The 71,515-nt window shown below is 34.3% G+C and overlaps 7 protein-coding genes and 2 long non-coding RNA genes across 10 annotated transcripts; 2 read left to right on the top strand and 7 right to left on the bottom strand.

Annotated features, from left to right (window-relative positions):
- Nucleotides 1–4,375: 4,375 nt before the first annotated feature.
- Nucleotides 4,376–7,001, bottom strand: LOC143532975 (ethylene-responsive transcription factor RAP2-2-like). Its single transcript, XM_077027873.1, has 3 exons — nt 6,621–7,001; nt 4,654–5,396; nt 4,376–4,556 (listed from the first exon to the last, which is right to left on the bottom strand). Exons 1-2 carry the CDS (start codon nt 6,874–6,876, stop codon nt 4,654–4,656), a joined length of 999 nt encoding a protein of 332 aa, XP_076883988.1. The 5' UTR covers nt 6,877–7,001; the 3' UTR covers nt 4,376–4,556.
- A 15,496-nt stretch (nt 7,002–22,497) lies between these two features.
- Nucleotides 22,498–32,957, top strand: LOC143532974 (1-phosphatidylinositol-3-phosphate 5-kinase FAB1B-like). 2 transcript variants are annotated; one of them, XM_077027872.1, is made up of 13 exons: nt 22,498–22,681; nt 23,077–23,172; nt 23,770–24,514; nt 24,604–25,332; nt 25,799–25,952; nt 26,056–26,400; nt 26,476–27,168; nt 27,892–28,223; nt 28,802–28,925; nt 28,995–29,141; nt 29,695–31,014; nt 31,778–32,044; nt 32,130–32,957. In XM_077027872.1, the coding sequence occupies exons 3-13, from the start codon at nt 23,931–23,933 to the stop codon at nt 32,451–32,453; spliced, it is 5,019 nt and encodes a 1,672-aa protein (XP_076883987.1). In that variant the 5' UTR covers nt 22,498–22,681; nt 23,077–23,172; nt 23,770–23,930; the 3' UTR covers nt 32,454–32,957. The 2 variants fall into 2 exon arrangements, with proteins under 2 accessions (XP_076883987.1, XP_076883986.1); XM_077027871.1 differs by lacking the exon at nt 23,077–23,172.
- A 242-nt stretch (nt 32,958–33,199) lies between these two features.
- On the bottom strand, nt 33,200–33,797 carry LOC143532924 (uncharacterized). Its single transcript, XR_013135268.1, has 3 exons — nt 33,783–33,797; nt 33,565–33,689; nt 33,200–33,499 (listed from the first exon to the last, which is right to left on the bottom strand). It is a non-coding gene; the product is annotated as an uncharacterized LOC143532924 (long non-coding RNA).
- A 6,984-nt stretch (nt 33,798–40,781) lies between these two features.
- On the top strand, nt 40,782–43,571 carry LOC143532947 (uncharacterized). The gene is made up of 4 exons (XM_077027844.1): nt 40,782–41,043; nt 41,822–42,260; nt 42,947–43,028; nt 43,251–43,571. The coding sequence occupies exons 1-4, from the start codon at nt 40,782–40,784 to the stop codon at nt 43,458–43,460; spliced, it is 993 nt and encodes a 330-aa protein (XP_076883959.1). The 3' UTR covers nt 43,461–43,571.
- Nucleotides 43,572–45,998: 2,427 nt separating this feature from the next.
- On the bottom strand, nt 45,999–48,692 carry LOC143532946 (alanine aminotransferase 2, mitochondrial-like; the record flags this gene model as incomplete). Its single annotated transcript, XM_077027843.1, has 14 exons — nt 45,999–46,246; nt 46,352–46,555; nt 46,635–46,709; nt 46,790–46,944; nt 47,003–47,123; nt 47,209–47,283; nt 47,372–47,509; nt 47,589–47,699; nt 47,789–47,893; nt 48,014–48,092; nt 48,187–48,248; nt 48,340–48,405; nt 48,481–48,531; nt 48,630–48,692. Coding segments are annotated over 14 exons (1,422 nt in total), but the record flags the coding sequence as incomplete, so codon positions are not given.
- A 279-nt stretch (nt 48,693–48,971) lies between these two features.
- On the bottom strand, nt 48,972–49,461 carry LOC143532973 (uncharacterized). The gene is made up of 3 exons (XR_013135274.1): nt 49,348–49,461; nt 49,175–49,282; nt 48,972–49,091 (listed from the first exon to the last, which is right to left on the bottom strand). It is a non-coding gene; the product is annotated as an uncharacterized LOC143532973 (long non-coding RNA).
- A 2,026-nt stretch (nt 49,462–51,487) lies between these two features.
- Nucleotides 51,488–52,890, bottom strand: LOC143532945 (F-box/FBD/LRR-repeat protein At1g13570-like). The gene is made up of 2 exons (XM_077027842.1): nt 52,794–52,890; nt 51,488–52,082 (listed from the first exon to the last, which is right to left on the bottom strand). Exon 2 carries the CDS (start codon nt 52,031–52,033, stop codon nt 51,488–51,490), a length of 546 nt encoding a protein of 181 aa, XP_076883957.1. The 5' UTR covers nt 52,034–52,082; nt 52,794–52,890.
- Nucleotides 52,891–63,554: 10,664 nt separating this feature from the next.
- LOC143532972 (F-box/FBD/LRR-repeat protein At1g13570-like) lies at nt 63,555–66,582 on the bottom strand. Its single transcript, XM_077027870.1, has 4 exons — nt 64,939–66,582; nt 64,764–64,868; nt 64,524–64,685; nt 63,555–63,953 (listed from the first exon to the last, which is right to left on the bottom strand). Exons 1-4 carry the CDS (start codon nt 65,584–65,586, stop codon nt 63,807–63,809), a joined length of 1,062 nt encoding a protein of 353 aa, XP_076883985.1. The 5' UTR covers nt 65,587–66,582; the 3' UTR covers nt 63,555–63,806.
- A 2,461-nt stretch (nt 66,583–69,043) lies between these two features.
- LOC143532923 (F-box/FBD/LRR-repeat protein At1g13570-like) lies at nt 69,044–71,176 on the bottom strand. Its single transcript, XM_077027827.1, has 4 exons — nt 70,467–71,176; nt 70,287–70,391; nt 70,009–70,184; nt 69,044–69,917 (listed from the first exon to the last, which is right to left on the bottom strand). Exons 1-4 carry the CDS (start codon nt 71,112–71,114, stop codon nt 69,629–69,631), a joined length of 1,218 nt encoding a protein of 405 aa, XP_076883942.1. The 5' UTR covers nt 71,115–71,176; the 3' UTR covers nt 69,044–69,628.
- Between the last annotated feature and the right edge of the window lie 339 nt (nt 71,177–71,515).

Below are 71,515 nucleotides of genomic sequence, written 5' to 3'. Positions count from 1 at the left end.
ATTTTAGCTCGTAGGTCGCTTCTCGCGCCAGCTTCATTATTATTATAGCTCGTAAGTCGCTTCTCGCGCCAGCTCCATTATTATTATAGCTCGTAAGTCGCCTCACGCGCGAGCTTCATTATTATTATAGCTCGTAAGTCGCCTCGCGCGCAGGCTTTTATTACAACATGTCACCATCATGAAGAAAACCTCTCAAAACTCAGACAATAAAGACAAGGCCAAAGAAAAGGGAAAAAACCGCCTCACACCTTATAAAGTCCAGCGCTCCACCTAGACGCTTGCGCGCCCAGGAGCAACACTGGACTTGGGGGGGGGCTTGTAGGGGTATGGTACTAAAACCCGGTTCTACGACCCTAAATCTATTATGTTTGGCTTATTTCATTACATGGACTAATACAATGTTATTGGGCTGAGGGGGTTTTGTGGAGGTAACCCTAACTGGGCTAGGCCCGTTAGGGTACCATGATGGTGGCCATGAGACTCTATATAAGGAGGTCTCCACCTCCTTATCAAGGGGTCATGCTCAATAAGAGCCACCACCACTTTTTGTGTCTGTGAACAAGAAATCCTCAGGATTTCTTAGCAGTCGCCTCCACACCCCCGAAACCATTGCAGGTCTCGACATTGCAGGTCGCCGGCACAGCCGCAGAAGAAGAAGAAGATCAAGACGTGGTTCGTTCATCTCGAAAATCCGTGGAAACATCGTCATGGATCTGGTAAGATTCATTTCGTGCTTCGACAATTTATACCACGCGTTAGGTCATGATGATATTTTCATTTTAATATAATCCACGTATATGCCAATGATTGGTACAACATGTCTCTCTTTTACAAGGCCTACCTTTAAATGATTGAGCCTTTTACCAATTACCACGTTTAGGCCTATGTCTTATGTGGCGTTACCTAGGGCCTGGTAGGCCACGTGGTCACAAGTGGGGCGCGGAACACAGTCACACTTCACATCTCATAGCTTGTCGTCGGCTCCACCGCCATTACATTGGTGCGAAGATGGCTGAGGCGACGACAAGTGGTTATGGTGTCGACTATTAGAAAATCAGCCCCGAACAAACACAAAGAACAATTTTATTACTCATCACAAAAAACCCTATTTATAAGATCTTAACAATAGTTAACCTTTTATGACAACTATTTAAACAAATATTAAACACAAATCAGGCAGACATATAGTTAGGAGTGTTTAAAGTCAGATATTTGAACTTTGGATATCCAGATCTTTCGGGTAGTGGAATTCACTATTTGAATCCGAATTCGAAATTACATATATCCGATCAGACAGTGAATCGGATATCTAAAAATCCGGGAGGGGGGGGGGATAATAATTGCAAAAAAAAAAATAATTAAAGATTACTCTTAAAAATATTTTGGATATTCGAAATATCCAGAATTTATCGGAAATATCCAAAACTTTATCCGAAGTATGCGAAAGTTATCCGGAAATTATCTAAAATATCCAAAAATTATCCGAAATTTATAAAAAATATTTATTATTTAATAATTAAAATAAAAAAAATATTTCGCATAGTTCGGAAATCCAAACTATTAGAAAATTTTCAAAATCAGTATTCGAATCCGAAAAATTCGGATACGAATTTTTTTGTACGCCCGTACATAAAGTATAATACTAATACTTATATGGACCTGACAACTCCATAATAATACCAAAACAATTCAAACAAACGCTTTATTGGTAAGGAGTTGCCAATATAGGTGGGGTTGGTGACAAAATGTTGGGGACTGGTGACTATGTTGTGATTGATGGTGATGCGGGGTGGCATGTAGGTGGTGACTATGTTATGATCGGTGACGATGGTGATGCGGGGTTTCATTCTGCGGTGGCAACCAACAGGTCGTGAATCTAATTAGTGTTTTAAAATATTAATTAGTTTATTGATATCAATTATAAATCAACAAATCCAACATAATAAATCAACAAATCACCACTATTGTCATATTCCAACTTATTCATTTTTATAAATCCAACATAATCTATTTGGTACCAAATGCGTTTTAGATTCTAGTTCTTTTTTGACAGATTATGCTTTACAAACAAAAATTCTTTTAGACAGATTAATGTATTTATCCTATTTTCCTATAAAATATCTAAAATGGACATTCTTTTACATTTTATCATTGGGAATGTTATTCACAATACAGTTAAAATGATGTCAAAATTATAGCTATAGTTTTATGATCCAAAAAGTACTTTTTTAAACCATCTTATACATATATAAGTTCCAAAACTCAAATTTTGCAATTCTCTATATTTTACCTAACATTTGACTTCCAAAACCGACTATTTTATATAATTTACTATAAAACGATTACAATAAAGTGGCAGACAAACGGGCAACAAGCTGCGCCGCAACCTCCTTTTGAATAGCAAAGCCAATCCTGCTAAAAACGAAGCTTTGAGACCTAGAAGCTGAAGAGGTTCCGTGTATGACGCGCTGAACCCTACTCAAAAATTTCACAGCCTCTGGAGCCAGAAAACCAAATGTATCAAAGGCAAATGGTAGAAAGACATGTTGATTATCTAAACAAGCTTTCTCATGTTTAACAACTTTGCCCGATTCAGCCTTCAACGCAGCCTGACCCACAACAAACCCACGGTCCCTGAGCCCAACAAGAGGAGACACTCCTGTAAGATCCACACAGGCGTGTTTCCCCCCTGCCCACCCGAACACAAGAATATCAGTTGGTCGTAAAGTAGACCTCCCTTCAAGAAGATCCGTGAGAAAGTTAACAGGGGCCTCCTTTTTAGCAGAAATCCCTGCCCGTTTAAGAACATCACACAGAACATCCCTAACCAGATCATGTCTGTATTTAAAGCCAGACAATTCTTTGCAATGCACCGCATGGTCACCAAAAGAATCCAAACAGACCTTGTGACAAATTGGGCAAGGTTCATCCGTAGGGAACATAGGGATCATTAACTGGTACTTAAGGATAGCCCGATACTCCAAACCCGACATACGTTGGCCTAATCCTTCAATGGGGATGGCCGTTAGAAAATCCTGAGCCCGAAGGCATTCAAACACCGCCTTTTGGCGAGGGAATAGATCAAACTTCACTTCTAAACTCTTGACGATTCCACTAAATAAGGCACTCGCCCCAACATGTTGGGCTTTAGGGGGGCGGTGTCCTTATTAGAGAACCCGCTAAGATCAAAATCTGGAAGTGAAGTACGTAAACGATCCATCGCACACCCATAATCAGAGTCCAACCCATAAATATCACAACCCCGAAGAATATGGTCTTGCAAACACCACGACTGTGCTCTCGAAGCCACAAAAGCATATGTAGATACATCCTCGGCCGAACAGAGACCCAATCCCCCATAACGGGTCGGAAGTGATGCCAACCTCCATTGGAGATCCCCAAAGAACGGACCTCCACAAACCACGATGTCCTCAATCGCCCTTCGAAGACCATTGTCAAATATAGAAACAGCTTCCCCCACATACATAGGTTGCCAGGTTGGCACGTTCTCAAACCGAACAAAAGCTTGGCGACTCCCATACATGAGCGAAGCAAAAAAAGCTTGCATTGAGGATCCCGAAGTCTTGGGAGACAGCTCATCAGTTCCACAGCGCTAGATGCCCTTTTCATAGCCAAACTGCTGATAAACCCCGCATCCTGGCTTACAGCACCACCAAGGAGTTTCACGCCAAGCACCGGCCTTCCAATCCCGCAAGGGAACAACCCCTCCTGTGCCTTCACCCCATTGCATGTTGGCCAAAATAACTCTGTTTTCTTAACGTTTAATTCAAGACCCAAACGAGGCCCCTCAGACCTGATAATATCTAATGCTTTGGCTACCTCTCTAGTATCCCCGATAATCGTACCATCATTCAAGTACAAAGCATGAAAGAGAAGCTTGCACCGATCTCTGATTTGGTGAACAAGTGGGTGCAAAGCTAAGGCAAAAAGGAGAGGCCCAAGAGGGTCCCCATTTGAACCCCAGTGGTGGATTTAATGAAAGTATCACCCACGTATAACCTAGCCGACTGCCCATATAAAAAATCCACCCAAAGATAAATGGAAGGACATCGACTCCGGACCTCATGTAGAAGGGTCGTCCTATCTACTAAGTTGAAGGCATTGGAGAAATCAACAGTAAGCATAGCCAATGACCCATCCGAATGAAACTGATTTAGAAACCTGTTCACGCTATGAAGCACTGCCTCTGCCCCCACTTAGTCCTATCTACTAAGTTGAAGGCATTTGACTTTAGTCTAAACAAAGTTTTAACAAGCCAAAGTTGAATTCAACTAGTTTTAACAGTTTGTTCAAACATGTATAATTTAAAGTCCATAAAGAGAGAAGATCACAAACAGAACCAGCCAGCCATTAGTTTTCAAAACAACATCATCCATACAGACATTAAATAACATAACTAACACATAATATAACATAAAAGTCTTACAATCTCAACACATTGATTGTTAAGCTATATACTCTGCATATAACCGAACGAAATCCACACGCCACACTTATTTGTCTGCCCGGTGCCCACCATCAGCAAACCAGCAAACCTGTAACCAAAAACATAGATTAATATATATAACACATGATAACTAATCTAAAAATGACATTTAAAAATAAAGATCAAAAAGGAAAAACTACAATTACTTAGAAAGATCCTTCCATGATTGCAGGAAGGTCACTAAAGCTCCAAAGATCAACAGCGTTTCCACCATCTTGAGTTGAATCCGCGTTCAGAAACGCATCAACTGAAGAAGCATCCCAGCTACCCTCAAAGTATGGCATCTGATAGAGTGATTCGGATTCAGAAACCACGTTTGCAGACTCGGGTTTCAGTTTCTTTGCAGGGTTGATATCATCCATGAAGCTGATATCATCACTCTCAGAGAAAACAGATGTGATTTCAGGAGTTGTGGAGCAATGATCTCCCCAACCGAAGTCAGAACAGCCAAACGAGTTGCTTCCCTGATCAGAGTTAAAATGAAGAGCACCAGAACCTTCCAATGGGCTAAACGGTTTGACCATCATATTGTCAGCAGTTGCAGGGATGTTAACTTGCGGCTTGGGTTCATAGAACCCGAGTGAAGCGTTACAGTCACTAGCAGTCCTTTTGTTCCCTTTTGGGTTAACCTTAGGGCGAGTTTGGTTCACAGGCACCTCATCAGGGAAATTAACCTTAGCCTTATCGCCTCGGATCCTTCTAGCTTCAACATCATAAGCTCTAGCAGCTTCTTCAGCAGTGTTGAAAGTCCCGAGCCACACACGAACACCTTTTCGCGGGTCACGGATCTCAGCAGCCCATTTGCCCCACGGGCGTTGACGGATTCCTCTGTACTGGTTTTTCCTTTTTCTTGAAGTGGATTTGTCATCAAACTTCACAGATTTGGAGCCTGAATCAAGTTTTAAAAAAAGGGGTTAATCATTTCATTCATACAAAATAATTCAATAAAGAAAACTCAAAATCTTCAGTCAACCAGATAGTTTAAAGATTATAACCGACACCAGAGGCAAATTTAACCTAACTTTTCCTTCTAACAGGCGATGCAAGAATCAAATAAGCTTCAATTCAGAGGGTTTCAGTTTCTAAAATAAGTAATTATAAGAAAATTAAAAGATGAAAAATAAACATAGATGTTCATAATCTTGTATGTTTAAAAAGCCTTTTAAGAGACAAAAGGCAGGCTAGCAATCAAAAAGATAATCTTTTTCCGTGTTCAAATAGTTTTGTCATCAGACTTCACCGATTTGGAACCTGAATCGGATCAAAAAATGATTAACCTTTTGGTTTCATAAAAAATAAAAATCTTCACATAAAAATAATTTAACGATTATAATTGATCCTGGAATCCGATAAATTACAAAACCAATAACTAAACCTAATTTTTCCTTTCAACAGGGATGCATGAATCAAATAACCTTCAAATTAAAGGGTTTCAGTTTCCAAAATAATTAATTAATAATTAAAAGATAAAAGTAGATGTTTATGTATGCTTATAAAAGCTTAAACTTAAATCTTCACTCAATCATATACTTTAAAATTTATAACCGACACCGGAGGCATGTTTAACAGATGATCCAAGAATCAAATAAGCTTCAAATTAAAAGGTTTCAGTTTCAAAAATAATTAATTATTTAATAATAAAAAAAGATAAAAAAAATTAAAAAAATAGATGTTCATGAATGCTTTAAAAAAAACTTTAGACAAAAAGCAGGTTAGCAATCAAAATGTTACAGGTGATGCAAGAATCAAATAAGCTTCAAATTAAAAGGTTTCAATTTCTGAAGTAATTGAATAATTAATAATCAAAAGAGAAAAAAAATAAAAAATAGATGTTCATGTATGCTTTTAAAAAAAATCTTAAAAGAGACAAAAAGCAGGTTAGCAATCAAAAAGATAATCTTTTTTCCGTGTTGAAATACGGTATCTTCCTCATGATCATCACCTAACACTTATTAATAATTTTTTTAATAACAATTAATCATAACAAACAATAATAATAATAATAATAAAATTCAAAGAACTGAAAAGCCTAATTCAAACCCCCAATTCAACAAATCAAACATTAAATTCAATCAAACAAATAATAACCAAAAACCCTAATTAAAACAATTACCACGAGCCGGTACAGAAGCAGAGACAACACGTTGTTGTTGTTGTTCTTGAGCATCAACCTCATCTTTAAAGCCAAGAAAATCAGCCTCAAACTCATCATCAAGATCCAAAAGCTCAGATCGGATAGGCTTGGAGTAGCATTTGGTAGGGTTGTTCAAAAAATCAGGTTTTCCGAGAAGGTCAGCGGCGGTCAAGCGGCGAGTCTTGCTTGCCGCCATAGGTCCTATGAGATCGGAGATGATCGCACCACCACACATAGCTTAAATTTGGTTAATTGATTTCAGTAATTGATTGATGGATTGGTGTTCTTAGGGTTTTGTAAAGTAATTTGGGGGGAATTTGTGAAATGAGAAAATTATTATAGATTTGGTTTTGGAGTGTGTACCGGAAAGAGTGTGTGTTTTATATACCCGAGGAAGTACTGTGTAAGATGATGTTATTATTATTATTACTTTACTACCCCTTGTTGGTAGTGTGTAATTACGTAATAGTAGTAGTTTTGTCTTTATATATCCTGTAAACAAACCAAACCAAATGTTTGTGAACCGTTTAATTGAAAGTTTGTTTATACTGGTTTGTTTAATAAATAAATGAACATTATCAAAACTTTTTTTTGTTTAATTAGATTCACGAATAGGGGTGCGAATGAGTCGAGTCGAGTCGTTTGAAATCTACTTGAGTTTGGATCGATGAAAAGCTTGAAACGACTTGAGCTTTTTCATGCTCGAGCCTGAGTCATTAAGAAAGCTCGTTTAGTTATTGTGTCAAGCTTGTAAGAGAAACTTGTGTAGGTTCATCAAGCCTTTATGAGACTTGTGTCTTTTTAAGTTTTTTTCCCTTTTGGATTTCCTTGTATTAGTTTCATACTACATAGCTGAGTTTGAGCTTGTTTAACGTTGTTTCAAAATACAAAATAATTAGAAATATAAATAAATTAATTAATACTAATAAATAATAAACAAGCTGAGCTTGAGCCGAGCCGGGGCTTGAACACACAACTCATTAGTTAAGCTTGTTCATTGTCGAGTGTGGGCTTGGATCTACAAACGAATGTCGTTCATTAATGTTCATGAGCATCCACTTATGTTTTTTTTCATTTGTGTTTTACGTTTATTCGTTTAAATTTTAATAAATATATAAAAGTGGTTTGTTTAAATAACATTTATATGTGTGTGCATGTATACAGTCAGTTGTGTTCATTCACATTCGTTTATATTTGTTTAAGTTTGTTTGTTTTCTCTCGTTTGTGTAATTGTGTCCACTTACGTTCGTAAATTTTCCGTTTAGGTTTCAAACGAATGAACATGAATACATGCGCTTTCTTAATGAACGAACATGAACACAATATTTTGGCCATGTTCAATTAAAGCTAAATGAACAAATACGAATATTGACTCATTTGTGTTCGTTTACACGACTACATCATTCATCATCTTGTATAACTTGTTTCCGAAGGGCAAATGTGGTATACCCACAATCTACTTCGTTTATTAGTTTATCTATGATCTATGATTATGGGACTTTATTAAATTAGTATCATATAATTTGTTCCGTACCCTTAAAATAAGGGTGTAAAGCATGTCATATTTTAGTTGTGGCCTTGCATCTTGTCTTATCTTCTTTTTCTCTTTTTTTGGAAAATAGTTACGACACGCAATATCTATCGTAACGGGTGCATGTATTAGCAGAAAAAGAATGTATGATACACAAAAAACACATGAGAGATGTTGTACTTGTATGAGTGATGCGTGATGGTGTGAGCATACATGTTATTTTCTTGTAACGGAAAAAGGTAATCTAAAAATAAAAATTAATGTAACAACTAACAAGATTTGTAGTTTTTATTAAATGAAAGAAGACAACTAGTTGTTCGAGTAATCGAGTATATATTAACTAAAGCTAACATTATAATGTTATTTTGTTGTTATTTACATTTTGAATGTTTTGTTATGTAATAATTTGATATGTAATAATTTGATAGTGAAAGATAAAAAGAGTTTTATGATAGATTGGTAATAGTAATTTAACCTTTTTTTTTTCTTGTAATTGTTAATTTATCTTTCAAAATGATTACAATGAAGTGACGGGTAAACGCACAACAAGCCACATCGTAATCTCTTTTGGATGTTTATATATACACGTATCAAATAAAGAAATTAGGAATAAAACACTATTTTATTATTTTAAAGATATTCAAGTTCTTTTAATCCATATCGTATACTTCATTGTATATTTGCAAGAGAAACCACAAATATAACAAATTTAAAGAAGATGATATGTTTTCTTAGTCATGAAGGATGTAGGCAATTTTTTTAAAAAAATCCATAGTTATGTAAGCTTAAAAAAATACAGTATTTTTCATGACACGACATAGTTCTTTTTTACAAGGAGATACGTCATAAATATCTTTTACAAGGAGTCACGTACTGTACTTTCATGATCTCAATCGTGTCCAAATTTGTGATTTTCTCTTTGCAATTGCTAGGCTTACAACTTTCCGTATTTATAAACAGCGTTTTGTTTACTGATGGTATAATTTCTTAGGTGTGACGTTATAATGATAAGTTTGTTGGATGGCATGACGTGTGGAACTCGAAGTAAACTCTTGCTACTTAAAAATTAAAATCATAAAAAGAATATAAGAAAATTAACATTTCACGTAAATTTTGTTCCCAATTAAGAGCGTTATAAAACAATAAACCTTAATACTCTTTTAAGAAAACATTGTATATTGTATATTGTTTTTTAACCTTCATATTCTTTTAAGAAAACATTGTATCTTGTAAATTATCGTTAAATTGTATTTTGATTCTGACCAAGTTATGACTAAATCCTGAGTATCTTGTTGTTTAAAATAAAATAAACTTATATATCATTTGTGAAGCTTTGTTTACGTCTTGAATTCATCCATACATATAGGATTTATAAATATGATGTTGTAACACTAAGAAAATCATAAGCCCTAGCTAGTATCTATGTCTTAACTCTTTTTTTTAAACCACCAACGAATGAAGTCCGGCTAGCCGAAATAACCCAAAGCAAAAGGCGATCTCATACGTCTGTGATCGCAGACAACGCTGGGTAGCTCAAGTCCACCATCTTCTGTTTTAGGAAAACTTATCTTCTAAAGAACCACTTTGATCAGGGGCCGATATAGTATGTAAGTTGTGGGTTCACGGGAACCCACTGAATTTTGGTTTTTTAGTAAAGTGCATATATAAAATATTGGAGTGAACCCACGTATAAAATGGTAAATGAAAAAGTTAACAAAGTGAATTGTGGTCTAATGGGAAAGACTTTTACTCCTTACAAATTGACAACCTGGGTTCGAAACCCCTCAGGCACGTGGTTATTTTTTTTCCTTGTTTCCTTGTTTCCTTGTTTTCTTTTTTGTTTATCCATTAAGTCACAGGTAATTATATCCAAAACTCACATGCATTCTTTACCTTCTTATCTTTCACTATAATTCCTTCAAGTCACTAAGAAAAGGCTCGAACCATTCTTCTTTATCACTTTCATTTTCATCATCAATTTTCTGTGTTTCATTTCATATATATTATTTGTACTCTGTTAATGAACTTTTTTTTCCAAATATTATGATTTTCATAGAAATTTGTTTACTAAAAATCGACAAAATTAACTTTAATTAGGACGATTCAGCTATAATATTATTTTGGTTTTGATTTGAATCATTAGCGGTCAAACCATATGTAGTTTTTTTAGTTCAAAAGAATCGAATTTATGTTATGTGTTTTTTTATTTATAATGACGATGTTTGTTTTTTTGTTATTGTATATTTATATTACGTGATGAACCTTACCCGACCCGAACCGTTGAACCAACGTGAAAATTTTTATGTTCGGTCATATAAAATTAAAGCAACCAAAACAATGAACCCACTGAAAAAAATTCTGAATCCGTCACTGATTTTAATAAAAAATAGTTGAAATAGACTTCGAACTTTAAATCATGCAGTCTTCAACCTAAATTTTTTACTTCCCCTCCTATGTAAAGTTGAGTTTTATCTTGATTAACTTATTTGCCTTTCATTTATGACAAGATCTCACAATTCCACCACTTATTTGCCTTTCAACTGTTTGTTAGTATACAATATTTAGTATATGTTTTACAATAATTGTATTATATCATATTCAATATTGTATATATATTAATATATATACAATATTGAATATGATATAATACAATTATTGTAAAACATATACTAAATATTGTATACTAACAAACAGTTGAAATTGATTTTACATGTATGTATTGGATGGAGGTTGAAAGAGGCACAAAGGTTAAGGCAGAAGGCGGTTTGCAGGACTGCAAGAGGAATTGTCAAGTTGGAGGCACTTTAGTGGTCCTTAGAAATACTTTCACTCGTTATGTTATACATTTATTCTCATTTACTCATCCTATACATGCACTATATAATACTAGGTTAGTTACCCGTATAGCACACGGGTTAGAATAAGTAATTTTTTTAAAATAATAGCATAATATGAAATACAAAAAAAAAGTATCACATATATAAAGATATATTATACGGTAAAAAATTACACATTACGCAATTTGAAAATAAAAAGTTGTTAGAAAATTCATAAATCATAAATTATTTCTTTATTATTTTCTATATCAAAACTTAGTTGTAAATGACTACTTTTTTAAACAAACTCGTGGATTAAAACTCATTCTAATCTTAAATTGTCTTGACATGAACAATGTTTGATACTTTAATCGGTTAAAGAAACTCACCCGTTTCGTATTGGTTACTTATAAAAATCTAATATTAATAACTAATGCAATATATTTTATATTAAACAAATTAACATATGTATGATGATATTAATTCTTTTAAATTATGATTGAATTATTAAAAATTAAAAGGAGAAATGTATTTAATATGAGAGGGGGGGGGGGGGGAATTTTGTAAGGACCAACATAATGATGACATGTGTCATTTAGAAAGCTTTATTTATTAAATTGTATAGATAGATTTGGTATATTAAAGTGTTATTTTAAATTCATTTTGTTTATAAAAGATAAGTGTCCGTGTGTTCTTTTGGCATATGTCACACATCTTATAAATTAAACCAACATTTTGATCTAAATCTATAATGTTTTCATAAGTTTTTAGTGGTGTTAAAAGTAATTTTATGTTGCAAAATATATTCTTGAGATGTTATATTTGATGTCATGTCCACTTTATCTCGGATCGTTAAGTGTACCGATGAGATGTGAAAATTTTTTAGTGAGTTACAACTTATCCATGGTATAATCGTGGTAATAGTAGTGGATGATATTTTCAATGTATTCAAAATTCTTGGACTGTATGTTTTCTTGTATGTTGATGAGTGGTCCCACAATAACATCGCCCATAGCCTTGATGTTTTTGTCTTTTGGGATGATGTTGGTTGTTTATCCTTAGTCACTGGCTCGACTATTGAGCTTTTATGGATCTTGATCTTTTGCTTTGTGATGTTGTGTTGGTGACCTAACCTATATGGTTGTACCTTTAGCATCATCAAAATAGATTATTTTTATTAGAAATGTATTCACCAAGATGACTCATCACACACATATAAGGTTATTGACGGTGGTTGGATCTTACCGTCTTTCGGTTCCCCTCTGTTAATGGTCTGTAATAAGTTTAGTTTTATTCTGTTTTCCCAGGTGTTTTTTTTATTTAGACTTGTTTTAACAATATAGGTTTTCATTAATATTATTAAAAATATTTACGTGTAAGATAACTATATAATTCTAGGTGAATTCATCTTCATTTGATATGTTTGAACCATAACCTTAGGGCTTGTAGCCTAGTAGTATCAACGTGTGTAAAATATGCATCAGTGTGTCATTGCGTTACGCATAAACTAAAATGCCCATGATTGGATTTCTCACACACCGTGGGTTGGTCATCGTCAAAAAGGGTTCCCGACAATGAAGTGTCACTACACCTATGACAAAAGAGTAATAAACTATCAAAGTACAATGAAACAAGAAAAGTTGTAGTTATTGCATATCGTATGGCATGTGACATAAGAGAACTATTATAACACATGTGTGTTAATTATTTTGTGCTATGTGTCTGTACGTGTTCCTTCATATATAATCTCATTTCCTCGTGACTAATGAGTCAACTCAACACTACTAGTATACTCGGAGTGCATCTAAGTACGTTGTCGAAGTTATTGAGACTAACAATTCTTGAATTAAACCATATTTGACCAGAGTTACACATGTAATCTGTTTATTAAATTAACGTGGTATACATATTTTGTTTTGCCTTTTTACATCAATGATCTTAATTCCTAATCTAGGACAAGTCTAACACAAAATTTTTGAAGTAAGGTTAAGTTATCATACATTCATACCCCAACATGTGACGACTATATATCAAATTTAAACTCGAAACCCATTGGACCATCAGGAATTATAAATAGGGTTGACACTTCTAACCAAACACGATATGTACAACTAGAATCCGAATCGAAAAAGCGAAACCCTTAACAAAGTAATCTGAGTTGGTTATCATGTCTGATTTATGGGTTTCAGGCCAACCTAAATAATTTTAGCGCTAAAACCAAATATATTCATAGGTTTATTAGCTTAAGCGACAATTGTTAAGATTTCAGAATCTGCCCGGATATATAATACCCACTCCACTTAGTGTGGAGGTTATTGTATATTAATGTTTTCGATTAATCACTAACCAGTAATCACAACTTTTATCAAACCACCCTAATCATGGCAGCGACCTAGTACTAATGGATTCAGTCTAGTTATGATATATGTGACTTTTATTGTTGTGTTAAATGATTTATGATTATCGACAAATAGGTGTAATTGTGGTTGGATTACGATTCATTGTAGCTTTTATTTATTTATTTATTTAAATACTCGCAACTAACTAATTCAACTCAAAAAATCGTGAGAGATTTGGGCATGGTTTTATGTTTAGAATTAAAACTTTGAAACCCAAATCACTCGACATCCAAAGAACATCCCTGGTTATAATATCATATTACGACGAACAAGTTAAAATAACTTAAAAGCAATGAATATATATTATCACTATGTAACAATTACAGGGTTTAGTGCTACAAAGGCACCGGTTGGCCACGTGGCGGCCAACCTTTGGGCCACAATATATTTTTTTGTTTTTGATTTTAATATTTTAGTTTCGGTACAATATCAAATGTAACAAAAACCGACTAACTTTATGTCAACTCAACGCCTCAACACCCGGAACCGACAATGCTCAGGTTTTACCCACTGACCTCCGCAACGTTCGGGACCGACAACGTTCGACTTTCTCCAACACCCGGGTTTACCGATCGAATAAGCTCGTTTTAGGTATTATAATTTGTATATGTTAATCTTTTTATGTGTTAATTTGACAAATCTACTTTTAAAAGTTTTAACACTTAGGTTTTACCAATATTGTTTATACGCTACCACAATGAACATAACCGAAACCGAAGGAATTCGTGTCGACTAAGTGCTTCAAAGCTCGAGACCGACAATGCTCAGGTTTTACAGACTCACCGCCCGACACTGACAACACTTGAGTTTATCAACGGCTGGGTTTTATTGATCGTATAAACGTTGTTTTCTATATTTTATTTGTTAACCTTTTCAAATATTAATTTGACGAATTTATTTTTTAAGTTTTAAAGATTAGGTTTTACCAACGTTGCTTATACCGTAACGGACATAACCAAATTTGCATCGGCTCACCTTCATAACCCTTAGATTAGCCCACCAGAGTTTTACCAGCTCCCAAGTTTTAACGCTAGGGTTTACTGAACAAATAAACATCGTTTTAAGTATTTTAATTTTTATTGCTACTTTTTTATGTTATTTCGACAAGTTTATTTTCTAATTTAAATATGATACCGCTACGAACGTAACCAGTAACGATTGAATAAGGGTCGAGTAGCCACTGCATCACTCGGGTTTATCAACGCTCTAGTTTTGTTGACCTAGTAAACATTGTTTTGAAAATGTTAATTTTTAATAATACATTATACAAGTGCTGCTACTTTTTTGGGCTTTTTTTTATTTTAAATATGTTAATTTGACGAATTTTTTTTAGGTTTAGTTACAGTTACTAACAAGTAGCCAAGACTGACTGAATTCGCGTTGACTCGCCGCTACAATGCCTCGATTTTACCTGTCGAATTTTTCCATGCAAACGTGTACGAGAAAATAAGTGTCATTACTATTAAGACCTTGTTAATAATTATTATTACGATTTATACAAGTTTAGCTATTGTTTCATGTATTGACATTTTTTTTTTAACTTAGTGTCAACATTTTAACTCAAACCAACCGAATCCACATTCATACACAATCACAAAGTGATAAGTACAAAAACAAATTCAACCTGTCTGGTATAACATGTCGGGTAAAACACTAGTTAATCTATAAAATCTAAATCAAGACTAATTATTACAAATTGTAAATTATTAAAGAAACTACAAAATTTAAGGAAAAAGACGAATTATGAATGACGTGACACCAAACCAGTTTTTCCCAAAATCAGTTTTGGTGACAAAAGTAAAACGACAAAAGAGGGGCCCACCACTGCGAAGATAAGAAGAGTTTTTTGAAAAACTATTAGTAAATAGTTTTTGGGAAACACCATATCAGTAAATAGTTTTTCCACCGACGCTAGTTTGGGAAAAAAACTCAAGAAAAGACAGGTGTTTAAAGACAAAATGGCAAAACACGTCCTTTATGTTTGCACGGTTTTTCAATGGACGTCATTTGCTAAACATAATGGCAGATAACATCCTTTATATTTGAAAACTTTAAATATTTTCTTTGACCCTAACACAGTTAAATATTTTCGTTAAATTTAGTCATTTGCAATGCACATGAGGGTATAATTATAAATTTATAAATAGATTTATTAACTAAAAATAAAACATATATGTAAAAGACTCTCCCTCTCTCTTTCTCTCTCTCCCTCCCTCCTCCCCCCCCCCCCCTCTCTCTCTGTTTAAACCACACCATCATAACCAGTTTTCCGACTAGGGGATCGATGACTGAACGATTGATTAGCGTCTAATTTCTCAGATCTATTATTGTGAATCGTCTATTTTCTCATATCTAATCTTGATTCTTCTAATTTCCGGAGGTGCGGTGGTGGCGGCCGGTATTCTGAGATGCAGTTGTTGGTCTTGTGTGGAGGTGCGGTTGTGGCGGCTAGTAGTAGATGTGGGTGATGGTGGTTGAGGTCAAGATGGTGATAGTGGTTGGTTGGTGACAGTGGTTTTGGATGAGAGAGAAAGAAATAGAAAGGGAGAAAGGAAGAGAGTGGAATATTGGATGGATTTTGTCATTTTGTCTTGGAATAGTCGTCGGAAAATGCCGATGGTGGTTTTGGAATAGTCGCCGGGAAATGCCGACGGCAGGTCGGAGCCTGGTGTGTGAAATGATGATGATGGTGGTTGATAGTGATGGTGGGTGTTGGGTGTTTATGAATGCTTGGGTAAAGATGAGGGTTAAAAAGAGAAAACTATTTATTTACTCAAAGACCAAAATTTTAAGTCAATTACACAAATAACCCTCAATGGGGTAAAAAGACTAAATTGTCCTCACATGAGGTGCACATGACTGGTTTTAACGAGAAAAACTAACCATCGTTAGTGAAAAGGACGAACCGTGCAATAATTTTTGAACACAAAGGATGTTATCTGTCATTACGTTTGGCAAATGATGTCCATTGAAAAACCGTGCAAACATAAAGGACGTCTTTTACCATTTTGTCAGTTTAAATTATATCAATGACTTGTGGTTCATGGAATCAAATTCGGATACTATCCAGATTCTAGCCCGGCCTGCTCCAGTTCGGATCAACTTGCTCTTTTCAGGCCCAATTTATTTACGTTTTTTTGTTCTTTTTTTTTAAACATTTTGACATTGTTTCATTGTTTGTACTTTCTATTAGAGAAATAGAAGTGCACCAAATACCTGAATTCGGAACCAGACCTGAAAAAAAACTTAGAATTGGTTTATTTATACCAGGGTTTTTAATACCTGAACCGTACTGTAGGGTACCTGAACCGGACCTGATTTATATCCGGTAATGCCCGAAAACTTGAACCGGTTCCATACCCGGAACCGGGTTTTTATAATACCGGAAACCGGGTTTTTCAAATATCCGGTCTATACCCGAATTACCCAAAATATACCCCTGAAAAGTTCAACCCGTTAAAAAATCCAATCTATACCTGAAAAACCCAAAAATAAGGTTTTTTCAATACCCGAAGTATGGTATTAAAATATCCGGGTTTAGAATACCCGGTTTCATACTCGACTCGAACCCGATACATAGGGTATGGTTTTTAGATGTGATACCCAGACCCAACCCGAACCCGACCCGGGTATTGCCAAATACCCGATTTTTAATACTCGATCATACCCGAACCCGGTTCCATACCCGAAACCGGATATTTGAAAAACCCAATATATGTACCTCTACTTTCTATATCTATATTTTGTAACTTTTAACTATCCTTTTTTATTTTCTAAGTGATAAATTTATACAAAGAAATACTATCATGAAAAGTCATTCAACATATTTAAAGGCGTTTTTATTAAACGACTATATTAGTATATTACAGGGATTTAACGTTTGACCTCCTATTCTACATTTTAACCTCATTTTCACCTCACGAAAGTGAGAATGGCCATATAGAAGTTTGCTACACATGTAAACTAAAATACGAAAAGCCCTTGACCTATTTTTCTATATTTTAGTCACAATACCTTTTTATAATACTGTACTTGTAGTTGTGAAGAAAAAGTATTTGAAACATGGACGTGAGGTCAAGTTTGATGAAGAGCATTAATATTTTTTGCAAAATAATTTTATGATTATCTTACGACGAATTTAGGAGTTAAGTCGTTATTTTAAAAAACATATTATTCACAATAAAATGTATTGTAAAATGTAAATAAGTCATAAGTGTGTGAACTTTAATACAACGGTGGTTGGTGGATTCTTTCGTGATTTTTTACATGATAACTTTTATATAAATTTTTTTCTTACAGAAAATCACGTTATTTCTCTCATATACTTCTTTTTATATTTATAATGAATACACTCTTCAACATGAAATATATACTAGTATACTTTAAATATAACACCAATTAAATTTACAGTTGATTTTGCGTATAAATCAAATACTAGTGATGTTTAATTATCTTTTGTATATTTTCAAATTATTTACTATCTTTTATGTTGGTCATAAGACAAATGGATAGGAGGTGATATATTCTTTGAAACATGTATATTGCTCTCTAGTCATGTGTTGTCGTTGGGCAGTGTTGGTATTCTCTAATCGTCTTTGATTACGGTAAACTACTTTTAATTAACACTTTAAATACAATTTCTTTAATGAATTAGAAGATGAATTCCGAAACACAACTAGCTCAATCCCATGGTAAACTGTGCTTTCTCTGGTAGTTTTGGAACTAGGATGAAAAGGTTCGACCCGAAGCCAACTATATCGGTGATGTTGCTCGAGTCTTTCGACTGCAAATCCTCATTGTTAGTCTAGAAAAATATAATTATTTTAACAAACAATGAAAACTATTCTATGATATTCGTCACTTTTTACTATTGATGAACTAACAAGATTTTGAAAGCTAAAGTTTAAATTAATAAACCATGATTTGTGTTAAGTCTTTTTAAAAAACCATATGTCTAGATTGCTGTTAAATCAACAAAAGTTGGCCGTGTGCATATATAATATCATTTATAGGGGTTGGAATGTTGGATATTTTGTTAGAGATAGTGATATACGACAATAAAAAAAAAGGTATGCATGCTAATGACTAGTTCGTTACGTAACTAACTTGTTATCATATCAATAATAATTTGAATTTCAAAGAGACCATCTTATTGATACTTTACATGGCTCATAAATTAATGTTATAACTAAAATTGCATTAAAACTTTATATCTCACAATAATGGTCATGTGACAATACTTATATAGATATAGAAAATTTCAAATAAAAACTCGAAGACTAAACAACTCAAATCTTTCTATTTTTGTATTGGATCCACAATGAATCCTATGGATCCTTAGGATTAGGATATTCTTTTAGATCCTGTAGTTTCCCTGGATCGAGACAGGTATCACAACTCTTTCTACTCATCCTTATCATTTTTGTTATAATGGAAATTGAGAAGGATTTTTTATTCAAAAAAATAAATCAAGAAAAGGATAAATCAAGTATGTATCAATTTGTATTTTCTTATGTCGTTTGACAAACCAAATTTTAGATTCAAATCCAAGAATCATTGACGAATTCTCAGTCAACGAATATCCCATTTGTCATAAATTTTGGTTTTTTTGAGTGAAAATATACATTTTATTTTTCAATAGAAAAGTGAGGGGAAGCTTTTTGACATTGTGTGTTTTGAGATACTATACAATCAATCAAAGGGATAATCAAAAGGACGGGGGGATATTTCCTTATTTCGAAATGGTTGATTATGAGATATTTCGATTTTTTATTCATTTTTTATTTAATTGAGTTGTGTATATTTCGATACATATAAAAGATACCCCAAATCGTTTTTTTTTACTTGTTCCATATAGTCTGCTTTCACTCGAATGAATGTTCTGAAGAAACATCAATTAAGTTATGTTATAGAAAAAGAGGATTCTTGCATTTTTGCCCTCCTGCTGAGAAAGCATTCATTTATCATTTATCGGTAAAATAACTTCTAATTAAAATACTTCAATTGACACACGCAAGAAATAGGCCAATTCCGTAGCTTTTTGTTCCATTTCCCGTGGAGTAAAATTCTCATCAGTACGAGTCAATGGAATGGCTCCCTGGCCTCTTATATCCATATAAAGGACACGCCGAGCATAAATACCCTCTTTAACTTCTATTCTGACGGATTGAATATCTTTTATAAGAAATCGGAGGAAGACTCGACGATTTTTTCTAGGAAATCCCCAACAAAAGATACACATAAAAGATATTCTTTGTTTTCCATCGCTTTGGCATGTATAAAAAAAATATTGTGAGGCTTCTTTCTTACAGAGCCTTTCAATTTTTTATTTATCTTTCTTATGTATCGTAATGGACGAGTCCATCGGTTATAATCGAAAAAAAAAGTAAGAATAGGTTTTTTTTTTTAAAAAGTATTTTTCTTTATTTTTTTTCTTTTTTTCAAGTTTCAATTTTTCTTGATTCCCATACATATAATCAACTTCAACCCGTCCTCAGTTCGGATTGCAGGCTGCAACTCGCCTGCATGAAGCCGGAATCGCTAGTAATCGCCGGTCAGCCATACGGCGGTGAATCCGTTCCCGTGCCTTGTACACACCGCCCGTCACACTATGGGAGCTGGCCATGCCCGAAGTCGTTACCTTAACCGCAAGGAGGGGGATGCCGAAGGCAGGGCTAGTGACTGGAGTGAAGTCGTAACAAGGTAGCCATACTGGAATGTGCGGCTGGATCACCTCCTTTTCAGGGAGAGCTAATGCTTGTTGGGTATTTTGGTTTGACACTGCCTCACACCCAAAAAGAAGGGAGCTACGTCTGAGTTAAATTTGGAGATGGAAGTCTTCTTTCGTTTATCAACAGTGAAGTAAGACCAAGCTCATGAGCTTATTATCTCAGGTCGGAACAAGTTGAAGAAGGGAGGGGATTCTCGAACGCGGAAAAGTATCCAATAACTTCGAAAGAATTGAACGAGGAGCCGTATGAGGTGAAAATCTCATGTACGGTTCTGTATAGTGACAGTATGGGTGACTTATCTGTCAACTTTTCCACTATCATCCCAAAAAAACCAAACTCTGCCTTACGTAAAGTTGCCAGAGTACGATTAACCCCTGGATTTGAAATCACTGCTTATATACCCGGTATTAATACAGATTTGAGACTGAAGATAACTGTCAATGCAACTATTCATGTGATTATTCCAAGTATACTGAGTATCATTCATGGAAGGATCAGTGTCGGGATTCTTAATCTTAAATCCATTATTCAGATAAATAGAATTTCGATAAAAAGAACTTGCTAGTTCACTACAAAAAGAAGGATCATTGTCAATCTCAAAAATTTGATTTTCAATATCAAAATATATAGAATAAATGTCCCCATTATTCTCTTGAACTAAAAAAGTATCATCAAAGATGAAATTTCGAATGTCCTTGACGCCAAAAGAAAGATCAACATTACTGTAATTGTCATGACCACTCCAACTCTGAATGTTTTTATCCGTATCATTTATATTCGGATATTGACTTTCGCAGGCATTTTTAATTTCAATTTCAATAGGACCAAGACTGCCCGTTGATTTACTTAGCCTACATCTGTGTTCGAACTCCTTCTTAAATAAGATCGAATTGAACCAACATCTTTTCATATAGTTTTATTGCTCCATATTTGCATGAAAATACAATAGATGAATAGTCATTCAACGAAAAACCATTTATTTTTATTTTGAATATTGTATTTCCTATCAGGAATAAGCATATAAATACAATCACTAGAATTATTAACTAATAAGAAGTGTGAGCATTGAAAAAAGGATTTGTTCTCTCCACAAACCTACGAACAATTTTTTCGTAAAATCTCGTCTAATAACTAATAATAAGTTAAGTTTCTATTACAATACAAATACGGAATAAAAAGGATAATATGCAGGATGGGTAGAAAGAGTTGTGATACCTGTCACTTTTTAAAACTTACAAGTATACTTTAAAGTGATTATTTTGTTTATAAAATAGACGAACACCTGTTTATCAGCAAACTTATTAAAACTTCAATTTATCTAGATGTTTACTAAAAATGAAAAATAATAATAACAATAATAAAATAACAAACAACCCACCGTTCCACTGTTGTGTTTCTTCAGTCAGTCCAATTTCAATGATTCTGACGTGGCACATTTGCTAAACGAATATCGATTGATTTGTTAAAGTACCAAGGGATTTACCAGTTGAAACGTCATTAAAAATATTTAAAATACAAAAGGATTTGACTTTGAACGGAATCGGTTTGACATAAGCGATTCTACCAAGTTCATTAAGTTGATGACGTCATTCAACATGCCGTGCAATGAATCAGTTAGTTGGATGACGTTTCACAACACATGCACCTGGGATGTTTCTTAAAATCATAACACACTTGGCTTGACATGCAATGAATCAGTTAGCTGAGTGACGTTTCACAACACATTCAACTTAGAGAATTTTCTAAAGATCCTAACACGTTGCATCTGTCAGCTGGATTCACAAAGTTTTTGGAAACTTTGAATTTGTTATTCCGGGTAACGTGTATGACGTAAAACACTTGATGACTTCATACCAATCTGGATATTAGATTCTGTTCCATTTATTGAATTATCTTTTGGTATAAACACATTGTCATGAATTCTAAGCATTTGGTGTTTTAATTTCGGATTGACACGTCTAATAATACCATGTTGTTTTTATTGATTAATAACAAAATTGTAATTTGATAGTCAATAGAATTATTAAACGTCCATTTTAAGAATGAAAAGCGTGATCGATAAGTAAATAATTTGTATTATACATGCCTAAAAAGTTAGAACAAAAAGGAAACAAGGCATCAATGTATTTTGCTTGATTATATTGTATTTTAGTGATTAGTGATGCTAATTATTTTAAAGATTTTGGCTGTTTGCATAAAATTAAAAAACACATTCTAACATCTCATTACGTGTACACCTACAAGATTGTGGTATTTTCCACCGTCCATATATAATACTCCACTAAATAATTTACAACTTGTATTTTGATTTAATTCCAAGTTTATAAATTAAAAAAATCGTACCATAATTTAAAAAAAATACTATAAATAATAATTATTATCCATCGTCACCATGACGTCCGTTGCCGGAAATGGAACTTGATAATCATAATATCACCGGTATAACACGGTTTCCGTTACGGCGGAGATAACAATAACAATAATAATAATAATGTCACCATCTACGCATTATTTACGGTTGAAGATTGCCGGAAGTTAATTCAATTGCTGCAAATCGTTAACGGTACACGCTGTCACCACGCTTTCTCTTTCATAATCATAGGATAGTTTTAATTTAATTTAATACAATTTAATTAGCTGATTCATTGTAGGTCCGTTGTCGATGCATGTGATTTGTTTATTTTTTATTGATATTATATTATTTGTTGAATTCTTAGCCATTTATTGGTTTATTGGATCGGATTGATTGATTCTGCAATAGAGTTAGGGTTTCATATACACAAGTTAAATTGAATTGATTGAGGTCTGTAAGTGATATGAAGTGTTGTTATGTAGTGTGAACAAATGAGAATTTGTAATGTATGATTTGTTTTATTATTATTATTATTATTATTATTATTATTATTATTTTATATGCTTGTTCAAACAATTTTTAAACTACTTGATTGCGCCGCATAGGTTTATTTCAATTTCTGGAAATCTGTGGAATCGGATTGTTTGATTCTGCAATGAAGTTAGGGTTTCATATGCATAAGTTGAATTGATTTGAGTACTGTAAGTGAATATTGAGTGTTATGTGGAACTGGATGTGAAGTAATGAGAATTTGCAATGTGTGATTTGCTTTATTAGTATTATTGTTATTATTATTTTATGTGTTTGTTCATACAAATCTTAATCTAATTGATTGCGCTACATATGTTTCTTCGCTGGAAACCTGTGGTCTCGGATTGCGTTATTTTGCAACAGAGTTAGGGTTTCATATACGCAAGTTGAATTGATTTGAGTTCTGTAAGTGATAGCTTGACTGAGTGTTATGTGGATGTGAACTAATGAGAATTTGTAATGTGTGATTTGTTTTATTATTATTTATATGGTTGTTCATACAGCACTTAACCTAAATGATCGCGCTGTATAGGTTTATTTCAGTTTCTGGAAATCTGTGGTCTCGGATTGTTTGATTCTGAAATAGAGTTAGGGTTTCATATACCCAAGTTGAATTGATTTGAGTTCTTTAAGTGATACTGAGTTACGCGGATGTGAACAAATTTGTAACGTGTGATTTGTTCCTCTTATATTATTTTTTTATATGCTTGTTCTATAATATGTTACCTATTTGTTGATTTCTTAACCTAAATGATTGTGCCGCATAGGTTTTTTCTATTTCTGGAAATCTGTGGTCTCGGAAGGGTTTCATACACACAATTTGAATTGAATTGATTGACTTTTGTAAGTGGAAGCCTGATTGAGTGGTGTTATGTGGATGTGATGAAATGAGAGTTTGTAATGAGTGGGATAAGAAATTTGTTTCACTATGGATTCGCCGGATAAATCGTTAGGTAATCTAATTGGTAACCTGAAAGCATGGATCCCTCGGCGGACAGAGCCAGCTAATGTGTCGAGGGACTTTTGGATGCCCGATCAGAGTTGCAGGGTATGCTACGATTGTGATTTGCAATTTACTTTATTTAACCGAAGACATCATTGCAGACTCTGTGGTCGAGTTTTTTGTGCCAAGTGTACTCAAAATTGGATTCCTGCTAGACCTAGTAATGATGATATCATCGATGAAGAGACTGAAAAGATCAGGGCTTGTAATTACTGCTTCAAGCAATGGCTGCAGGGTGGATTAGTTGCCTCTGCTGATCATGGAATCCAGGATCCTAACCTGGAGCTCAGCACCTCACCATCGGTCGCCAGCCTTGCCAGCTCTAAATCTAGCTGTACTGCTAGCAGCATTACCTTTGCTTCTGTGCCACATTCAATCTGTTCTTATAATCAATCTGTTGCAATGGAATCGGCTATAGATGAACAAAATGACCTAGCAACAAGGAGTAATGAGTTGCTATTTGATGTAGCTGTTCAATCTCCAAGCCAGCTTGGATGTTTCATGAACAGGTTTTTTTCCTTCTTATCAGTTATTACTTTTTTTTTGGGGGTCATATAACTTATAATCAGTTAATCTTCATGTACTCTATTGACACCAGGGGTGATGCTTTTGATGAAGAATTGGCTTATCAGTTAGCTTCTGGTGGAAGGCATATGTTGCAGATTGATGATGGATATTATGATGAATTACATTTGGATGATACTGATAACGACTATGAGCCTCATAAATTTGCTGATGCAACAAGCGCAAGCAGCTGTTCCTTACAAGCTAGCTTTGAAGCAGTGCAACAGCTTGAGAAAAAAGAGGATGCAAATGATGTTAGTGACGAATGTGAAGGTTCATCATCAATGTATGTTGATAATGTTGCACAAGATGTACCCGAGCCTGTGGATTTTGAGAACAACGGGGTCTTATGGTTGCCACCTGAACCTGAAGATGAAGAAGATGAAAGAGAAACTCTTTTGTTTGATGATGATGACGGTGAGGATGGTGAGGATGCTGTTGGTGAATGGGGATACTTGCGTTCTTCAAGCAATTTTGGAAGCGGAGAGTGCAAAAGTAGAGATAGATCAAATGAGGAGCACAAAAAAGCCATGAAGACTGTTGTTGATGGGCATTTTAGGGCTTTAGTGTCTCAATTGTTGCAGGTTGATAACCTTGTTGCTAATGAGGAAGAAGATGATAAAGATAGTTGGTTAGAAATAATTACATCTTTGTCGTGGGAAGCTGCATCTTTGCTAAAGCCAGACACATGCAAAGGTGGCGGGATGGACCCTGGTGGATATGTCAAGATAAAATGTTTAGCTTCTGGGCGTCGTTCCGACAGGTCAGAAATTTACCAGAATTACCCATTATAGAAAGCTTGTTGACTGATAAATTTGTCGTTTTATAAGTATAATGCAACATGACGTCTGATGTGGAATTTAGTAGTTAGTGTTTAATACACGGTTTTGATGAAGGATTCTTTTTACAAATTACTCATTATAGAAACCAATGACTTGTTGACTGATAAATTTGTCGTTTTATAAGTATAATGCAACATGACGTCTGATGTGGAACTTCTTAGTTAGTGTTTAATACACGATTCTTTTTACAAATTTGTAAATTAAATATATTTGCTAATATCATTCTCCACATAAGCATTTTTTGCTTATGCGGCATCTCACATGCCACTTCAGCAATTGAAAGGTAATAACAGAGTAAAATGAAGTTGTTACTTGTTGCTAATTGGTATTGAGTTATATTTTTGCGCCTTTCTGTCTTTTTGATATAGATTATTGTTCTTTTTCCAGCATTGTGGTGAAAGGAGTTGTTTGTAAGAAAAATGTGGCTCATAGACGGATGACATCAAAAATAGAGAAGGCTCGTTTCTTAATTCTTGGAGGGGCTCTCGAGTATCAACGTGTTTCTAACCACCTGTCAAGTTTTGATACTCTGTTGCAGCAGGTTAGAAAAATTTTAAATTCTAAACTAGGTGTTTTTGCTTTTAAGTTTTAGCATAATTAAACATGGAACTTGTCTTTATATATATGGTAATTTACTTTTCAAGGAAATGGATCATTTAAAGATGGCTGTAGCAAAGATAGTTGCACAACATCCTGATGTTCTTTTAGTGGAGAAATCTGTTTCAAGATATGCACAAGAATATCTTCTTGCAAAGAACATATCTCTTGTTTTGAATATCAAAAGGCCACTTTTGGAACGAATAGCCCGGTGTACTGGGGCCCAGATAGTTCCTTCAATCGATCATCTCTCTTCTCAAAAATTGGGATATTGTGACATGTTTCATGTACAAAGGTTTCAAGAAGAACATGGAACTGCAGGACAGGGTGGCAAGAAGCTGGTCAAAACACTCATGTACTTTGAAGGCTGTCCAAAACCATTCGGTTGCACCGTAAGTGGTCCCATTTATTAGAACTTTCAAATTGTTTAATCGTTTGATTATAAATATACTTATTGGCGTTTTCAGATACTACTGAGAGGTGCGAGTGGTGACGAGTTAAAGAAAGTAAAACATGTTGTTCAGTATGGAGTTTTTGCTGCTTATCATTTGGCTTTAGAAACTTCTTTTCTTGCTGACGAAGGCGCCTCACTGCCTGAACTGCCCTTAAAAACTACCCTGACCGTTGCACTACCTGACAAACCATCAAACATCGATCGGTCAATTTCAACAATTCCTGGTTTTACTTCCTCCGTAAACGAAAAGCCTCAGGGCACCGAGACACACAGTGTCTCCATGTCAGAAATGTTCTCCATCATCAGCAACAAGCCCAAACTCGGCCCAAATGGTGCAGAGCCCAGCCCATACCTGACGTCTGTTGCTTCTTTAAAACTGAATGTTTTAGAAGGTACAGGTGGCGGTGACCAGAATTCTTCTAGAACAGAGTTAAACACCACAGTTACAAATGGGTTTGAGCTCAGTTGTACCACTGGTGTGGACCGTACCATGCCAGATGGATCGTTTCTCCAGCCAGAGGGTAAAAATGGCAAAGAGGAATTTCCTCCTTCACCTTCTGATCACCAAAGCATTTTAGTGTCCTTGTCATCACGTTGCGTGTGGAAGGGTACTGTTTGTGAGCGGTCCCACCTGTTTCGTATAAAATATTATGGCAACTTTGATAAACCACTAGGCCGCTTTCTCCGTGATGATTTGTTTGATCAAGTAAGCCAACACACACTCTCTCTCTCTCTCTCACACACACACACACACACACACTGTGTGTGTGTGTAGGCCCATAAACGAGTCAACAATTCAGTGAACCGTTTGCGAATTGTTTGGCGGGAAGTTCTGTTATGTTTGTTCCTTTAATAAACGAATGACCATGAACACAAGCTTATTTTCATTTAATCAAATAAACGAACATGACACATGTCTCATTCGTTCTTTTATGTCCGTGAACGTTCGGTTCTGTACGTTCATTTATGTTTGTTTATGTTCATTCGTTTGAATATTCATTCAAATTCACCCATTATAAGTATTAATTTAAAATGAATTTGATGTTCATATTTTAAAATCCCTTGTGTTTAGATATCAATTTGATTTTCATATTTTAAAACCCTTTGTTGGTTGTAATGATGATTCTAGACTATTATTTGGATACTCACGTTTACTTATACTTGTTCATTTGTTTATGTTCATTTGTGTTCGCTTATGTTATTTTGTGTTCATGAACTGTTTTTTTAGAACATTAACATATGACCACAAACTTATTTATTTTCTAAACGAATGAACACGGACAAGAAAATCCGTTCATTCAAGTGTTGTTCGTTCATTTGTTCGGTTAAAGTTAAAGAACGAGCATGAACTAGTCTCGTTCGTGTTTGTTTGGTTAGTTACAGGCCTACCTGTTTGTTTTAGATAACTGAAGTTATTTTTGATGGACAGGGTTACAGATGTAGATCATGTGAGATGCCATCAGAAGCACATGTGCAATGCTACACACATAGACAAGGAACCCTAACCATATCTGTTAAGAAGTTACCGGAAATTCTGCTACCAGGAGAAAAGGAGGGTAAGATTTGGATGTGGCATAGGTGTTTGAGATGCCCACGCACTAGCGGTTTCCCGCCTACAACTCGAAGAATAGTGATGTCGGATGCCGCCTGGGGTTTGTCGTTTGGGAAGTTTCTAGAACTTAGTTTCTCAAACCATGCTGCCGCCAGTCGGGTTGCTAGCTGTGGTCATTCTCTTCACCGGCATTGTCTTCGCTTCTATGGGTATGTATACAGTTATAGAAAAAATTACATGAATGATCCCTGTGGTATGTTCAAATTTCAGTTTTCGTTCTTAAGTATAAAGTATGGGGAAAGTACATCCCAAACTATGCATGAATATAACATGGTTTATCCCTACTGTGTATGGGCGCTAGCTTTTCTGTCAAGTTTTTAGAAAAATGACCAAATTATCCCTTAAACTTAAGAAAACAAAAATTCTAAATCTGATGGATTCCACCCAATTTCTAAATTAGAAAAAAAATAATATCTATGTATAATAAATAAAGAATCATGCCCACAAATCTAAAATCTGATGGATCTCACCTCTTTTAATTATGTAAAGATATTATGGTCATTTCACATATTTAATATAAAAATTATTACACCCATCCACTCTAGGGATCAACCGTGTTACACTCGTGCATAGTTTGGGACCAGTAGTGTACTTCTCATACTGGAGGACCAAAACCGAAATTTGAACATACCACAAGGACCATTCGAGTAATTCTTTCTACAGTTATACTAAACAATATTGTTAATCTATTTTTTCTGTATTGTAAAAGTTATGATTGCATGTGCAGTTTTGGGAAAATGGTAGCCTGCTTTCGTTATGCATCTATTGATGTCCATTCTGTCTACCTTCCACCTCATAAACTTGATTTCAAATATGAGAATCAGGAGTGGATTCAGCATGAAGTAGATGAGGTTTGGTTATTATATTATTTATTTCATTGGATGAAATATTACATCATTCTAATATTATGCTATTAACAGGTTGTTCACCGCTCAAAGCTATTATTTTCAGAAATTCTTGCAGCTTTAAGTCAGATGGCAGAAAAGAGAGACGCGAAAGGGCCACTATCAAGACGTCAAATAACAGATTTGGAAGTTATGTTACAAAATGAAAAAACAGAGTTCGAGGTGAATCCCGTCTTTTCATTTGCCATATCATTTGTTTAACTTTTAACTGAACAAACGATAGTTAATGGAGTTTTCATGTTCGTTAAGAAAATGAGCATGTCTGTGTTTGTTTATGTCCGTTTGTTAGTAGTATAAACAAACGGTTCATGAAAGTAAACGGACGAACATCGATGAACTAACACCAATTAAAAGTAAATGTAAACATCAATAAGAGGTGATAGATATTTTAGTTTTACAAAACTAAACTAATTTGTAGCGGGCTTAAATATTTTAAATTAATATATAAACGAACGTAAATTAACGAGCTTAAACTAAAGAACAAAAATGAACGAATATAAACGAGCATAAATGAACAAACATAAACAGACGCTCACAAACATAAACGAATGAACCAGACATGTGTTCTCGTTCGTTTGTTTAACTTAATGAACAAAAAATTTGTTCATGTTTGCTCCTTCATTAAATACACGAACTTCTCGCCGATCGGTTTATTGAATGTTTGGTTCGCTTAGACCTAGTGACTTATAATCCTTATATTCTGATATGATTGCAGGAGTCATTGCAAAAGATTTTGAATCACGAGGTGAAAAAAGGGCAGCCCATAATTGATATCCTCGAGGTCAACCGCTTGCGAAGACAGCTCGTTTTCCAATCTTACATGTGGGACAACCGTTTAGTGTATGCTTCTAATGTCGAAACCAACAGCCCGCAACACGACCGAAACAATCTGGGATCAGAACACAGTTATAAACCGAATGAACCAGTTGCCGACTCAAAATCAGCTATTGATTCGTGTAAAGCCTCCGATGTTGGTGAAAATGAAACAAGCGTTGTTTCAAGTCCAGTTGAAGGAAACGAGTGGTCCGACCCGTTAATATCAAACGTATGTGTCCGTAGGGCCATATCTGAAGGCCAGTTTCCGGTTCTAACAAGTTTATCAGACACTCTAGAAGCCGCATGGACCGGTAACCATCCGCATTCTGGATTTTCTGATTTAGATCTTCATGTTCCAGATAAGCTGGAAAAAACAGACCGTATAGAAGAATCCAAAACATCATCGGTTTTATCCCCCGCGCTATCCACCAAAGGTTCTGAAATGAATGAAGATTCAACTAGCTGGTTAGGTGTACCGTTTCTAAACTTTTACCGCTCCTACAAAAACTCCACAACAACTTCTGAAAAACTCGACACACTCAACGGTTACAATCCTGTCTACATCTCGTCATTTCGTGAATCAGAACTCCAAAGTGGGGCCCGGTTGCTTCTAGCACCCGGCATCAATGACACGGTAATTCCTGTGTATGATGACGAGCCCACAAGTATCATATCCTATACGTTACTCTCACATAATTACATCTCCCAAGTGGCCGACGAGTTTGATCCTGCTGATTCATCAACGTTTCAGTCGTTTAGTAATTTTGACGGGATGTCGGTTGATTCATTTAGAAGCCTTGGGGATGATAGTATTTTATCAATGTCAGGATCCCGTGCCTCGTTACTCCTGGATACTTCCTCGCAAACGAAATCGTTGCATTCGCGAGTTGAGTTTACGGATGATAGTCCATTTGGTAAAGTGAAATACACGGTGACGGTTTATTATGCAAAGAGATTTGAAGCTTTAAGGAGGATATCCTGTCCTTCTGAAATCGATTATATTCGGTCTCTTAGCCGGTGCAAGAAATGGGGAGCACAAGGTGGTAAAAGCAACGTTTTCTTTGCGAAAACGTTAGACGATCGGTTCATTATTAAACAGGTCACAAAAACCGAGCTTGAGTCGTTTCTTAAATTTGCTCCCGCTTATTTTAAGTATCTATCTGAATCCATTGGTACCGGGAGTCCTACATGTCTGGCAAAGATTTTGGGAATTTATCAGGTACCTTTTCATTTATCTTTCTTAAAAAATGGATTAAAATTTCACCGCTTATACTATAAATAACATGCGCCTTTAAAGTTTAAACCCATTTAACTTTATAACACCTTTGTTTTTCTCCAATAACTTGGGGGTTTGTTTACTTAAAAAGAAACTATATACGCTGTTGTTTAATTTTTTGTCTCTCAACATTTTGATATAAGTTTTATTGAAAACGAAGTTATATTCGAAATAAAGCATCCTTTTGTATTGTAAGCTATACCAAGTGCTGGCACTATACCAGTACTGTGACGAACCAAACCGATACTGACCAAACAACACTGGTACTGGTGTCGGTATTCATTTTTTATAGTTTTCGATCGATGCAAAGCCCATGCTGATTTTCTTTTGGGCATATCACGACTGATTATACTGGGCTACGCGTGACAACTTTTGTGTAATTAAACCATTGTAAACCAACTTTTTAATTTTGTAATATAGATAATTTTTTACTGAACCGAGCCGATACCGCCCAAACATCGGTATCGGTATCGCTATACATTTTTATGGATTTTGGTCGATTCGAGCCGGTTTCGATTTTTGTTTTACTGCCGATATCGAAGCTGTACCTTACCGCAACGTTACGTTGTAACTCACAGCTTTATGATTCTAACTTTTATTCCTAGGCCTGACAGGCTAATACTATTGCAAACATTAATTTATTTTTTATGCATATACCGATATAATTATGTATTTTTTTATAATTATATCCTTGTTTGTTTTGAAGGTTGTGACTAAGCATATGAAAGGCGGGAAAGAAACGAAAATGGACGTTCTGATTATGGAGAATCTTTTGTTTGGAAGGAATCTTTCTCGGCTTTATGATCTTAAAGGATCTTCAAGATCACGATACAATGCTGATTCTAGTGGAACAAACAAGGTTTTATTAGATCAAAATTTAATCGAAGCCATGCCAACTTCTCCTATTTTTGTCGGTAATAAGGCGAAACGGTTGTTGGAACGAGCTGTCTGGAATGATACTGCTTTTCTCGCAGTAAGTTATTATTTCCTTTATAAGAAAGTAATAAAATCTTATTTATAAGCTATAAGTTGTTGAATTCAATCGTTTACGGGTGCAGTCGGTTGATGTAATGGATTATTCTTTACTGGTCGGGGTTGATGAAAATAAACACGAACTTGTACTCGGGATCATCGATTTCATGAGACAGTACACATGGGACAAACATTTGGAAACATGGGTGAAGGCTTCGGGTATATTAGGCGGGCCCAAGAACGCGCCTCCCACGGTAATTTCTCCAAAACAGTACAAGAAAAGATTCAGGAAAGCGATGACGACTTACTTTTTAATGGTTCCGGATCAATGGTCACCCCCAATGGTTAGCAAGTCCCAAACCGATTTATGTGAAGAAGTTACCCAAGTTGGGATTTCTGCACCTGATTAATTTATTGATTGGCTTTTGCAGTTTGTATATTTTTTATATATCTGTTTTGCCCTATTGTAAATTTGTTTGGGTTCATTTTTGAGTAATGGAGTTAATTATGGGGGTGTTATATTATTTCATTATTTAATATTTAATTATTAATTACCTTGCAAATATAGATTTATTTATTTATTAAAAAATTGTACTTTTTTGTTTGTATTCCTATGGGTCATGATTGTAGTTAAGTTTTTCTATTGAAAGAAATATAATTGTCCCACATGGGCCGTTAAATATGCATTTAGTGCTCAATACTTCTTTAGTGGGGCTATTGTAATGTTATCTGCTTGTTATGAACCTATGATAGTGGTTTAATAGTGGTTTGGTTTTATGTTATTATAAGTCTAGAATGAAACACATAAAGTAATTGATGTGACGTTGAATATGTTTAAGCTCGACTCGTTTTGATGTTTATATTTATAGCTTTTTCGAGACGGTTTGCGAGTATGAGCTTTTATATATACCAACATAACCTTTTATGCATGCCAATGACAAAATAATCGTAATATTTGCGAGTCTAATCAAGATCGGTGTATAAAGTTTGGACGTGAGCTCGTTTATATTTATGAACTACAATTCATGACTGGGTTTGTTAAGTAGTTCACGAGTGTCTTGACTCATTACTCGTAGTGAAAATTTGGTTACTAGTGGTTAAGTTGAATAAAACAACTGATTTTGATCACAATTTCAAAACGAAAACTCTGTTCAATACACAATACCAAACATCCTGATTTCATTTTATTTCATTATTCACACACACAAGTATACATATAATTCCTTTAGATCTGCATAAGAATATAAATAATTTACATGGATGTTTAGTTGTTTACTCATCTGAGATCAATTATTCAACGGCTAAGATGGATTCTCCCTCCATCTCTACATATAGCCAGCCATGTATAGATGAGTTAGAACTAGTGTGCTTGGTAACCATAGGTTAGTTGAATTTACCACCATCTGTAACTTGAAGCAAACTCCTTTTAAGAAGCTTAACAATATCTTGTTTTCCTCTGTAAATTTCAATACAAATCATTTTTTTTTCAATAAAAAGTAACATTTTTTAAAGACAATTTACCTCGGATAACACGAAAATATCGAAGAACCTTGATGAAGGCGAGGCCCTTCATCGAATCCTTCACATGTTATCTCTCCATTCTCATCCAAATAACACACTATGCCTCTAGTTTTGTCTTCAAAAACCTTTTATGTTTGTATGATCATATGATATGAGTTATTAAATTAAGCTAGATCAAAGTAAAACAATAAACAAAAGGATTAAAAAAGAAAGGTTACCTTTTGGATCTTGATTGAAGTTGTATTTGATGAGTCTTTATTTGCAAGCATTGATACAGATTTGGATGTTTTCTTGATGGGATTATGATTTGGATGAATGAACAAGGATGAAGTGATCATGTTTGCAGCCATTTGATGATTATGCAAATTATTGGATGGAAAGAGAGTGTTGAGGAGACAAAAGGAGAGCATGTGTTGTTGTTGTTGTTGTTGTTGTAGTACTATATATTGCAGAGAAAGTATTTTAATTGACTTGTATTATTGTTTCTAAAAATAAATAAATATTACTACTAAGTTTACTTCATACATTGTATTATATTATATGTTTTGTTGATGTTAATTATTCATGAATCATGATCATGGATCTGAGAACTAATATTATGTTTCATGATCATGAGAACTAATATTATGTTGACTTCATACATTGTATGTATCTTTGATCACTTCATTTAATAACCAATACTGTCTGAAGAATGCATAAACTTAGATGGCGTCTATTGTACAAATCGATTTTAAGTTGCGAAGGAAGAAAAAACGCGACGGTGATGGCAATTTGGTAATTTTATTATGATATAGTATTTACAAGTAGCGTAATAAAATTACGCAACATTTTTACAAGTAGTTTAATTAAAGTACGCTGATTATATAACCGTAGCGTAATAAACTCAATAGGTGTAACATTGTGGTGTAGTTTTATTACTCTATTTTGTTTTTGTAAAACAGTGTAATTATGCTATTTATCATAATTAAAAAAATGTCATGAATTTTTTTCTTTCTTTTGCTTAACACACTTCACTCCTTAAAATTGATTTGTATTTGATCCATCTATCATAAACTTATGTCCAATTATATATACTAATAGGAGAAAGTTAACGTACAAATGAGATTAGCGTGTTAATTGTGAGAATCTAGTGAAGTAATTATATATATACAAGTAGAGTAATTATATAATTACATGATGTAATTACATAATTACTATACTTGTATATTTAATTACTCTACTTGATTATAATTAACACGTTAATTTCATTTGCATTTGATCTAAACCATATATTAATAATATTAAAAATCAATAGATTTATGAGTTTTCACGGTGCATATTAATATATTATGAAAGTAGGTTTTTAAATTAGACTGAGGGGTGTGGGGCTTCAAAGGGGGCGCTAGAGCCCCTCCGCTCGCGCCCCCAGGCGCTAATACCACACCAAATGGGCGCTAGAGGGTCGCTACCGAGGCGCAAACACCACCCGTGAGCATGGTAGCGGGAGAAGAGAGAAAGGATGTGGGGCTTTAATATGGGCGCTAGAGGGGCGCTACCCACACCAGGGGCCAGGGGCTCCAACACCCCCTTATCAGTTTCTCTCTCTGCCACACGTCATAATATTATTGGTTCTTGGCTCTGCTGGAGCCCCCACTAGAGCCCACACACCCCTTAGTCTTATTGGGACATAAACAGTACTATTAATGATTTATATGGAATATATGGGTGGGGTATAGGTGGCTTATCTTCATACTGTTGATTTAACATTTTATTTTATTTTTTTATCTTGGTTTCTATGTCATAGGTTCCATCGAGTGGCCCGAATTAACCCCATTTAATAATATCTACTTGCTTCTTTTAATTGATTAGACTCTTTATCATTGTATAATATTTATAAATGAAACGAATAAAAACAATATTATCTATTCTTATCATTCATACATAACAGGATATATTACTTATTTCATCATTTTATGAATTTATGACCTTATGTTTCTTGTTTTATCATATCAATCATTGTAGATTTGTATACCAAAACTACAGAATTTTTCATACAAATTCTTTTACATGTAAAGTCCAGGTATAACTACGGAGCACAAACAACGATCGTGAATTGTACGAAAATAAAGAATGAACTGATGGAAGATGATGGAACTTGTTAGTCGCTAATCACTAATCATAACTTGTTACTTAAGCATGTCCGATAACTCATAACACTCATGAATAGATTCAAAGTCAAACATGTCAAAAATAAAATCATACAAATCACGCATAATACTATCAACACATACAACAAGCTTGCAAAGAATTTTACATGTAGAAACGCTAATTGAACATATTCGATGAGAATAGGTGATAAACACAAATGATTTTGACGATGATTCAATTTGGAGGCGATTAACACGATTAAATAAATGAGACTGAAAATATCACCATTAGTGCCACTTAATTGTTCAAGGACACTCTTCGATTTTTGAAACTCGATTTCGACATTTAGTTTTACCAAACTAACCGCCACTCAAAGCCTCAAACAAGGGATGGAAAATGAATTACACATAATTTACCTATAATGTAATTCAAACATGTGGAGGCCTAAATTTGCTGCTTGATTTGCTTGACCCTAGAGCCAAGCCTGCACTAGGCCACTAACGTTATTGTTGACTTTTAAATTTCGGATATCCGAATTTTCAGATAATTCGAATTCGTATTTTCAAATATTTCGGATTCAAATTTTTTGAACACCCCAAGATTGGACTAACATGTTAGGTTTTGGACTACTTTGAAGGATATATCTACATATGGACATTGCGTGTTTAAGTTTTTACGGGCCCAACATTTAACTTTTTTTTCTTCCCAATTTGATTTTTGGTTCAATCACTTGTAAACAATGTGCTTTAATGATTCCTATCTCAACTTTGTTTTATATTATAAACGTAGTAATTGTATAAAATAACATTAATGGACACCGACATCGAAAATGCTCGGTACTGTACGATATCGATACAGAAGACAAAAGGTCGGTAGGTAAAATACAGGTATTGGTACATACCAATACTACAAACCTCAAAAGTGGGTACCGAGTTGATACTAATAAACATGTACAATACTGGTACCGTTTGTTCATATTTGTAACAAACTTTCAATATATCGGAGATTTAAATCCCTCTATATTCATATTATTTTGATCACATTATTATTTGTATGTCACTAGGTTACATACCTATGTATTATTACACTCCATTGATTGAAGACCAAATATATTAAGTTAAATAATTAGCAGGTAAGATTTAAAGATTGTAAAACGATTTTTTGAGATATGATGTGACTGGAATTACATACAAGTATTTTAACTCAAAAATCGTTTTACAGGTCTTAAATCTTAATAACTAACTACTTAATTTAATTATTTCTTTTATCCACGTAATACACGGGTTTCTAACATAATCAGATGTTATAACTTATATTAAAATAACATGTGACTTATAATAGAACTCATAACTTATATTATAGCTTAATATTGGTATCATTTATAGACCGCGCCTTGGACAGGTTGATATATATAGTTTAATGAACACTTGAGTCATATATTCATCACAAAAATAATTATCCTGCTGATATTTCTATATATTATATAGCAGACTAGATGGGTATCAATGTATCATATCAACTTTGTTTCACCTAGCATTATTATTACATGTTTGTTTTCTTCTTAAAATATTATGTAATTTATATCATTTAATACGTATAATTATTAAATCAATCATCTTTTCACATAATGTTAAAAACAACATTTGAACTTGCTTCTCTTAAGCTTTAAGCATGTTTGTTTAATTCTTTTCATACAAAAGAGATTGATAGTAAAATAGTAAAATCAGATGTTATAAACCCAGTAGTCATATGTTGATTATTGAGTAATACTTTACTCGCAAGGAAAACTGGCTAAGGGATATTCATGTGTTTAAAATAATGTCTCTTCTTAGTAGGTAAAGGATTTGAGTTTTTTTTTCCGGACAATAAAGTATGTTGACGATTCGAGTCTCTTTGTTAGTCGTTTAATTAAAAAAAGTAACACCTTACTCATGTGCGTGAAAACTTAAACTTGAAGAGGGATTATGATTATTTGATACTTGAGATTAACGTAAATGCTATCGAACAGATATTCACTGAGGGCTAGCTTAGTTAGTTTGTTTTTTTTTAAAGAACAACTCACACATAAATCCACTTATAAGTTATAAGTAACACATCACATATAAATCTACTCATCGAGGGCTATATGTTGACCATGGGACTCAAACCCTGGCCCATTGAAAATACAAATCCAAGCGAGGTAAAATAACTCCTCAACAACTCTGTTGCAGAACGATAGCCCGGTAATGAAGAGGTTCAACGGGATCAGGGGTTACTCATGTCCCCGCCCATACAAAACGAGATTCCATAAATTCATTGAATGAATAGTGGATTGTGCTTGACTCCATGGTCGTCCACATGTTAAAAAACAATTGCATATATGTAATTCTCAATAAATTTTAACTCTTAACTTGATTTCATCAAAGGTTTGGATTTCCTTTCACACTTACACATTTTCATTTAACAAGAAGATAACTTTATTGGATTGTCTTTGATGAACATTTTTTTAAAAAGTATCGTTTGGCTCTATAATTTAATTTGCACAAACTTTACTTTGGGATAATCCACAAATGAATCCTTTCTTGTTTTTGGTTGAAAACAAAAGACATATTAACACAGGAAATTATTGGGAATGTTCACCGGATATAATTTATTTGTTATGTTGGAAAGATGTGGTTGTATTTGATTGATTATTCCTGATAAGGCATGATACATTTGACATAAAAATAGGGTGCTGTTAAACGTATCCCACTCCCATCCATTTTTATTAAACATACCTCATTTCTTAGGTTTTATATTAATACGATTTAGATATTTTTGTTGTTTTTTTGTCATTTTGATATCTTTTATAATCATTATTATTTTTAAAAAAGCATTTTTATTCTATTTTTATTTAACAACTTTTTTTCTATTTATCTTTTTATGTATATTTAAAAACATTTAATAAAAACATATTTTTTCTTACTTAGAAAAATGTTTTTTTTTCTTATCTAATAAACATTGTTTTTCTTGTTTAAAAAAATGTTTTTTTATACTTGTTTTAATCTTTTTGAAGAGCGTTCTTTTTAAATTAAGAGAGTTTACATTCTTTATAAAAAATCATATTAGTTTTTATAAATAAAAAGGTTAAATAACATACAACTTAATAAACAAATTTGGCTCTTTTCTCAAGTAACATTAACTCATGTATATAAACCTAACAAAAAAAAATCAAATTGTTTTGAATACATTTTATAAAAAAAATAAAAAACTAGCTAGAGAAAATATACAAAACTTTTTAATACATGTAAAAAAAATAAACAAACTTTTAATAAGATCTTAATGAAATAAAATAATAAAATCAATAACAAAAATATAAAAAAATTGTAAAACAAAAATAAATACTTATCAGTTTTTTATTTGATATTTTGAGAGAATTATAAAATAAAATAAGAGGGACTAGAATGTCAATTATAAATGTTAAGGGTAAATGAAAGTCAGGGGGGTGTATGGTTAGCAAGGGAGGGGAGTACGTTTAGCCTGACCCTAAAAGTATCTATTATTATTAGTTACCGCTACGGTTTCGAGTTTTTGCCTCTTAACCCCACTTTAGCCGGTTAGGTAGACCCCCACCACACTTATTTCGATATAGAGTAATTATTAATACTCTACAGTTTTGTACTAAAATAATTACACCAAGTGTTATGAAATTGTTGGTCGTTAGTCAGGGATTGAGGACTACGATTAATTGAGATCAATTGGATAAAACTTTAATTTATAAACTTTTTAGTTTAAAATATACATGTACATATTTTTATATGCAATTTTCAGTTTTATATTGCATACATTTTCATATGAAATTTTCAGTTTTATACATAGGCAAACACGTTTTGCCAGGACTTTGACTGGATCTCGTTGGAAACCGCTGATTTTAGCCGAAATATCGCCGAAAACCCTTGCTTTTTGGCAGAATCTCACTGGAAACCTTCGATTTTGGCCAGAACCTCATCAGAAAAAGCCGACTAAGTTCGATTAATCATGATTTGGGTCTGATTTGACCATTGACCGATTAATTGCCCGATTTGTCAAAAAATTAATCAATGAAGTAAGGAATCGCAATTAATCGACGCCCAGTTAAAGTTTTTTTTTTAACACTGATTGCACCATACAAAATGAAGTGAAGTTTAATAATTATTATAGTTAAAGTATTGTAGAGTTTATAATAATTATTCTAATTATTTATACGCTTAGCATGCTAAATTAATTTATATTTGATAGTAACACTATATATATATTAAAGAGGGAACATAGCTAGAAAGTTGATGATGAGAACCATAGGTGAAAAGAAAACGGTTAATTGACATAACCGGTTGACCCAACTATCCGAACCGAAATCAAACCGGTTTGGAACCACACGTTCAAGACCGGTTTGTTTTATTAAAAGAAGATTCGATTTAAAATTAGCGGTTCACAACAACAAACCTTTTATTTTGATGATCAATAAATGACAAACATTACCAAGATTAAAAGAAAAGTATTTTATTTGATAATATATAATCATCATTGTCATCGCACAAAGTTTTAAAGCTGCGTTAGACATGGCTTTGAGAAACATGATACAAAATTTATAGCAAACCATTTTTAGTGTTGTCCGACATTAAACATAAGTCAAACTTGTACCAGCTTTCGACTCTTTGCTTTGTGTATCAAAATAATGAAATATCAATATTCAACACACTGTTTTGTTCATTTGTCACTTTGTTGAATTCAAATGGAATAAGTGAATAACCAGTTTACCTCTTATCAAAGTTGAAGTCACACACAAATGTGTGATTTACTATTTCACACCTTGCTGGCTTGCTGCAACATTATATTCTATGTTCGTACACTAACTTATTTTGTTCAACTCATTTTAAAAAATCAAGACCCCACCTACACAAGAGTCAAAAAACACACATGTAAATCTTTGATTCTGTTGACTGACCACTAGTATTAATTAGTAACTTGTTTAGAATATGGACCATCCATTCACACATCTTTCCTACATAAGCTTGTGTACTCTTTTACTTCACTTTCAAACTCACTAAAATAAATATTATATTCTTTCTTCTTCTTCTTCTTCTTCTTCCTCAATGGGTACAACAACAAAAGATGGAGGTCCGACTACAGTGGGTCGACCCGGATTCAGCTTTGCAGTCGGGTCAAGAAAGAATATACCTTCAAAATGGGATGATGCTGAAAAATGGCTGATTAGTAATGGTCATGAGTCTCCTGCTGCAAACTTTATGGTGAAACAATGTGGTGGGATTAAACATTATAAACATTTAGAGGGTGTTTCAGATAGTGGTTTTGGTTGTGTCTCAGCCTCAGACTCCTCTGATGTTGTTCCAAAAGGTTAACTACACTTTAGTTGCTCATAATTATCATTTGTGTAATTTTAGCTTATGATTTTAAATTTTAAATGTTACAAAAAACTTGATGCAAAATAATTGTTTGTACGAAACAGGTCTGGTTACATCACATTGACTGTTTACCATTTGAACTTGTTTCATATTTTCAAATTTCATTTATTATTATTATTATTATTATTATTATTATTATTATATTTTGAATGGCCAAATTTTGTAACAAAACAAATAGGACCTCAATACCTCGTTCAAATAGCAAGAAGCCTATATTTACCGATTTATTTACTACTTTGTCTTTCATACTGTATTTATTTAAATTCTTATATTTATTAAGATTGTAATTTCACATCAAAACATAAAGTATTTTCATACTTGGTGTTTCATTATATATTTTATTATTAATTATTATTAGAAAAAAAAATCAAACCTAAATCGTTTTAAGTTTTTTGATCAAGGGTTCATATTTTATTTTATTTTATATATATTTCTAAATTTATTCATTTACTTACACACGAGTAGTTTCTATATACAAACAAATTTATCATATCTTTTTTGCTAATTTCATGGAAGATAAATAAACGTTGCATTTCAACCATTTTGATAATTTTTTTGCTAATCTGATTTTTAAATCCAGTTAGACGAAATGTCCGGTCCTGTTATGGAAACATTATGCAGCTTGTTGCCCATTTGCCTGCCACTTTATTGTAATCGTCATGATTTTAAAAATTCATATTACTCAAATCATAACATGTTTCATACTGCAGATAAATTTACAAACGAGATAGAACCCAACATCCCAAAATTCAAATGTTTGGGCACACCAGAAGTGGTTCAGGAGGTAAAAAACCGAGACACTGGGACCGAAATGACTCCGGTGGGCAGCTCGACCACCTCTCGGTGCCCAACGCCACTTAAAAGCTTATCGCCACCACGACACAACACTCCAGAAAGCCGGTTATTATTCCTGCAGGGAATGGTGGATCAGAATAACTCTGATCAGTTAGAGTGTCATTTGGCTAATAAGCTGCAGCCGTGGACACCGTTTGATGCGATTAATTCGAACTGGAGCTCGATGGAGGAAGAGGAAGCCGAAATATCGAAAAGTTTGAGACATTTTGAGATGAATAATGAGTTTGTGGAAAATGTTACTGGGCCTAGACCTTCTGCTTGGGAAGAGAAGGAAATGTCGGAACCGTGTGTGAGGTAAATTTGTTGTTGTAGTTCGACTTGTGTGTCGGGTGGGTTGACTGGTTTAAACTGAAGCAAGTTGGTCGGTTTGAACGGACCGTTAACTTTTATTATTTATATGTAACTTTCATTTTTAAAGTATCTAGTTATGTATATGTATTATAATCATTAGTTTATTATTTTCAAATTAATAATGCAAACTAATATTTTTGATAAAAGTAAAAAAAAAAAAAAAAAATAGGTTAAAACAGTCGAAACCGAACCTCTAAACCGTTCCCCTCAAACATATTTAACTGTCAACCTAGAATTTTCATCAAAACCGACTACAAACATCCCAGGTTCATGTTTATATTTTTTCACTATTTGAAACTTGAAACGGGTCATGTTAGATCATCGTTTAACCATATAATTTTAATTTTTTAATTTCTTATAGTACCTAGTCATGTATATGTATTATGATCATAAACCATCTATATCATTTGAACTTTTTTTATAATACAAACTATGATTTTTATTAAAAAAACATAAAATCAAACTGTAAACCTTAAACCATAAACCCAACTCATCCGGTTTGTTTATTGTTTTTGAAACCATGAAATAGAATATTTATCTTAAATGTTAAAAGCCACTTTTGAAACATGCATTTTTGTCTAAAATCTTTTTTGAATGTATATCCAACAATTATGTTACTTTTTTTTCAGGTACCAAATAAAGGAAGCTAAAATTCAAGCTTGGGTCAATCTCCAAAAAGCAAAAGCAGAAGCTGAATCAAGAAAGCTAGAGGTGAAAAATAATTAATTTCATTTATAGGTTTATAATAAGTTACATTAACCTTTTCTTTTCACATCAAAAACAATCCTAAACACTGTATTTATAAAAAAAATAAAATAATGAATTATAAGTTGCTAAAAACAAGCAATCCCAAACACCCCTTAAAATATAAACAAAACCAAATTAGTTTTAATTGATTCGAAACCCGCAATTAACATCTAAAGTATGTTACAGGTTAAGATTCAAAAGATGAAATCGAAACACGAGGAAAAGCTAATGAAAAAGATGACAATCGTTCGTCGAAAGGCAGAGGAATTACGAGCGGCGGCTCAACTTGACCACTCCGAAACAATGGCTAAATCAAACAAGACAACGACAAACCACCGCCCAAGTGTTCAGTTTTCAGGCCACCGCGGTTCATGCGGTTGCTTGATCAGTAGCTAAGAGTCTAAAAGTCTAAATCCAAGGGTTCATTAATTATTAACATTTGCGTGTATTTGAAGTTTATATAAAAGTTTAAGCTAACCATTTTAATTACTCAATGTGACGTGATCTTCTGTTATGTTAGCTAAGCTTTTTATTTAAATTTAACCTTTAGGCTGAGGGGTGCGGAGCGCTAGTCAGGACGCGAGAGGGAGTTCGCTCGCGCCCCGGGGCGCGAGAGCCACACCACCGGGGCGCTAGAGGGGCGCGAGAGGGGCGCGAGAGCGGAAAACGAGGCTGGCGCCAGGAGGCTCGCGGGACAGGTTGAGCGTGAGGGGTGTCTTGGGATGCAAAATAGAGCCGTTGGGGTTTAAGCTGGGTGTCTTGGGAATGTTTCAGCATATATATATATATATATATATATATATATATATATATATATATATATATATATATATATATATATATATATATATATATATTCGTGCAGAAAAGCTTCAATTCAACCACCGAGTGTAGGTGACGCCGATGGTGGTGGAGGTTACGGTGGTGGTGAGGAGGAGGAGAGAGAGTGAAGGTGCCATGGTTTTGACCGGATTCCGGTGGAGGTTACGGTGGTGGTGAGGAGGAGGAGAGAGAGTGAAGGTGCCATGGTTTTGACCGGATTCCGGTGGAGGTTACGGTGGTGGTGAGGAGGAGGAGAGAGAGTGAAGGTGCCATGGTTTTGACCGGATTCCGGGTTGAGAAATTCCGGTTTTGACCGGATTCCGATTGAGTTTTTGAAGACCGGATTCGTTGAGGTTTTGACCGGATTCCGATTGAGTTTTTGAGAAATTCCGGATTCGTTGGGTAATACATTTATAAAAAAAAAAAAAAAACCGCTCGCGCCCCCTCTCGCGCCCCTCCACACCATGCCCCGGGGCGCTATCACCACTACCAATACCCATCTTATCAAGTTTCTCTCTCTGCCACACGTCACAATATTATTGGATGGCGCCCCCACTCACGCCCCCTCTCGCGCCCCCCACACCCCTCAGCCTTAGTGTCACGCCAATATATTTGTCTGTTCAAAGATTGCTTCTGATCCCCAATCAGTGTTTTAACTTTTAAGATAAGCAGTCAGATTCTATGTAAAATCACTAGCAACTACTGTTATTTTATTATATGCTCGTACTGTTTTTACTTTATGATTACCAAATGCACGTGACTACCTTTTTTTATTCAAATATTTAATTTTGTTTTTGTTTTATAATTTTTAATAAAATGCATAATTTTGTTTCTATTTTATAACCTTTGATAAATAAAGTTGTATGAAAATTCAGATTCATCTATATGCATTTTCATTTTTATCTGTGTGTTCTAATATATATCCGCGTGTTATAAACTGAGGCTTATTAAATAAATTTTTTTATAAAAAATATAACAAAATGTAAATAAAGATATACTTTAAACAAAAACTAGAAAAAGGTCTGTCAACTAAAAATTATATTAAAACTTATAGATACAAATGAAGGCTAATAAATATATATATATATATATATATATATGTGGTTCCTAGTTCTGGTGAGGTAAATTTATATACAACTTTCAACTTTTCATATCGGTTAACTTTTACTCTTTGTTTTAGATAAAAACCTGATACTGCAAAAATAGACAATAGTCGCAATATTACTGGAGGTGCAAACAAAAACCGGTTTCGGACCTGACCTGGTGGTTTCTATCCGGAGCCGTACCCGACCCTATCCTACCGGGCTTTGGGATTCTCCCCGAAACCGAAACTGACCCGGTGGAACCGGTTCCACCGATACCCAGTCAAAACCCGACCCAACCGTGCCCGAACCCCGAAAAAAACCCGGTCAACTACCCGATTATACCCTGAACCGGTTCCTATCTGACCCGGTTTTAACTTTTACTTTTGTTGATCATACCCCGAACTGGTTTCTACCCAGGTCCTGAAAATACCCGGTTTGTGCACCTCCAAATACTACTATACTTGGGGGTTCTTTTGTAACCTTTTAATTATTCCATTAAGAGGTATATCTGAATTAGCCAACACAATGACACTTTGAATAGTTCATCAAATCTCTTTTATTTTACCTATTAAGTTTTAAAATAATATTGAATGAAAATTTTATCACCATGTGTCTCTGTCCCTTCACATGTATTCATAACTCTCCGTCTACCACTCACACACCACCTCCACCACTTCGTCCTACTCAACACTGACTTATCACTTACCGACTCGGAGCCTGTTAAACATATAAGTGTCTTGAAAATTTTACTTTAATTATATTTAAGTATCTGTTTTCTATTTGAAAACAGTCCAACTTTGTATATTTCAAAACATTTTTGATAACACATGAACACAAACTAAACATGTATTTCACGAATACAAAATAGATAGGCAAAAATATTTCTGCAGAGTTGTTTTTCAGAGCAGTTCAACTTTGTATATTTCAAAATCCTTTTTGATAATACATGAATATAAAATAGATATGCAAACTTATTTCATGGACATTCCTCTCTTGCTAATGTTTTAGATATATGCTCTTAAGTCTTAAAATGAAATAACAGACATAAAATCTTAGTCATCAATAATATTGGTGATTTAGTATTTTCCAGACGCAGCTACGAAAGTATTTAACCATTTATTTCAAAATTTTTACCAAATAAAGAGGTTGTGAAGCCGTTTAATCACGGAACTCGCCCATGAACTTCTGATGGAATTCAGTCAACTGTGAAACCACGGCTGGAATCTTTTCCTCTTGTGGCAATATTGTGCACCTAAAATGCCAAGTTCCAGGAACCTGTTGTATAATAAGTTAACAACTCATCACTTAAACCACCAACACAAAGACTCAAAGAGTAAAAGTTAACCGATATGAAAAGTTGAAAGTTGTATATAAATTTACCTGACCAAAACCAGAACCAGGAACCACAACGACACCAGTGGCGTTTAGAAGGCGTGCAGCATAATATGCATCCGGTGCCTTTTTAAGTGATTTAGCCTCTTTTATTGCTTTGTTGGGCAACTGAATACGCGGGAACAGATACATAGCACCTTCTGCTTTGTTGCAAGTAACGCCCTCTAACTTGTTCAATCCATCTTCCAATGTCTATTTTTCAAAAACAACAAAAACCCAAATTTAGTTAACGATCGATAGATTAGATATGATTCTAACATTTTAAACCGACCTTTGCACGCCTTGCCAGTGATTGTAGGATACCATCTTTTTCAGCAAAGTAGGATTCATATGATTTATCTCCAACCTGCAAAAACGTGCGTATTTGAATTATAAATTTATAACCATAATGAGTTGAGCATTTGTCATGTTATACACCAAGCATACCTTTGGAGGACTCATAACAAGACTCGCAAGAATTTGACCAGAAATATTTGAACACAGATTCACAGACGCCAACTTGTAAATCTGTTCCCTAACCTCGTGACTAAAACCGGTCACCTCCATGTAACCACCTCTTTTCCCACATTCACCATAATACCCTGAAAATTGACTAATTTTAGTCGAAGTCAAATTTTACAGAAAGAAAAAAAACTATACCTTTAGACACTGATTGAAAAGAAACCAAGGGGAGATCCTTGTCACCATATCCCATAGAACGCGACACTTTCTTGAACGAGTGAAATTGCTTCTCGGGGACGTAGATATTTTCTTGGTATACCTTCATAATATCCACGTAACATATAACATTCACATAGATATTCCTAAAAGCATTGCTTTTTAACTAAATTGTGAAAATTATTTACCTCGTCTGCTAGAAGAACCAAACCTTCTTTCTTGCAGAACTCGACAATTTCACGTTGGTTCTCCTCAGCAAGAACCTACATCAATATCATTTAAAATAAATGATCAGAAAACCAAAAAGAATCCTATCAAGATATGAAAATGAATATATGAGTATATAACTACCTGGCCTGTTGGGTTTCCGGGATTAATCACAACGAGAGCTCTAACAGTAATACCCTTTTGTCTAGCAGCTTCCAGTTGCTTCTTGAGCTCAGAGATCTCAAGTCCCCATCCTGTTGCTTCATCAAGATAATAAGGAACCTGAAAATATCTCGATTATGATTATCTAAATTCAGATACAGATAACAAAAACGATTAAACTGGTAACAAAAACACATACGAGAGTGCCACCATGAAGTGCGATTGAAGCAGAATAAAGAGGGTATTGAGGAATTGGACAGAAAATTCCATCATTATCTGATCTTATTAGTAACTGCATCATCATGTGGACCTGGTATTGAAACATAACACAATTTGTAACTAATACGACATGTTAAACTAGTTTCAAAATATAATTTGTATTAGAAACAAGAACTTTACCGCTGGACTTGCACCATCTGTCAAGAAAATATCATTTGGGTCAGCGGGGAAACCATCACGAACTGCAATGCCAGCAGCAATGGTGTCACGCAGTCCCTTAACACCCTGATGTTAATCATAACTAATGTAAGTCGTACTGCTATAAAGTATAAGCTCATTTAATAGACTATATCATGAATGATTTTTTTTTTAATATTTCAAAGATTCATAAGGCAGTAGTGTTACCTGACTGTGACTATATGCACCAGTAGCTCTTCCAGGAATTTGATCAAGGATTTGCCTTGCTCGCTCAATGGAATCAGCACTGTTAAGGTTAATGATGCATGTTAGGATACTTGAATTCATATAGCATTTACAAATGATTACGTAATTGACGCCTGTTTAAATATATATGATACCTAAACAATCCATGTGTTTCACTCTTATCCAATAAGGCAGGATAATCACATAATGCAAGAACCTAAAAGATTGCATACACGATAGTAAGCAACAATTACTGAAAAATAAGAAAAAGAAACTTATGTAAAGAAATAGTATTGCAGAATGCAAACCTCTCTAAAGAAAGTGATCGGTTGTTGTCCAAGAGATTGTGGATTTCCAATGTTACAGTAAAGTATCTGCAAAATATTAAAAGATGACAGCAGTTAAGGCGAAATTAAACCTTTCAAAATGAAGTGAAAAAAAGCATATACCTCTTCAAAAGGATGAGAACCCGGATTTGCTTGCAAATCTTGCTGTAAATTCTGAAAATTAACGTAGAAACATAAAAAAAGAAGTTAACTACTTTTTAGTCATCTTAATTAAATTCGGTTTATTAACAGCCATAATTCATTTTATTAACCTGAGCCAGAGAAACGATTTCACCACGAACAGCATACTCACATTTCAAGACCTGGATATACAGGGCAAAGCATTAGTACGCAGGTCACTCTAGCTAACCTTTTTTCTTTTTAATAAACTCATCTGCTGATTATGTATTTTGTAAGCAGATAAACAAGCATGAGTGTTTGGATGAATAAGAGTGCAAGCGACTATAAGTAGCGATGCAAACAAGCCGAGCTGTACTCAAGACCAGATCGATATAAAGCTCAAAACGAGCCGAGCCTGATCCTCAAATAGAGCTCGTTTAGTTGAGCTTGTATGGGAAGATCGTTTAGGCTCGTCGAGGTGGATTAGTGAGGTGGATCAAAACCGCAAGAAACGTTAACCTATAGCCGTCAACAAAACACATTTCATGGAACCGAAGGTATTTGAGGTGGATTAGTGAGGTCGGAAGCTCTTTTGGAATCGAGTTAACAAGCAGCTTCAACCACATGCCAAAACAAGGATTAGAAACCGATATTTAGTTTTCTGTAATTATATATGATATAGATAAACAAATATTACCGGAAGAACATGACCACCAGTAGTAAAACGTTCAACCGAAGGTAAACACTCAAATAGCTCAGTAATGGTGCAATCTTTAAAAATAACACCCCCGAATTGATCTACAAGCTGCAAAAACTTACAACATTAAGATGTGAGAATTGATATTCAAGTGATCGAGAGCTTGAGCTTACCTGGCGAAAGCTCTTAAGTAATGGACAATGACATAAAAGATGCAGAAGCGCTTTTATAGAGATCGTCACATAACTCAAGCGTAAGCTTCTAAGGCTAGGAAATCCATTGAAAAAATACTCACGAGTCGAGCAAGCCTAGTCGACCTCGTGCTCGGCTCAGCTCGTTTGCACCCCTAACCAGGACTGTGCAATGAGACTGGCCCGTTTGCAATTTTTCTACACTATACCACTTGCAGGTTGTTGCTCAAGTAGATAATATTCGTTATGTTCAACCTCAAGACATAATCAATCTGTTGCATTCATTAACAACCACAAGACCACAACCTTGTTGAGTGTTGAATATTCCAAAACCTTAACTTGCTAAATCAGAACTTAAAATAACATAACTTGCTGCTGCACATTATGGTTCATGTAGTTTAAAAACTGATTAGGGCGATTAATCTTTACGGGTTCACGGTTCCAACCATGCTCCGGCGGGTACATACCCGGACCAGACCGTTTCCCATTTAATGATTATATTCATTACCGGAATTGTGTTTCAATACCACATAATATAATATGATCAAACACATACATATAACATTAATTCTTTAACCATCAATTGTTTTCATTACACATAAACAAAAACTACCAACAGAAAAAGATAATACCATCTTTGTCTGAATTACCAACAAAAAAATATAATACCATCTTTGAATTTCAAGTTCTTATTAAATTTACAAGCTTCGAATTTCAAATTAACAAATACCAAACTATTTGACAATTATTACCTCTAACTTTCTTTCACTACTTAATTAATTCAAGTGCTACAAGATAAACATATTAATCCTATTCCTTAGATGGTTATTAAACCCTAAAATATGCAAAATCAAAACAAAGTGTTATGTCGATCAACAACAGGTTAGATTTGGTTAGTGGAAAGAGGTACGAAGCTTATGAACTGATGCAGACATGGTGAGGGGCTGAGGGCAAGATAGTAATTTTAATTATATTGAGCTTGATCAAGTTTTCTTTCTCTTTGATTCCTCCCGATTTGGAAGGAATAGAAATCCCATCAATTTTATATCACTTTCATTTCCTTTCTCTCACTTTTCCTTTCAAAAAAACTCTGTTATTCAAGATTTTGAGTGCCCAAGACAAGAATAAACAAAGGGCCATATATATTTTTTTCCAAGCGTTCTATTGGTCCACTTGACATATTACTTTTCTATTTTTTCAGATTTTTTTACCCAATTAAACACAAACGCAACAAGTTGTTAATTAATAGGCCCCTTTTCCAAATTTTTTTCCCAAATAAACATAAACAAACTAATTGCTAAATTACTGGGCCCTTTTTTCAGAAGTTTTATACTTTTATTTGCCTGATTTCACTTGTTAAAAATTTTGCACCCGACCAAAACCATGCCCTAAACGACCGCCAAACACAAGATGAAATTTGGGTCGGCCCTACCCATAGTGGACAGTGGTGTAGATCTAGGAGTAGCGTGTGAATCGGCCATTCTAAAAAAACTAGATCGATTAATTGTGAAATGTGGATGGAGTCTTCAACCGTTTGATAAATAGTGTGGGTCTACAACTTATATTTTGACAAATTTGAAGCTTAATGTTGAATTTACAATCTAAATAAGTACAAAGAATAAGCTCGTTTAAACAAACAAGCCTACTCAAGTTCAGTGTATCATATTGGAGCTCTTTGTAAATGAACAATTTACTCAAAATTCGTTTAAACTCGGTTTGATCTCAAGTAACTATGACTCGTTTACCACCTATTGTAGTTTTGAGAACAACCAGCAGCCAAAAGAACTTCAGATATTTTTAAACCAGAAAAATTACAAAAATAAAACAGGTTATAAATCTCAACATAAATTTCTAAAGGTCTTCATCATCTTACTCACACTGTCAAAGTCAATTTCTACGGGTAATGCGCGTGGGGCCCGCAAGAGAACTTTTAGAGCATTGAACTCTTCATTGTGTTCAGGTTATGCTCACTTTCTTCAACTTGGGTGACCTTGCCAAGATAAACTTTACAAACTCCATCTCAGGCTTCAAATTGCTGAAATTAATAAACTCCAATTCCTTCAAATGCTCTTAAGTGATGGACAATCAGATAAAAGATGTAGAAGAGCCTTTGTAGAAATCGTTACATGTATCCACTGAATGTTGGTTTATGGTTAAGATCACAGGAACAGAGAAGTAGGTCAGTTAAGTGATGCAAAGAGAAGACACATAAGGGTAACTTATATATATATGATGTTCCATAATACAAGTCAAGTGTCAGTTTCTTGATAGTATGGTTCCTTGACAAATGAAGTATTATTTGATCAATTTCATAAGACTGATAATCTGCGTCCGTGGAAAGTGTGAACTCGTGTATTGGTCCTTGGCATAGTAACAGAACTTGTTGTATAGCATAGAAAAGCTTACACCTATTGTCCATTTTTTTCCTCGCACTTGCCATGTCAAAGGTTTCCTGAGGTTCAGTTGTACTTTTGTAACGAATAGAGTAATGAAACACAAGTTTAGGAATTTTGGTCCACTTGTACCTCCATTCACTTGAGAGGATACTTGTCCTTGCTGCCTCTTCAATTGGTAAAAGACAGAGGATGCTTTCTATTATCGTTTGAGGAAGCGCGTTGATTGTATTCAAAGACGATCGTTGAGCTTTAGACGAGCATTCAGCTTCCATCTTAGGTTGCTTTTGTTGGGTTTTGGTACTAAATAGCACTGCAAATAAACTGCCAAATACAACATAATTAAGGAGAATGTACAACACAAACTCGAATAATCCAACGATTCAAAGAAACAGGTCATATACATCACCGTTTGGATACGATTACACCATTTGCATTCGAATTAATAGTTTATCTGATGAGTGATCTAGTTTTGCCTATGATTAACTTAAAAAGGGTCATATAATCAGAGTTTAATATATACTTAACATAAACAATAAAAAGGATTATCCAATGTGATTTTCAAGCAAAAGAAACAAATCACATGTTAAACTTACTATGCATTTGTTTCATCTTTGAATTAACTGCAATAGCCCTAAAATCGAAACTAATTTATTATTCACTTTTAATGAAAACAAGAGGCAGTCATAAACCCTAAAAATAAAGTACAAAATAATGGTATTTCCCTTACATATATTATTATTATTATTATTATTATAATTATTATTAGCTTTTATATAGCTGTTAAACTGTGACCTTATTATTAATATTATTATAATTAGTAGTAGTTTTTATATAACTGCTAAACTTTGATTTCCTTTATTTTGCTTCATACACATGTACTTAGAGCCGAGGGTCTCTCTGGAAGCCACCTCTTTATTCCTTTGGATAGAGTTACGGTGTGCCTACATCCCACCCTCCCCAGACCCTACCTATAGCTTTGCTGTCAGTGGGATTTTACTGGGTATGATTGATTGATTGATTGATTGAAGATACCTGAGTTGAAGTACCAGCGAATGTGTCTGTGTGGATGAGACTTAACTTATAAACCCTTTACACTCGGTGACTGAAGAAGCATGTGTTCGAGTGGTTTGTATCACTAACGGGGTGTTTGGCATAGTTTTTTTAACCAAGCTTATAGCTTTTTTAGCTTTTTTTTATAAAATAAGTTTAATTTGGTGTTTGGCTTAGTTTTTTAAGCTTATGCTTATTAGCTTATATAAGTCTATTTGAAGAAGCTTATTTGAAGATGGTTTTTTAGCTTATTTGTTAGAAGCTTATTTGTTTAAAGGTGTAAATTACTCATTTGTTCTCAAATGGTGGTGGATTAGTAATTATTACTCTTAACAAATTAAAGAATGTTGGATTTAATAACTTATTAAGACACATAATTAACTTATAGAATATAAGCTAATCCAAACACTTAAAAATAGCTTATCAAATAATAGAAAAAAAACTATAAGCTAATTTTTATATATAAGCATAAGCTTAAAAATAGAAGCTAGGCCAAACACCCCCTAAGTATCCTTCGGTTATATATTTTTTTTATTAAAGAAAAAATTACAAATTTTGTCCTTTTGAATTACATAAATTATGGAATGTGTCATTTATCAAAAATAATGTCACTCTTTGTCCTTTATTTGGATGTTTGTCATGGTTTTTGCCCTTTAAGCTAACGCCTGTTAACTTATACCGTTAAACAGCCCCATGTGTATAAAATGTGATGGGCAAAATAGCCTTTTCCCCGGTAATAAAAAAAAACTAAATAATACATAATCTTTTAATATTGTTTGATTAAACCAACGCATAATAGATCTAAATCTGAACATTAGAAACATAACATTTTTTCATAACAATAACATGGATCTTGAAATATCTAAATCAATTTCCTTATAAACTACTACAATCAGCACCTTTCAACAATCATCTTCTGTCATGAACCTTCATCTCCATCTCCAGTTATATCCAAATCTTCAACTCGTTTATCCGGCGTAATAACGAACTGACGAACTGAAGTGCGTATCTTTAGTCATGAACCTTCATCTCCATCTCCGGTCATTCAACTCGTTTATCCAAATCTCCATCTTCTGTTATGGCGGCTCGTTCAGGAGGTTAATGACGAACTGAAGTGCGCGCCTGGATCTAGGGTTTGATAGTGATCGGAAAGGAGGTTGTGTGGTGGTGGCCTGAAGAGAGGTGTGTGGTGGTGGCCGGAACTCAAAACGGAAGGTGTTGTCGGATGCGGTTTGTCCGATTAGGGTTTCGTCAGTTCGTTATTACGGGAAATCAGAATCCGGGGTTTCATTGTCTCTGTTTAGGGTTTGGTTTACAAATGTTAAATTCTCGGGTTGTCGTGGTGGCGGCGATGGCGGTGGTGGTGATGGTGGTCTTTGTGGGGCCGGTGGTGGTTTCCGGTATAAGGAACGGCGGCGGATGGCGGAGAAGACGACGTGATCAAGGGTTTTCTTGTTCTTTGACCAGAGAGTTGACCAGTTCAATGGTGAAGAATTGTTGGGGTTTTGATTCTCTAAAGAACATGAAGACATTTGGGGCTTGATTTTGGAAGTGGATTTGGGTTTGATTTGATTATTGTTGAGTTTGCATTTGGGTTTCAAGATTTGTGACTTTGTTGGGGAAACGTGTTAAATTATTTCTAAGAATGTGAAGTTCAACAGGTGAAAAGGTGGATAAAAGAGAAAGGGGCAGGGGAAAAGACAATTATACCCATCACGTTTTATGCACATGGGTCTGTTTAACGGGATAACTTAACGGAGGTTAGCTTAAAGGACAAAAACCATGGAAAATATCCAAATAAAGGACAAAGAGTGAAACTATTTTTGAAAAATGACCCATTCCATAATCTATGTAATTCAAAAGGACAAAAATTTGTATTTTTTTCTTTATTAAGTTACATTTTATTGTAAAACTAATTCTTTCTCCTCCACCTATTCTTTTTTTCTTTTTAAGAAAGACAAACTAAGTAACGTTGAGTACTTCGTACGCGGCCCGCATTGGTTAAAGCTAGCCCGAGCCGGCTATAGCAAACCACAAAATAAATAAAAGGAAAAGGTAAGGAAATGAAAGAAGGAAAATTTCATCCCACATTGGTGGATGAAAGGAAAGGAGAGGCTTCCACCTTACTATAAATAGGAGTGTAAGTATCTTGTCCCACATCGCTAATATTATAAAACTAGTGAGCTCTTTATAAGAAAGGAAATTTCTATGTTAATGTTCTTATAAGACATATCACACCCACTGGTCCTAGCGGAGGATACGAAGCACCCGAACGCGCACGGGCTCGGGCGAAGTGCGATGGGCGTAATGTGGCGCTTTGATGGCGCACTTTGCACTTCGCACGCTCGCATCGCCGAGAGCCGCCTTAGTATTTTTGTTGGGAATTAAGATTTTTAAAAATCCTTCCATCACGATACGCGACGGGTTTAGACTACCCATCGCGTACCGCGACGTGGAAGTTACGCGGATGACACGTTGCATGCCACGTGGCGTGCCACGTAGCATGCCTAGGACTGACTCAGCGAAGCTATAAGATTCTTCGCGGTACGCGACGCCCTTTGCCCATGGCCATCGCGTATCGCGACGGGGTCCAGAATCAGCTATAAATAGGTTGGCAACTGTAACATCCCGAAATTTCCAAAATGATATTAATTATATTACTTAATAATAGAGGGAAAGTTTACTCGGGTTATCGGGAAATAAATAAATAGAGTAGGAGTTGGTATGGGTCGGGCTAGTGTTGGGTAATGGATATGGGTTATGGACTTGGGTTATGAAAGAAGGAAGGAGAGTCCATGGGCTTAAGCCCATGATCCCTAAATATAAATACCATTAATCACCCTTTAATCCTCATTCTCACATATTCCATACACACACGACCCGAACCAAGATCCGAAGGCGAAAACCCGAGCTTGTTGGTGCTGGAACGTCGTGACGGACCAAAACAACATCAAGGCTTAACCGTGTTCGTAGTTCGACTCGTTCAAGGTACGTTTATAGTTAGAAATCGTTCGAATAGGTTCGGTTTGATTTGAGAAATGATAGATCTGAGTTTGTATGGTAAAAACGAATCCAACAAAGCTAATCTTACTGAAAATGGTTAAGATTTGATGGGTTAATCGATTGATAAAAGAACCCGTAACCTATATGCCTAAATCGCACCCTTTAAACATCGATGTTAGGTCGATTTGATGGTTGGGGTTTGTAGGCGCTGGTCAGACGATTCCGTGGATACCTAAATCGAGTTATTTGGTTAAGAAACGAAGGTGATTAAATGATTTAAGAACGAACAGTAGCTGCAGACGACAACTTCGCCTGCAAGCTAAGTTCGCCTGATGAACTTCGTCTGCAAGCTAAGTTCGCCTGATGACAACTTCGCCTAAGCCAAGTTCGCCTGATGACAACTTCGCCTAAAGCCAAGTTCGCCTGATGACAACTTCGCCTAAAGCCAAGTTCACCTGATGACGACTTCGCCTAAAGCCAAGTTCGCCTGATGACAACTTCGCCTAAAGCCAAGTTCGCCTAAGGTTTAACTTCGCCTAAAGCTAAGTTCGCCTAAGGTTTAACTTCGCCTAAAGCTAAGTTCGCCTAAGGTTTAACTTCGCCTAAAGTCAAGTTCGATTAGAGAGTAGATTAAAACGATAAGTAAAAGTAAGCTAATACTAGGCCACCAGATTAGATCAGGCGAGTATTGATACGTGTAACTTATACAGTCAGCCGAGCACAGTTAAAGAAGGGATTTACAATTATCAGAGGAAGAAGCAGAGTTCAAGTGAGTTTCTAGCCCCATTCCTTGTTATGTTTTCGGGGCTGTGTGCATACTCGACGTGTTGTTAATACATTTATCCTAAGTGATAAGTGTATGCCATATGTGATATATGTGATGGATATGAATGATTGCTTATCGGTACGCGAACGATCTTCGGATATTGCGCGTACTGTCAGGTTAAAAATAAAGGTACGAATATTATATATAGAAGATGTATGAATATTACAAATGAATACTTGTCGGGGTGTGAACGATCTTCGGATATTGCACGTAACGACAAGGGGTATGGTTGTTAAATGAAGGATGTGAAGAACACCTAGAGTGTTCTTATGCTATAATGTAATTATTGTATATGTGAAGTATGTGTATACTGGTACACGAATGGTATGCGAGTTCTACGTTCGACATAGTAAGTTAGGATGGCAAATCCCTCTAACTTCTGTTGGACATAGACTTGGCAGGTGATGGCGTAGTTAAGGGCTGCGAGCCTTATACGTGATGTAGATGATAGATGTAAACGTAGATAGAGACGGTAGGCCTTATACGTGTTATAGGAGATAGACGCCAACGTAGATAAGGACGGCGGACCTTATACGTAACGTAGATAAGGACTGCGGACCTTATACGTAATATAGGTAGGCGTCAGCACAGGAAAGGACTGTGGACCTTATACGTGCTTTAGCATGGGGGAGGACTGCGGACCTCGTACGTGCTATGAATTAGGTTGCAACATAGGGAAGGATCGTGGACCTTGTACGTGTTGTGGATGTATGATGGTATAGGGAAGGATCGCGGACCTTGTACGTACCATGAATGGTGAACATAGGTAAGGACGGCGGACCTTTTACGTGTTCACGACCTTGAGTACAGGTATAGACGGCGGACTATGAACGTACTCTCGGTAGAATGAGGTTAGTGATTGTAGATATGTATGTATGTATGTATGGTAGTAAGTATGTATGTAGAACAGAAGGGTAATTGGTTAAGTATGGATATGTATCTTCGGATATGTATGTATGTGTATGTATTGTGTGGCGTCCGATTATATAGAACTCACTCAGCGTAGCTGACTTTTAGTATGCACGCAGGTGAGTAGGATGAGGCAGCTCGCTTGAGGAGACACGTGGCACTGAATAAGAGGCTGGCATCGGAAGACTCAAGACGTTTAAGTTAATGTTCGTTAATTTTGAAAGACAAAATGATGTTTTAAGACAAGGCGTGATTTGTTACGAAATTTTTTATGAAAGTTTTTATATTCCGCGAAAGTTTTAATGAACTCTGATTTGTAAGAACTGTGTTTATGAGTAAATCTGACGCTAAAGTAAGGCTACCGGGTTCGGGGCCTTACAAGTTGGTATCAGAGCATAAGTTCGAGAGATTTAAGCATTCTACATGCTTAGACTCGAACAGAGGATGAGATTTAAAATGAGAAAGAAAGAAGATGTCAGTTCAAGATAGCCATGTGTCACTCAAGCAAGCTCAGTAAAGGTAAAGTGTATGGTAAATGGTGTATGTTAATGTTGGCTTATTTGCTAAATGAAGAATGAGTGCAGGTTAGGGATAGGAATAATTGATTGTTTGATTTGACTAACTGCTTAAGTAGAACCAGCACAAAGAGACTCATAAAGGGAAGTGTATAGGACACGGAAAGCAACGTGATCAGCTAGTCACAGTTGGCCACTGTTATTACCTGTTAGCCTTGCTATCCTTGTACTAAATAGTTCCTTGAGTGATGATGTTTGTGTTTTCCCTTTTAGAATACTAATGGTTGGAGCAAGAAGGTTTGTTGGTAAGGGAGGTCACACTAGACGTCCTCTTGGAATACGCGTTGTCCGAGAACCTTCTGAAGAACTAGTTACTACCACGAAAAAGGAGAAAAGTGAAACTTTGCAAGGACCAAGCAGCAATGAAGGGTATCATCTGGATCCTGTTGCTCAATTTGCCATTTCTTACGCTGTAGCTGCTGCATAGAAGAAATTTCGTACTGACAAGTCTGCCGAAAACCATGCAAGGGCCACTGAGAAGGCAGGAGAAGACGGTAAGAAGGGTGATGATGATAAGGGAGGAGCGAAAGGAACCAAAAGATCTGTAGATGTCGTGGAGTATGCGGGGAAAAAGATACCAAAGGTTGCGGGGAGGGAAACATGCAAAGTGTGCGGGAAGATGCACCTAGGAGAATGCAAGGCTGGTCCAAATCAGTGCTACCGATGTGGGAAGAAGGGACACATAACTCGTGATTGCACCGAGGACCAAAAATGTTATAGGTGTGGTAAGTCGGGTCACTTAGCTAGAGATTGTGGGGGAGCAATAACGGTGGAGGAAAAGAAGGAAAAGAAATGGGCTACCTCTGCTAAGCGGTCTGGCGAGATGGTGACAACAACTGATGAGAGGAAGGCCAAAGTTGGGAACAAGGATGCATGTAAGACATGTGGGCGAGTGCACCAGGGAGAATGCAGGACTGGGACAGACAGGTGCTATCGGTGTGGAAAGAGTGGGCATTACTCCCGAGAATGCCCTGATCGTCCAAAGTGCTTCAAATGCGGAAAAGCTGACCACATGGCTAGGGATTGCAAGGAATCAGGGGCGGGAGGTGCGAAAGGATAAAGACTTGGGGAAACTGCAGAGAGGAACACCTGATGAAGGAATAATTGCTCATGCAATGGTTTTATTAAGTTACTTTTGCTTAAGGACTTGTTTTGTGTTAAGGTTTAAAACTTATGTTTATCAGTGACGTGTAATATATTGAGTTTGGTTATGAATGATTATTATGCTATGATGAAAGGTTGTTTTAGACAATAGTGTTAAAAGTACTAATTGAAGCCTTGGAAGGATGAGATGAGTCTTGGTACATCGAGGGTCTCATGGACGAGCTACTTAAATAGCTAAAACACATGACCACCATTCGATGGCTACAAGTCAGGAGTAAGAAGGATAACTCAGAAGGCAAAGGCGATTCGATAAAGTGTGTAAATATAAGAAGTTTTCCTTTTATAGGGAATAAGTTAGGTTTCGGGGACGAAACCTCTTTAAGGAGGGAAGACTTGTAACATCCCAAAATTTCCAAAATGATATTAATTATATTACTTAATAATAGAGGGAAAGTTTACTCGGGTTATCGGGAAATAAATAAATAGAGTAGGAGTTGGTATGGGTCGGGCTAGTGTTGGGTAATGGATATGGGTTATGGACTTGGGTTATGAAAGAAGGAATGAGAGTCCATGGGCTTAAGCCCATGATCCCTAAATATAAATACCATTAATCACCCTTTAATTCTCATTCTCACATATTCCATACACACACGACCCGAACCAAGATCCGAAGGTGAAAACCCGAGCTTGTTGGTGCTGGAACGTCGTGACGGACCAAAACAACATCAAGGCTTAACCGTGTTCGTAGTTCGACTCGTTCAAGGTACGTTTATAGTTAGAAATCGTTCGTATAGGTTCGGTTTGATTTGAGAAATGATAGATCTGAGTTTGTATGGTAAAAACGAATCCAACAAAGCTAATCTTACTGAAAATGGTTAAGATTTGATGAGTTAATCGATTGATAAAAGAACCCGTAACCTATATGCCTAAATCGCACCCTTTAAACATCGATGTTAGGTCGATTTGATGGTTGGGGTTTGTAGGCGCTGGTCAGACGATTCCGTGGATACCTAAATCGAGTTATTTGGTTAAGAAACGAAGGTGATTAAAGGATTTAAGAACGAACAGTAGCTGCAGACGACAACTTCGCCTGCAAGCTAAGTTCGCCTGATGACAACTTCGCCTAAGCCAAGTTCGCCTGATGACAACTTCGCCTAAAGCCAAGTTCGCCTGATGACAACTAGTAAAGTGAGTGCTCTACCATTGAACCACATCCAATATATTCCTCCACCGTTTCAATCCTAACCTTTAACAAGCTAGACTTTACTATATTTTATTAAATATACATATTATCTTATCTTATCTTAAATATATATAAACGAAACCTTTCTGCATTCTTTTAACCTATCAGATTGTTTTATTTGTAAATTAAGGTTTATCGTGCATTTGACCCGAATTTACGGGTATGGTGCTCACCAAACCCAGATAGCCTTTAAACGGATTATAATATCTCATTAAATTAAAAATTAATCTCGCAAAATGTTATATATGAAAATTCTATAAAAGATATTCTAAAAATTAGCATCCGATTTTTTTATAAAGATATTATTTATAAATAAGGAACAATTTTATAGTAAAAAAAATAAGCGGGTCATGGGTCTCACCAAACCCAAATAACTTTTAGACCAAGTTATAGCATCTCATTATTTGTGAAACTATTTCGTCATCAATCCAAATCATAAATATATTATTAACTTTCTTACAATAAATAAAATTAAAATCTAAAAATATATTAATATTAGAAGCGAATAATGTAAAACAACCACGTAATACGGGGAATAAAAACTAGTAACTTATCATTGTTGTTTTTTTTATAAAAGGACTAGAAACATAAAAATAATTTCTTTTTTGTAAATAAACAATATATATTTAGTTTTAAAAAAGTATAATCATCAACATGCTCACTTTTAATAAAAACTTATACTAGTATGTTAAAATTAAATTAAACAATATTGTGTTTTTAGATTATTTGTGAAACTATTTCGTCATCAATCCAAATCATAAGTATATTATTAACTTTCTTACAATAAATAAAATTAAAATCTAAAAATATATTAATATTAGAAGCGAATAATGTAAAACAACCATGTAATACGGGGAATAAAAACTAGTAACTTATCATTGTTGTTTTTTTTATTAAAAGGACTAGAAACATAAAAATAATTTCTTTTTTGTAAATAAACAATATATATTTAGTTTTAAAAAAGTATAATCATCAGACATGCTCACTTTTAATAAAAATTTATACTAGTCTGTTAAAATTAAATTAAACAATATTGTGTTTTTAGATTTTTATAAAAACTAAATTATTAAAAGGTATTAGAAAAAAACAAAATTAGACCTAAAACTAATTAGTGTGAAAGAATAAAGAATAAAAAACTAAAAGTTATATCAGAACAACAAATATATATATATATATATATGTGTGTGTGTGTGTGTGTGTGTTTTGTCATAAAATTTATATTTGAATGTTGGTAATAAAAAGTTAAGCGAATATGTATATTTATACTTTTATAAAAGTTAAATATTACAAAAATTATTAAGGAAAATTCAAATTATAAATGAAATTAAATGTTGAAGAGAATTAAAGAAAAAGTAAGAGTAAAATGAGCAAACGAGATATTAACAGGTGTTTATGTTAAATTATATAATAATTGACAATCTGGTTTGTAAGTTAGGTTGGTCTAACGGGTCGCTGTAAATTGCCTTTTCCTTTATCTTTTATTAACACGTGGCAAAACAAACCAATAAATGTTTGTCGATGGGGACTAGGGAGAGTCTTAAGATGGTATGTTGTGATGTTAGAGCACTCACAATTCGTCCATTAAATTTAGTGAATAATGTTTTTATAAATTATAATATAGGGAGTGATTTAGGGTGTTAGTGAAGGAGAAAAGAAAATACAGTAATTTCTCTGTATATTTGAAAAGTTCTTGTAGAATCTATAAATTTTTTAACATATTTCGAAGGTGGTTGAGTAAATGAGAGAGAAAAAGTAATGATCAAGTAATAAAAAAAATTATTATTTGATTGAGAATGAGAGGAAAAATACAATATGTATAGTGTAATTTTAGATTTGAAGACAAGAGAATGGATAAGAATGCTCTTAGACCATCCTCATTCACAAATCAACCTAACCCAATCCAATCAACTATTTTTTCTTTCTTCCACCTTTTCTACTCAAACTAACCAAACTTTTCACACTCGTTGGTAACCTAGCCTTCACTATTTATTATTAAATAAAGAAAATTTATAATTGCTTTTTATATTTATTAAAAACGACTAGAAATATAAAAAAAAATTATTTCTTTATGTAAAATAAACAATATGTATTTAATTTAAAAGTATTTAAAAAGGTTAAAAAGTTCGATAATAACTAATATTTACTTTATATTAAAAAGTATGTTTTTAAACAAACTCTGGTTTTATTAAAAATTAATAACGATGTGTAAAAAAAAAGCTAAACAATACTATGTTTTGGATTTTTCTAAAAAAACGTAATAATTAAAAGGTATTAGATAAAAATCAAGATTAAAGCTAAAACTATTAGTGTGAAAGGAAACTAAAAACATGTCCATTTAGGTGGTGACATATGAAAAGCCCAAAGATTGCAAACTAGTTTGATGCATCAAGACGTTTGACATATATTCTTGATTAATTATTTATTTATTTTAATTTAAATAATGAAACAACCCATGCTGAATTTGCCAATGGGAGTAATCTTTCTTATTCCGATGATATTTTGTTATAACCTCATCACACGACAAGGGCCGGGCCGGGTCTAAATTTTCTCTGTTAGTTATTTGTTGCGCCAGTCAAATACTGGTTTAGGTAAGTCAAAGTCAAGAGACGAATCTAATGTAAACCAAAAAATTTGCGACCTTTTAGTATAAAATATAGTTGTGTGACTAAATATTTAGATTCTATCAGATTTTTAGATTTAATATAAACTCGCATGTGGGGTTCCACAATAATGAACCACACAAAATTAATGATTCAAGTGATATATGCTTGTGAGATGGATCGAACAATATCTAACCAAATTATGCTTTTGAAAATATGTTTTCTGATATATAAATAGGTGTTAATTTATTAACACAAGAATGTTACAAATATCAAATAAATTCAACCTCAAATATTTCCTTTAATTGGTATCTTAGTGCATATTTGGGATTGCTTCTTAAAAATTGTTTTTTTGCTTTTTGGAGAGTCAACTCAGATCTTACAAACAATTTAAGAACAAGTTGTAAAAAAAAACGCGGATAAGGCGAAAATAGATAATACGTGAAAGTCAACATTCGGAAGAACTACAAAGACTAATAACCAGAAAGATACCACAAAAAAAACAAGTAGCAATCCAAGAACTCTAGATTATCATCATAGATCTTAAAACTAGTTCTCATGCGATCTAAAAGGTCTTCACCAATCGGTCCAATCTTCGTAACTAATAACGACAATTTCTATCGGTGATGCACGTGGGGAACGTAAAAGAACTTTTAGCATCTTCGACTCTTGTTCCTCGTCAACGAAACTTATTATGGTCAGCTTCTTCAGCTTGGGTGACCTTGCCAAAATAATCTATACAAACTCCATCTCAAGCTTTAAGTTATTGAAACCTTTAATCTCCATTTCCTTAAGATGCTCCAACCGAACATCTGAATACCTTTTTTTCAATATAGCAGAGCCTTCCTCATTAGCATGACCAAAGCCACCCTCTGCATCAATCTACAAGAAGGGTTGTCAGTTTCTGAGTCAAGTGTATTTTGTAGGGGTGTGCAATAAACCGAAAAAACCGGTCTGAAACCGAAAATATCGAAAATTCCAAACCGAAAAAACCGAACCGAAACAAAAACCGATGTTTTGGTTTTATGTTTTTGTAAAAACCACACTAATGGTTCGCTTTTGGTTTTTGCATGTAATAAAGACCAAAAAAACCGAACCGAATTCCTAAATTTTTGTTTTTTAATATTTTATATTAAGTAATTTATAAGAATCTAATAAATATGTAACTCCAATAATTTTGATCAAATGTATAATAGTCTATTATTTTACAGTTAACAAAATTATTTAGACCTAAATTCATTATTTTTTGCCAACTTTGTTTTCGGCCTAAAATTTTCAAGCTCAACTGACAAAAACCTAAAAAACGGAAACCGAACGGTTTCAAAAACTCTAAAAACCGAAGTTTTGGTTTTTTAGTTTGGTTTTAGCCAAAAACCACACCGAACCGCACCACGCACACCCCTCATATTTTGGCATGACAAACAAAACAAATAGGATAGAAAATAGGTTTACCTCTAGCTTAAGTTTCTCCAAATTCGGAGAACATTTGATCAAAACAGCAAGAAGAGTCGATAACTGACGGCCGTCAGCAAAACACATTTTTTTGAAACACAAGCATTTGAGGTGGGCTATCGAGGTTGTTCCATGTTCTGAAACAGAGTCTACAACAAGCCACTTCAAACATAGGCAAAAACAAAAATTAACAACCGAATTTTCTTTCAGTTATATTAAATGTGGATGGATAAATATTACCGAAAAAACATTATCCCAAGTTGTCAGATGTTCAATCACCGGTAAACACTTGAATAGCTTAGCAGTGGTGCAATTTTTATAACCAATATCTTCTGCCTCCGTAAGCTGAAACAGCTAACGATATTTAGATAAATTTCAGAAGTCCATGAGAATGGATATTAAAGTGATAACTTACAAGAGTGAAGCTCTTAAGTGATGGAGAATTAGATAAAAGATGTAAAAGAGATTTTGTAGAGATTGTTACATTTTGCAAGCATAGACTTCTGAGGTTAACAAATCCACCGAATGTTGTTGGTTGATGGTTAAGATCATTGTAACTGAGATCTAGATCGGTTAATTGATGCAAAGAGAAGGCACACAAGGGTAACTTATACCAATCGCTATAATCCTCTGCATATCCCATGTCAAGTTTTAAATTCTTAACAGTATGATTCCTTGACAAATGAAGTATTATTTGATCAATTTCAAAGCAGTGGCAATCTGCATCCAAGACAAGGGTGAACTCGTGTATTGGACCTTGGCGCAGTAACAGAACTTGGTGTATAGCATAGAAAAGTTTCAAATTCCCATTCATGTTTTTCCTTGCTCTTGCCATGTAAGATACTTGCTCTGTTTCAGTTGGTCTTTCGTAAACAGTATCATAAGAAAACACAAGTTTAGGAATTTGGGTCCACTTGTATCTCCACTCCCTTGAGAGGATACTTGTCCTTGCTGCCTCTTCAATTGGTAAAAGACATAGGATGCTTTCTATGATGGTTTGAGGAAGTGTGTTGATTGTATTCGAAGACATTCGTTGAGCTTTAGATGAACATTCGACTTCCATATTTGGTTGTTTTTGTTAAATTTTGGTACTAAATAACCCTGCAAATAAGCTGCCAAATACAACATTAGGAAAATGTACATCAAGTCGAACTATCCAAAGAAAAAAGACAATCATCCGGTGTTCGGATGTATGCTATGAAATTGATTATCTGCTGAAACCTGTATCAGTTAATAGTGTTACTTTGAGTTATCTACTTTTGCTTATGATCAACTTATAAACTATAAAGGGTCATATAATCAATTGAATACTTACCAGTTACTGCACATTATAAAAGGATAATCAACTGATAAATTAGACTTATTTTTACCATTGTTTTATCAATTAATTCTTTAAATAATTATAATTTTGAAACATTTTTGAAAACCCACATACAAACACTACTTCGGTATTCACACCTAGGCCTGTAAACGAACCAAACTTATTGTTCGTGAACTGTTCGGCGGGGAGTTCTTTAATTAAACGAACAAACATGAACACCTGTTTCGTTTGTCCATTTATGGATGAAACTTTGGATGAATCATCTACTTAATGTTTTATATTTGTTCGTTTATGTTCATTTAAGTGTGGTCGTTTACGTTTGTTCATATATGTTTGTTCGTTAATCTTTTTCCAATTATGTTCGTTTAGCTTTAAAAGAACAAACACAAACGAACACGAAGATGTTCATTTCTTAAACGAACGAACATGAACACGCGTATTTGTCCGATTAAGTGTTCGGTTCGTTTAGAGGTCTAAATTCACACCAAGGGCTAATAATCGATCAAAAAGGAAGCATGGATTTGTAACACAATCAAAATTACTGAACTAAACCCTAAAATCGTCAAAACGAAGCCTAAAATAAACCCTAAAATCACTAAAACAAAACGAACTTGTGTAAATGAAAGAAGAAGCCTATAAACAAGTGATAAATATTAAGATAGTTAAAGAGAATAATATTAAGTGATCAAGAGGAGGAAATACTCACAGTTACCAAGGAACGAACCCTTTTACTTTTACACAGTCTGCTTCGTGAGTGAAGAAGTGAACTCTAATTTTGGGATTTAAAATTTGCTCCAATCGAATCCTTTTGATTTCTATTTCTATATCGAAGATATACTTATGAAGTTGTTCCAATTTATTGATTGACATTAACTCTAGATCGTTGCCCCCGAGAAATTAATCAATACTTTCTACTCGAGCTCCATAGCAAACTATTTACATTGCAATTACAACCCAATAAAAAAAGGTATTTATTTACTTACTAGATTAGTTACCCATGTAGCACACGGATTAGAATAAGTAATTTTTATTAACTAATAACATAACGTGAAATACAAAAAAAAATGTATCACATGTATAAAGATATATTATACAGTAAAAATTTCACAATACGCAATTTGGAAATAAAAAATTGTTAAAAAATTCATAAATCATAAATTATTTCTTTGTTATTTTCTATATCAAAACTTAGTTGTAATTACAACTTTTTTAAACCAACTCGTGGACCAAAACTCATTCTAATTTTAAACTGTTTTGACATGAACAATGTTTGATACTTTAATCGGTTTAAAAAACCCACCCGGTTCGTATTGGTTACTTATAAAAATATAATATTAATAACTAATGCTATACATTTTATATTAAACAAATTAACATATTTATGATGTTATTATTTCTTTTAAATTAGGAGGAACTATTAAAAATTAAAAATTAAATATTAAAAAAAGAAATGCAGTTAACATGAGAGAGAGAAGAGAAAATTTTGTATAGATCAACATAGTTAACATGAGAGAGATGAGGGAAAACTATTGGACTAAAACTGCAGATTTCGACAAACCATATGGACGAAAACCGCAGTTCACTCAATAATAATAGATTGAGAAGAAAATAAAGAATAAAATATAAAACAATTAATAAGAAAAAGAAATATATATTTAACATGAGAGAAATGGGAAAATTTTGTAAGGATCACTCATATGTAATGACATATGACATTAAGACCCGTGTAAAACACGAGTTAGAATAAATAAATTTGTTTAGATAATAACACAATGTAAATATGTTCAAATGATATAAGCATATAATATATGGTAGAATAAATTACGTATTACACAATACAGAAATAAAAAGTTGTTGAAAATTCATAAATCTCTAAATATTTTTTTGTATACAATATTTGTAATTTTAACCTACATATCAAAATTAGTAGTTTCGTTTTGTTTTTATTTCGTTAGATAATGAAACACATCACTTACCATGCGTTAAAACAGGTTGTTTCAAAAACAAATCAAACCATCTATAGTGATTGACTTCAGCTTTTATTAATCTTCATTGCAAAACAAACCTAAAGTTTTATTTGAAATTATTTATTCTATCCAAGTTAACGTGAATTTGTTACTTATAAAGGTTTAATATTAATAACTAATACAACATATTTATATAAAACTAAATAATATATCTATGTTTGTATTAAATTTTTAAATTAAAAAATAATTATTAAAAAGAAGAAATAATTGATTAAGAAGAAAGAAAAAAGTTAAATATATTACTATTAATAAAAAGGGAAATGTATTTAATAAGAGAGTGAGGTGGGAAAATTTTGTATGAAGCTATCTTATGTGATGCCATGTGTCATTAAGAACCTTTATTTATTATATAGTATAGATTTATTTTTGTTGTTAAAAATGTACATTTGAATCACTAACATGATGTAAACCCACCCGATCATCTTCTATTTTAAATAATCACTGATAGGATATTAAAAGCAGAGGTGTTCATCGGTTTAGATATTATTTTTTTCGATTTTAAATTTTTCTAGACCTAACCGAAAATTGTACTTGTCCAAAACAGAAATGTGTCTGCTCGAACCAAATTCAAACAATTAAACCTAAACCGATATATTGTTTTATTTGGTTTATCTGATTAAACCAGGTATTATTTGGTTTATTAGCTTGAATTCAGTTCTCCGAATAAGCAAGTTTTGTGAAACCAAAAATCAAATTCAGAACAGATACGGTTAGGAACTGAACTAAACTGAAGACTAAGGTTCACGGTTTTCGGTTACGGATACGATTCTATTTAAGGAATTTCTTGATGGTTTTACACACCTATTTTAAAAGGGTATAATAATTAATTAGATTTCTGACGACTCACGATATGAGTGTACTTTCAAACCATTCCTTGTATTTATGCATAGATTAATCTTCAACATGTTATTACATGCAAAACAATTCTTTATTTCTATAAAATGTTTAATTCTTACACATGTGACAATCGAGCATTTAAACGTTAAGTCTAAACCCAAGTAAATTAAACTAGTTAACTTAAAACTTATATGTATAGGGAGGTTTTCGTGTTTTGTGCACACTCTTCCTACCATACATTAGGGTGAACGAATTGCCCTCGGGTTGGGCTCAGGACCGCCAAGAACACCACCCCATATCCTACGGGCCCAACGAAAAACACCCCGGCTCGGGGTAACCACACTGGTTTGGAAAGAAAACAAAAATGAAAAAGGGCGGGAAGCCGAGCAAATCGAGGCCGAAGGGCTTAGGGTGGGCCAGAACACCCCTTTATAGAACTACCAAAAAATAAAACCTTCTTACCTAATTTTCCTGCTAAGTAGTCTATAAATGCCTAAATGGTAATACAAGATCAAGCTCTACTGTATTAATTAATAAAAGTAAATTTAATTACTCTTAATGTATAAACTACTTATTATGTTATATATAGTTATTTTATACATAACAAAATAAATTATACTTGTATAATGAATTAATGATAATAACCCTTTAAACTGATGAGCCTACTCAAGTTTAGTGTATGAAGATCGGATTCGAGCTCGTTTACACTCATTCGGATCAAGCCATCTCAACAGGTCACTAGTTGTGAGTGCCTATTGTGTGAAAACAAACAGACAAAAGAATTCAAGAATGTAACAAAAAAAGGTTGCAGAACAACAAGTAATAACACAAGAAATCTTAAAAATCTCAACATTAATTCTGGAGTCGCCTAAATTAAGGTCTTAGTTGTCCTCGTCTTTCTGGGTCCGTTAACAATGATACTATTGGTGTTGCCCGTGAGGGCATTTAACAAATATGTCTACTTGTGATGCACACGGGGCCCGTAAGAGATCTTTTAACATCTTTACCTCTAGATCCATATGAACCTGATAGGATAGACGTATCCTCACCTTCTTCAGCTTGGGTGACCTTGCCAAAATAATCTTCACAAACTCCATCTCAGATTTCTCGTTGCCGAGATCTTCAATCTCCAATTCCTTAAGATGCTCCAACCAAACATCTGAATACATTTCTTTCAATATAGCGGTGCAATCATTAACATGACTATGGCTGCAATCTCTATCAATCTATACGAAGGGTCATCATTTTTTGAGTCAGTGTAATTTGGCATGAGAAACATAATAAATAGGTTAAACAATACTACAATAGGCTTACCACTAGCTTAATTTTCTCCAAATTCGGACAACATTTGATCAAAGCAGCAAGAGGAGTTGATGCAGATCCGTCGTAACTAAAAGACAAATCTTTGAAACATAAGTATTTGAGGTGGACTGGTGAGGTTGGATGCTCTTCTGGAACAGCGTCTAGAACAAGCCACTTCAACCATAGGCCAAAACAAACAAAAAATAACAACTGAAGTTAACTGTCTTTTTTTCTTTCAATTATATTATTTAATATTTATGGATAGATAAATATTACCGAAAGGATAAGATCCGAAGTTGTCAGATGTTCAATCACCGGTAAACACTCGAATAGCCTAATAAGGGTGCAATATTCATTACCTATATATTCTGCCTCTGTAAACTGCAGCAACTTACAATATTTAGATAAAGGTTCAGAAGCCCATGCGAATGGATATTAAATTAAGTGAGAACTTACAAAAGTGAAGCTCTTAATTGATGGAGAATTAGATAAAAGATGTAAAAGAGCTTTTGTAGAGATTGTTTCATCTTTCAAGCATAAACTTCTAAGGTTAACAAATCCACCGAATGTTGCTGGTTGATGATCAATATCACAGTAATTGAGATCAAGGTCTGTTAACTGATGCAAAGAGAAGGCACACAAGGGTAACTTATACCAATCTTTATCAAACTCTGTGCAATTCAAGTCAAGTGTTAACTCCTTGACAGCATGGTTTCTTGACAAATGAAGTAATATTTGATCAATTTCAAAACAATGGCAATCTGCATCTAAGACAAGGGTGAACTCGTGTATTGGAACCTGGCGCAGTAACAGAACTTGGTGTATAGCATAGAAAAGTTGACACCTCCCGTCCATGTTTTTCCTTGCTCTTGTCATGTAAGATATTTGCTCCGTTTCAGTTGGTCTTTCGTAAACGGTATCATAACGAAACACAAGTTTAGGAATTTTGGTCCACTTGTACCTCCAATCCCTTGAGAGGATACTTGTCCGTGCTGCCTCTTCAATTGGTAAAAGGCATAGGATGCTTTCTATTATGGTTTGAGGAAGTGTGTTGAGTGTATTCGAAGACAGTCGTTGAGCTTTAGACGAACATTCGGCTTCCATCGACTTAGGTTGTTATTATTGGATTGGTACTAAATAACACTGCAAATAAGATTGCAAATACAACATTAGGAAAATGCACAGCATAGAGTCGAATTATCGAAACAAAAAAAAGACAAATAATCCATGTTCGGATGTACGCTATGAAACTTATTATCAGCTGAAACCTTGTGTATCAGTTTATAGTGTTACTTTGAGTTATCTGCTTTTGCTTATGATTAACTTATAAACTATATAGGCTCATATAATCAGTTGAATACTTACTAGTTACTACACGTTACAAAAGGATTATCAACTGGTAAATTAGACTTACTTTTACCATTGTTTTATCAATTAATTCTTTAAATAATTATAATTTCGAAACATTTTTGAAAACCCACATACAAACACTACTTCAGTATTCA

The sequence above is a fragment of the Bidens hawaiensis genome, unplaced genomic scaffold (genome assembly GCF_021521415.1).
Source record: "Bidens hawaiensis isolate Kalapana, Puna unplaced genomic scaffold, B.hawaiensis_p1.1 tig00009570_1, whole genome shotgun sequence".
NCBI lineage: Eukaryota > Viridiplantae > Streptophyta > Magnoliopsida > Asterales > Asteraceae > Bidens > Bidens hawaiensis.
Note: the sequence above shows the minus strand (reverse complement) of the source record. Positions and strands in the feature narration are given on the sequence as shown.

Excerpts from the sequence above, each read along its gene's own strand:
- LOC143532923 (XM_077027827.1), bottom strand. The coding sequence starts at position 71,114 with ATGGAAGCCGAATGTTCGTCTAAAGCTCAACGACTGTCTTCGAATACA. Across the intron at positions 70,392-70,466 it reads CAATTAAGAGCTTCACTTTT|TTTACAGAGGCAGAATATAT; the intron begins GTAAGTTCTCAC and ends AAGTTGCTGCAG. Across the intron at positions 69,918-70,008 it reads CTAGTGGTAAGCCTATTGTA|CCATAGTCATGTTAATGATT; the intron begins GTATTGTTTAAC and ends TAGAGATTGCAG.
- LOC143532972 (XM_077027870.1), bottom strand. The coding sequence starts at position 65,586 with ATGGAAGTCGAATGTTCATCTAAAGCTCAACGAATGTCTTCGAATACA. Across the intron at positions 64,686-64,763 it reads CTTGGGATAATGTTTTTTCG|TGGCTTGTTGTAGACTCTGT; the intron begins GTAATATTTATC and ends CTATGTTTGAAG. Across the intron at positions 63,954-64,523 it reads TGGAGAAACTTAAGCTAGAG|ATTGATGCAGAGGGTGGCTT; the intron begins GTAAACCTATTT and ends CCCTTCTTGTAG.
- LOC143532945 (XM_077027842.1), bottom strand. The coding sequence starts at position 52,033 with ATGGAAGCTGAATGCTCGTCTAAAGCTCAACGATCGTCTTTGAATACA.
- LOC143532974 (XM_077027871.1), top strand. The coding sequence starts at position 23,931 with ATGGATTCGCCGGATAAATCGTTAGGTAATCTAATTGGTAACCTGAAA. Across the intron at positions 25,333-25,798 it reads TCTGGGCGTCGTTCCGACAG|CATTGTGGTGAAAGGAGTTG; the intron begins GTCAGAAATTTA and ends TTCTTTTTCCAG. Across the intron at positions 26,401-26,475 it reads CAAAACCATTCGGTTGCACC|ATACTACTGAGAGGTGCGAG; the intron begins GTAAGTGGTCCC and ends TGGCGTTTTCAG.
- LOC143532975 (XM_077027873.1), bottom strand. The coding sequence starts at position 6,876 with ATGTGTGGTGGTGCGATCATCTCCGATCTCATAGGACCTATGGCGGCA. Across the intron at positions 5,397-6,620 it reads TGCTTCTGTACCGGCTCGTG|GCTCCAAATCTGTGAAGTTT; the intron begins GTAATTGTTTTA and ends AACTTGATTCAG.
- LOC143532947 (XM_077027844.1), top strand. The coding sequence starts at position 40,782 with ATGGGTACAACAACAAAAGATGGAGGTCCGACTACAGTGGGTCGACCC. Across the intron at positions 42,261-42,946 it reads ATGTCGGAACCGTGTGTGAG|GTACCAAATAAAGGAAGCTA; the intron begins GTAAATTTGTTG and ends CTTTTTTTTCAG. Across the intron at positions 43,029-43,250 it reads CTGAATCAAGAAAGCTAGAG|GTTAAGATTCAAAAGATGAA; the intron begins GTGAAAAATAAT and ends AGTATGTTACAG.